The 72,089-nt window shown below is 33.6% G+C and overlaps 1 pseudogene; it reads right to left on the bottom strand.

The window, feature by feature from the left end:
• Positions 1-53,889: 53,889 nt before the first annotated feature.
• LOC112302562 (recQ-like DNA helicase BLM pseudogene) lies at positions 53,890-61,496 on the bottom strand (annotated as a pseudogene).
• Positions 61,497-72,089: the final 10,593 nt, after the last annotated feature.

The raw sequence follows: 72,089 nt of genomic DNA, 5'->3' as shown, positions 1-72,089 counted from the left end.
CCCTAGATTGTTAGGACTTGTTCTGTCCCAGATTATCAACATTGCTATTAAATTTTAGACTTGTTAGAAGTAGATTCATTATTTCTGATTACATGTTAAATGTTCCATAGGAATCCAAATTTCCAGATATGCCATCATCTGTGGCAGCGTTATAACAACAATTATTTGTGATGGAAAAGCACTTTACTAACTTCCCAATTTTAGCAGCTCCCCCTTCCCTTTTCACAAGAGGCATTCACAATAGTTCCAAATAGTTTATAAAATGGTTGGCAATGTCAGGAATCACCCTCCCCAATTTGCTACCTAACTTTTTCCCTTAAATTCCACTTAAGTAAAAATTTCCAAATATCCCAAATAAAGTTTGTGCAGAGTTATACATTTGAATTAAGGCCAATTCCAGAGACATTTACACATGCAAAAGGTATTCTGAGGACAATGACAGGAAGATGTTTAAAAGGGCAATTTTTAGTTATACATATATTTTCTTTTCACTGTCCATTGACATGAAATAGAGTCATGGTTATCTCAATATAAACAATGTAATTAATATGATATTTTTATTTCCAGAAGACCTGAAGCAGAGAAGTTGTAAACTGACAGACTATTAAAATAATTTCAGATAGCATATGAATCTAGCCAATAAAAAACTAACAAATAGGCAAAAACACTATTCATGAGATTTTCTGTGTTTTCATAATTTTCAGAAGTTACACCTTATAAGGAATACCATCAACTTAATAACAGTTTTTGTTAGTTCTATTAAATGAGGTGTGAAGATGATAATACTAACACAGTAAACCATTAAATAAATATATTGATTATATAGTAGCTTTCAATTCTTGAGAAGGTAATAAATGATTTTTAAAAAACATATGTAAGAGGTAAAATATTATTCCAAATACAATGTAAGGACTCAGCATAACACTAATTAAAAAATCCATCCATAATTAAAAAGAATTGAAGTAGATAGTTATATAAATATAACACTGAAAATAAAGTGTTAATAAAGATTAATAATAATAAACATATTTTTCATTATTCATAGTTATCCTTACTAATAACCAACTGTAAATTTTACCTGAAGTGTGGTCTAGTCTTTCTTTATTTAATAATTGTAAAGTTGGCTTACTTCTTGATCTTCAAATGAGTAACTTTTCAAATTTTATTCCAAATATTTTTAAGTTCCAGGTGGCTAGAGGACATATTTTTTAAATGCTACATTCTAAATTGCAATTAATTTTTCTACCCCTCTGAGAACATTTAAGTCTGAATTTGTTACTTTAATTAAACTGAATAATTTAAATATTAAATAATACTGCATTACCTCAACTAATTGAGAAACTAGTGGGCTGATTACTGAATGGAAAGACAGACTTGAAAGTGTAGAGTTACATATTAAGGTCATATTTATTCTTAACTATCTTCAAAGTTTATATTCTTCATGAATCTGAACTAAATGAGAAATTCTTACTTTTGCGGTATGGGTGTGTGTAAGTGTGTGTTAAAGAAAATTAGAATATTATATCAGATTTTCTGCTTGATATGCTTATTCCCAATAAAATGTTCTCTGATGTATTCTACCCTTCTTAATGAAAATGTATAAGTTTCAGTCTTGATAAGCATCATTGATTAAAATATGATTTTAATAGTAAAATTGAATTTAATTTAGTTAAGACTTAAGCATTTGAGAACTCTTAACTGAATTAATGAATATATAAGGAAAGAAAAATGTCAGGAAAACATCCCTGTTGTTTTTATTCTTAATTTCAATTGCAATAGAAGTTTGCTTAAATATGAGTGAGTCTGATTAAGAAATTGTTGTCTAAAGTGTTCATATGTGTGTATACATACATACATATAGATGTGTGTATACACATGTGTGTATATATGTGTATACACACACATAGGCAACAGATATATTGTATTATATATATGTCCAGAAAATGTCCAACCATTGTTAATATAAAGAGAACAGTTCACACGACATCAATGTAACCTGGAAACCAAGGAGAGTGGACTGGAATGCCCATGCTTGAACAATGACAACTTCACTGTACTAGTCAGTGTGGGCAGTAGAAGCTGTTGAGTGAGCATGTGTACTGTGTGACTGTCATTCAAAATGACCGAGCAAGTAAAGCAATGATTTTGCATCAAATTTTGTATTAAGCTTGAACATCCCTCCACAGAAACTTTCCAATTGATTCAGAAGGCTGTAGCCATGGGCAACTACTGATTGGCATCTTCATCCCGACAATCCACCTGTTCATGCATCACGTCTTGTGCAGAGATTTTGGTGAAACATCAAATCAGCCAGGTGACTCATCCCAGCTACAGCCCAGATTTAGCACCCTGTATCTTCTGGCTTTTACAAAACTAAAACCACCTTTGAAAGGGAAGAGATTTCAGATAGTCAATGAGATTCAGGAAAATATGACAGGTCAGCTGGTGGCGATTAGCAGAACTGTGTGAGGTCCCAAGGTGTCTACTTTGAAGGGGAATGAGGTGTTATTGTCCTATGTACAATGTTTCTTGTATCTTGTATCTTCTTCAGTAAATATCTCTATTTTTCATATTATATGGCTGGATACCTTCCAGGGGGAGAGAGAGAGAGAGGAAGAAACTATTATATTTTAAGTAAGAACATTAAATAATACAAAAGCATTTGCCTTATAATTTTTAATAAGCAAAGCATTGCATGTTAATTATTTACAACTTCAATATCAGCAATAATATAATTTAAGTTATGATTCTCACAGTGAAATGAAAGTGTCACTAGATTTTTCCCTTCGATTAAGCATATGGCCTAGTGTATCTTGTAGACTTATCTTTAGATTTTTTGACTTACCTAATAACTAGAAATGTACCACCTCATCTATTTTTACGTCCTTGTTCCTTTGTTAGAATAAAATTATTCTGTTTTATTATCAGCTCTCCTCTAAACAATCAAGTACATTCAAAGAATAGCTGAGAATTTTCAAATTATTTTTGTTCCATTACATTTCTAATTTATTGTCTTGATATTAACTAGATCAAAGAAAGAAATATCAATGTACTATGCTTGCATGTATAGCTACTATAGGTCTTATAAAGCTAACTTATTTACCACATTTACATTTAGATGATCGTTGAAATCTAATTATGAAGGTAAGCCATCTGTTCCTGAGTATCAATTTGTGAGTACTGGATTTATCTCTCTGCATACCAGAATTGCCTCTTAATCAGCAACAATCATTCAGCTAAGGGTTACGAGTTTTTCTTCTTCATTGGGACAATATTAATAGATAGTCAAATATCATCTCTTTCTTCTGGTCTGGTCACCAGTGAAAGACAATCAGTCCTAGTAATAATCTAGCAACTGTTTTTCATGATGTACTCAAAAGAAAAAAAAAACAATACAACAGTTAAATAACCTGAAAAATTGTATAATCTATTAACCTAAGGAGTCTGCAATGATGCCGTTGAATAGATTATTAAAGACTATTTTAAATAATGGGGAGATAAATTTTTATCCAGATGATGAAATCCATTAAGTAGTATCTTATGCATTGACTTAATTTTATATAGGACTTTCCGATTTTTTTAAACATTTATTTCCTTAACTGGTATATCTTGATACTATCTTTATGTAGCTAAAATCAGTTATCAGAAATGTAAGGAGATGTACTTAAGATTACTAAGAGAACTAAAAGAGAAAAGCTCAGTTATAGACCTAAAAGACCATGTTTTCTGAACTATGCACATAATGATTTAAGTTCTCTCCAATGCACTAATGAATACAAGGTCTTCCACTGTTACACTGGATAATACACATTATCCATGTTACCTAGAGATACTATTTATGTGGAGGCAGGCAAGAGCTGATCTTAAGGCATTATCTTTGTATGGACCCCTATGCAGTGTCTGGTCTTTAGTTTTTCATACTAAATAACTTAACATTGTGAGTAAAATTAGACATATATGCTTCTCCATTCTTTCTAGTGTTATATCCATGCTAAATTGATATGTATAATAACGTCCAGTGAAAAACACATCTTTAAAGCAAAGAGCACAGTTTTCACTTTTCCACATCTGCTTCTCCACAGATAAGTGAAAGCAATGTAAATTTTATATTAAGGAGTTTTTTGATAAGTTAGTTGGATGATACTAATGTCTAGTGGTATACAATTATTATGGCTTCATGTAACCATCTCCAATTAAAGAAGCTGCTAAAGATATCAAAATCTTTCTTTAAGGAGGTATCTTTCTGGCCAGAGTTGATAAAACACTAGTACATTTTCTCTATGTTATCTCTTAACAATATTCATTTTCTTATTAATGTTGTCTTTAAGAATTACAAGGTAAAATTACTCAATTTACAATTCTAATCCCACACTGTCATCCTAAAATTTCACCTCAGCTACTTTCAGGGACTTTTGCAATACATGTAGTCAAGTTCATATATATTGTGTTGGTCAGTTATTACCATAGACTGATAATTTTAGCCACTTCTTGTTAGATTTTTCTAGGTTACTGCAACAATATTATTTCAGCCATGAAGGGTAAATCAGTTACTTTACTAATCTTTACTTTTACATTTCATGAAGTGGGTTGTAATAGTGCAGAAATATAGTAAAAATTTGGAGTCCAAAGGAAATAACAGACCATTGAGACTGTACATATTTAAAAATAGCAATGATGAAGACATTACAACATTTTGCCTTTTATTAATGCAACTTGTTTTGTATACTATTTTATTATTTTTGAGAGACAACCAGTATATGCTTCTTGAAATTCTACTACTGGTGCTTTACATAAAAATTATCTATCATATAGAGGTCAATTACAATACCTGAGAACCTGAGAACTCTCTAGAGATGAAAGTGTAAGGTCACTGGGTTTTCATATGTTAAATTATCTATAAGTTCAATTCTATGATAAAATTAAATGAGTATATATTTTAATGAACAGAAATGATCGAGAGTTCACTATGTGCAAGTACTGCCCTAACACTAAAATAACAAAAAAACCACAGATTAGAGAGCAAAGTGCTTTTAAGCAGTTTAAAATATGAGACAGTTCATACATGATGGTTAAATTTAATGGCATTCACAACAATTTGAATTTGAATTGAGTATGAGCTAGTGATATGTAGTTTACTTCACCAAGTCTTTCCTTTGAGGAGTCATAGGACAATATTAGGTATGCAAAGTTCCAATATCCATAAAAGTAAGAAATTTTATTTAAATACTTGCTTCTTAAGATGGGGAATGTTTAGATGTAACCACAGAATTATATATGGGGTCACTAGGGAAAATTCATATATAATTTCTTTCAATTCATGCACTTCTTCTTGTGAAAGGATGAAACTGAAGAAAGAAAACTCACTTTACCATTCCAAGTCAGTTAGGACTGTTTCACTTTTATTTGGCTTATTGATATTTTTTCATAAACCAGTTGTGAAGTTACTACTCAACCTATCCAATGAATATTATAGCAAAAGTTATTTAAGAAAAGTGTTTCATTTCCGAAGAAATTGAGTCTAAAAGAGAATATGTTTGGCCTAGAAGAACAATGGACAGGAATCACTGGCTAAAATTTTTAATCAGAGTTTATTGCAAACTATTGTTCGACATGTTTGAAATATATCCTCATAAATATAATAACAGATAATGTGAATTAACATAAGTTAACATTACCTGTTAATAATCTGTCCCTCAGGAGAGACCAGCAACGTTCCTCTTAAGTGAGTAGAATGTTACAATTGAGGACTATAAAATATCAAATGGATAAGTAGAAGATATACATCACACTTCTAATTTACAAAACATGGATTATTTAGTCATATTCTCATTGAAAGAGAAACAGGGACAATATTGCCATACAGTAGCTATGAAGGCATCCTACAACACAAAAAATAAAAAACATAATACTAAGAATGCAAATAAAAAATATAGTTTAAATAAAGAAAATCTATAAGCTATAGAAGTTAATTTTAGAAAACAGTACTTTATGATCAATGTATTAAAAATTAACAACTCACTTTTTAAAAAAGATGAGATTAAAAAACATAGGAAGCAGACTAAATAATGGAAACTACAATTCTCCTGAATAAAAAAATTAGCTAAATTGACTTGTAAATAGGGTCCATCAAGTGCAAGGTAAAACTTACAGAGAGATTCATATTCATGTTTATTATGACAAAAGTTTTGAATTTTATGTTTAAAGAATAAATTTCCCACACATTTGGGAAATACAGAATTTGAGATTCTATGCACAAAACATATAGCTAGTCACACACTTCTTTACAATGTAACAGCTACTAATCTAAGCAAGCAATGTATAGAGTTTTGAAAATAAAACAATTGTTATATATTCTATACCAATTAAACTTGTTAGTTTTTTGTTTCTTTTTTTTTTGAAGGAGAGATAACCAATTAAAAAAATTCAAAGATTCAAGACATATACATCACACATGTCCATTCTTTTATTCTTTTTGTTTTAAATGGATAAGCAAGTATATAACATACAAACTTTTGAAATAATATTGTAGACATAATTGTTTACTTGAAACAAATGTTATATATTGCCATGTATGTGGGCAAAAACTATAAAATCAATTTGAAATTTTATCATCAGCTCTACCTTTTCTAGTTAACCTCACTGGCATCTTTACTTTGTGTTAGTCCCATGAGTTTATTTATAACAAAAAAATATGCATTTGTGTTTTGCATGTTTTACAACTTTATGTAACTATTATTAATTTATGTATCACTTTGGAATTTCAATTTCTTAACTTTATATGTTTTATCCATAATGATTTATGTAAAAGTATTCATTAATTTTAATTCTGCATAGTATAGTTTTTCTATGGAGGAACAATTCATTTTTTAAATATTTTTTCAAAATAAAACAGTCACTACAATTAATAATCCTTTATATTAACTTCCCAGTAGGCATATGCAACTAGGTATCTCAGATATAAAGCTAGAAATTAAATTTTTGGTGTGATCCCATATGAACATTTGTCATACAGTGTTGTCACTAGACTGGTTCCGTGCCAGGGGCGGGCCCTGCTGCAGCACAGTCCAAGTCCTCCAGACTTTTGACTATGCAGGGAAGAATTCAAGAACAAGTTGAAGTGAAATGAAAACAAATATTACTCAGGTAAGGGAAAAAGAGGATAGGATGTGCCACTCTGAAAGGTGCGAAGTACATGTCTGAGTGGACTCAGGCAAAATCGTGAGTTAGTTGTGCACTGGGTCAATCAGTTCTTCTGATTTTATGTGTTTCTAAGGGTAGGTTGTTTCTGAACTTTGTGGTCCCTAATTCTGACTCTGCTTTCTAGTTAGAAGGGCCTTATTCATTGATCTATTCTGGAAGTGTCATGGTATCCGCCCCATGCTCATCCCCCCCTTCTACTTGTGGTGCCATTTTTAATTAAAACGATAGTATAAAACGAGCTTTGGGGTTGGTCTCTGGTGAATATTTTTTCCATCTTTGATTGACGTGATTATAGCCAGTCCTTGTTGTTGACTTCTGTGACCACCTGTGGGACTCACCTGACATAAGCTCTTTTCTCTTTGATCACGAGTGGAGGTGAGGCTCTAATGAGAAAACGTAGTGTTTTATCACCTGATATGTCCACTTATACTTCCTCATTCCCTTGTCAGGAGTTTTCTTAGCTTCTTTCAATCCTGACTCAATATGACAGATTTTTTTCATTGCAAATTCTTTTTAGATACTTGCTCATGTATATCACAATTTCTTTTAAAATATGTTTGAGTATTTTTAAAGTTCAAAAAATATGTTTTCATTACCTGCCATTGATTAGTCTGATTGCATTGCAGAGGATTTATATGCTCTTTTAGGTTAGTAATGTAGAGACATATATTGTATTCAGCTTCTTAATGATGTTTATATTTTCTCTATCCATATTAATGTTTCTGCTTGATATACACTCTACACACAATTCTTTACTGCAATATTTTAAAATTTATCAGTATGATTGTGAATTTTTCTTGTAATCCTGACGACTATTATCCTACATAGCTAAGCCTATTTTGCTAGGTTTATCCAAGTTCATTTCCTCTATGTTTGTTGTTATAATGTTATCTCCTTTATCATGGCTAATGCCTTTTGCTCTTATAATTAACATTTTGATGTTTATATAGCCATATATTGTCTTCATTACTAATATATAATACATTTAGAATGTAAATATAATATTTAATTAATATATTATTAATATACATAGCCATATATTTTGTCTTCATTATTAATTTCCTGAAACTTATTTCTATCACTTCACATTCAAGCTGTCTCTTCTATATTTTACACAAAAAATATCTTCTTAAATAACCCTAAGTGAAATTTAATTCCATTATAACATTCTAATAAGCACTGGAAATAGAAATGGATGATAGAAGTAAATAAGGAATAAACACGGTCTATTAAAATATTTTAGTATTCCACTGATTTCAAAATGCAATTAAAGATAAATTGGAAATCTTTCCAATTTTCCATTCACATGAAGAACTTAACAAAATAAAAAATTAGTTCACTGTTGTAAAAACAAAACAAAACAAACAAAAACAAAAACCTACACAAATTAGATCACTTCAACAGATGTATTATATTATAATACTGGTCCTGAGAAGTTCAAATTCAATGTATCAACAGGGTCATATTTTTTAAAAGTTTTTTGAGGAGAATCTATTTCATTTTTTTTCATAGCTTCTGGTGTCATCTGTCAATCTTTGGTACTTCTTTGTTGGTAGCTACACAAATCTAATATCTACTTCTTGCTCCCTATCACCTTCTCCTTTGTGGATATGTTTTTCTCTTCAATTTGTTTAATAAAACTCTGCTTCACTCTTATCGGGACAAGTGTCATTGCATTTAAGGGCTCACCCAGATAATTGATTATCACACTGTCTCAAAATCCTTAACTAATTAAATATACGAATTATTTTTTCCACATAACATTCACTGATCACAAATATTAAGATATTATTAGGACTTCGACATATATTTGAGCATACCATTCAACATACTACAAAGTTTATATCATAAACTCATAAAAACAGTTTTTAAAATTACTCTTAAAGTTTATAATGTTATAATAATAACTATAATTCTACTATAATACAATTCTTTTATTAGAAATTTAAAAACAATGTTTCAGTAAGTCACACAGAAATATAAAGTAGAATAAATGCTACTGAGAAATATTACAAAAATATTTTATGGGAAAATTATCTAGCAACTTGTCTATGGAATATCTTTAAATAAACAAGCCCAAACAAATTGGGTGTTTCCCCACAAAATCATTTGTATTGCTTATTTAAATAATTTATTGAATTATATTTCACCTATCTGTCATATTGATTCAAGACATATTTGAGAGAATTATTAATTTTCATTTGTGCATGATTTGATAGCTGAGCATTTCATATTTCATTATATTCACAATATTCTTTAAGCAACATAAAAAACAGTAAGATCAACTGCACTCTTTTGCTGAAAATCCATGTTTACCTCCCAGTGCCGAACTTATGCAGATAAACGTTTCTGGAATTTAACCAATTTCCTGATAGAATGAGCATTATAATCTAATGGCCTTTTTCCTGCCTACTGTTTTCCATATATGTCATTCCCATTAGTATTTATTTCTTCCATTATGTGCTACACTCAGTTTAAGTGTTGTAATTTATGTTCTGTACATTGTGCTACTGGCTTTGGGCTATGTGTACATTTTAAATAAGCTAAATGAATAAATTTGTTTTGCTGTTCTAACTGCTTCTTACCTCCACTGTTTCTCTGTAAACATATGGCCTAAAGCATTATCTGAAGCCCTATTTAAGTCACGTTTCTTAATAAAAAATCAGAGGCAATTGCAAAATATTTACGTAATGTAAATATTTACATTATGTAAATATTTTGATAGAAAATATTTATGATAATATATTTTATATTTACTGACATTTCCAACATATATAGTTAAGAGAGTATATATGAAAAAAAACCACAACTCTGAAAACCTGTATTTTGAGGCCAAGTGTTAAGACAAAAATGGAATAATATTGTTGAGAAAACCTCATCTATTTATATTTTATATCACTAAACTTATTTGAAGAACAGCTATGGAAAGGAAAAGAGTTAAAATGAGATATTTGTAATAATGGCAGTGAAAATCCTTATTTTATAATATTTTGTTGTTTTTTACTATAATAATAATTAGGGAATTATTTTATAAATGTTAATTTAGATATTAATAGCATACCAGTAACATGTTATTTCCAAAACATTATTTTCTGATATATTACATGTTAGTAGTTTCCTTATTATTTGATTCTAGTTAACAGTTTTAAGGCAGTTGTCAACTTATTAACCAAATATTTATTGATGATCTTTAAAATGAAAGGCACTTGGTGTTAGTCTTCTGAAACACCACTTCAAAAGAACCTGTGCACCCCAATGTTCATAGCAGCACAATTTACAATAGCGAAGTGCTGGAAGCAACCTAAGTGCCCACCAGTAAATAAATGGATAAGAAAACTATGGCACATTTACATGATGGAATTCTACGCAGCAGAAAGAAAGAAGGTGCCCCTATCTTTCATGACAGCATGGGTGGGACTGGAGAGCATCATGCTAAGTGAAATAAGCTAGGCGGTAAAATACAAATACCATATGATCTCAACTATAGATGGAACCTACTGTAACCAACAAAACGAGCGAGCAAAATATAACCAGACACATTGAAATAAATAACAAACTGTCAGTAAACAGGGAGGAGCGGGGAGAGGGATAAGAGGGGAAGATAGAGGAGGGTCATCAAGGAACATGCATAAAGGACACATGGACAAAGCCAAAGAGGGGTAGGGTGGAGGGTGGGAGGCAGGGAAGGGTGGGGCAAGGGGGAGTGGTGAAATTAAAATGGAGACAACTGTACTTAAACAATAAAAAAATAAAATAAAATAATAAAATGAAAGGCACTGAATGCCAAGTTGTATAGGAGAGAGTCCCTGATGTCTCATTAGTTACATAATATATTTAAGGATGCTGAGAAGTTCATAACTTTTTTGGAGAGGTAATGTAAGGCAATATTTTGCTTTGTTTTTAAACATAGATGTGACCATGATTAATTTTGAATGAACGTTATAGGACCTTTCAAAGGTAATGTTTCATCTGACAAGAGTCATTGATAACTTGTTTCCTGGGTCTGTTTTCTGAGATTTGCAGGTGTTTTTGCCTCTTATCTAAGTATGAACCCCACCTTCACCTCATTCCTTTCCCTCATATGCAGTAGGTAAATGTCAGGATCCTTATGCTACAGTGTTGAAGCTCTTCCTTTTGAAAATTATCTTGTCACGTATATGACATTGGTTAGATTGCAATTTTCAACTTTTTCATCCCATGGCACATATAAGCTAATTATTAAAATTCTGTGGCACAACAAATATATATATATATATAATTTTATATATTTTTATGTATATATAACACATATAACAGCAAAATATATACATGCATACATACATACAGGGTCTGGCAGAAGTAACGCCTGCTTGAGTGTAGTTAGTAGGGTAATAATATGGGTATAATAATTTATAGTTTTAATTTGAACATTTTACCTAAAATGTCATATGATGTGTTTCAGTGTAATATTGTTATGTTATAGAATTACATGCTTATGATTTTGTAATAAAAGTTTGTAATAAAAAAAGAGGTGTTACTTGTGCCTGACCATGAGTGTGTACATGTGTGTGTATATATATTGCTGTTCTGACAAAAAAATAAGTATAATTTTGATTAATTCGCACAAGATGGCTATTGTGTTGGCTATTGCCATTTTTTCATTTGACAATCTAAGAGAAAGGTCAGTGCCTCTGACTAAATAGTCAAGTATTGCATGTTTGAAAATATCTTGTGGCACACAGTTGAAAATAGCTGGGTTAAATGAATCAGTAGTGCCCTTTCGTCTCCCAGCTGTGATGGCATTGCAGCCTTGCACTGAGGCACAGTTCTTGATATCCTTTATCCTACAAATAACTCTCTTATTTTGTAAGGGATAGTGGAAAGGGATTTGGCGGGAATTAACTTTGCCGCTAGCCTGAACTTAGTTCACTCCACTGGCCTGAATAAGTGGGTCGGATACTTTCTTCATTTTCTCCCTAACCCTCCCTTGCAACAGCCTGGTGAGCTCTGGATAAAAAGGCTCCAAGTGGGTGGAGATTGTCCAGGACTTCTACTTTCAGGAGCTTTATGTGTTCATGCTATCCCAGCAATTTGTCAACATTACTGATCTAGTATCCTATTAGAAAATATTGTGTCCAGGGGCAGTTGCCTGATTAAGCAAATGCTTAAGTTCTACGTCTCTAGATTCCAATTACAACAATCTCCTGGAACCTGAGCTTTCTAAGTTCATGAATAGTCATTCATTTGTACTTTTCTGCTTTTCTCTCTCTGTAGGGGTGGGAACTACTTCTAGATCTCTTCATCTCTGAGCAGAAACTAGAAGTCAATATTTTTTTATAATATTGAGTCAATATTTTGTACATTTATGCATTCCTGGAGCCTAGAAAAAAGGTTCACAAAATTGGATGGAAATCAGAACAGGTGGTGTATAGTATGTATTTAGTAGGGTGAAATAAAATAGTGCCTGATTCTAATAGATTTATCCATTTTGTTTTAATATGTAGAAAGACCCAAAGTGAGTGGATCACGGTTAGAGTAAGTGATAATAAGGAAGCATATATGTTAAGTACAATGCAATGATTAAACATTTAGTAGTTTTTAAAGCTGATGTGTACTATGCAAAATGGTGTATGGCAAGAGCTATAGCATCAACAATACTTCTGATATTTTATTGTAAATTCAGGGAAAATGTTACCATTCTGAGGTATTTATTTTTTTCTGAAATTTGTGGAATTATAAATAGCAAGAGATCATAGAACTAGATTAGGGTTTTTAGATGCTAATCCCTGAGATCCACTTTCTGGAAGTTAAGAATAGATTTTAAATACCTGGATGAAGAAACAGTACAACTACTTGTCCAATATGGATTAAAGTGTGATAACAGAAATTCCCTTTTATCTTTTATTTAGTAATTTTAATGTATTGAGTATATATTTTTTACATATTTATTTATTTGTAGAGAGAGGGGTAATGAGAGAGAAAGTGAGGGAGAGAAACATCAATGTGTAGTTGCCTCTCGCACAGGCCCAACTGCAGACCTGGCCCACAACCCAAGCATGTGCCCTGACTAAGAATCGAACCAGTGACCCTTTCTTTGGTTCACAGGCTGACTCTTAATCCACTAAACCACATCAGCCAGGGCTGAGTATAATTTTTAAGCTTATACATTTTAGAGTAAATAAAACTCTTATTGGTTTGATTAATTTTAAAATAATAAAGTATCTGAGTAAAAATAACAACTAAACATTTCCTACTATTTTAAAGCACAGAGTTACTTTTGAAAACAATCATCTAGAAATTTGTCATTTTTAGGATGATATGATAATATAAGTTATGGCTCTAATATTCTGGTTTATCTAAATGTCTCCCAGTGTTCTTTCTGACATGATCTACAATTCTAACAATCTTTTGAGCTGGAAAGGAGATAGAAGAAAACATAAGACAATTTCTTTTTCATTTATTTTATTTTATTTTTTATTGTTGTTAGACTATAGTTGTCCCCATTTCCCCCCTAACACTTTCCTCCACTTCTCACACTCCACTTCTCACACTTAATCCTACCCACCCATTGACTTTGTCCATGGGTCCTTTCTACATGTTCCTTGACAACCCTTCCCCTTCTTATTTGACATATCTACTAACTCATAAAAACAATTCCAGCCTTGGCTGGGTGACTCAGTTATTTGGAGCATTGTCCATTCACCAAAATGTAGTAGGTTTGATCCATGGTGAGGGCACATAACCAGGTTGAGGGGTGGGCCCCGGGTTAGGGCATGTATGAGTGGCACCAATCAATGTTTCTCTCTCACATCAATGTCTCTGTTGCTCCCTCCCTTCCTCTCTCTCTAAAACCAAGAAACATTTCTCTGGGTGAGGATTAAAAAAATCCACATTGTTTCTTTATCGAATCACATTATCAGGAACTGTAACCTATATGTATGTGTGTTTGTATATCTATTTGTTAAAGTGGGAACCACTATGAGCAGGTTCTAACAATCATCAAAAGTTTTGTTATTTTTTCTCAATATTGTGTATAATGCAAACACATTGCAAAGATCTGTTTGAAAATAAATAGCCACTGATGATCAAGAGGAAATGCTGAATACTTGGCTTAATTTATTCTTGCTGTTGTTAATACTAGATAACATTTTAAACAAAAACATCATGTTTGTTTTTATGTATTTTGTTGGGACTTTGCTTTACTTTCAAAGAGACTTATCCCTTAGTTCTTTATACATTTTATTTGTTCATCTTTTGATTATTAAAAAGTATAAAAACAAGAAATGCAAAATTGCAATCTCAGAACATAAAAATAACTGTTTTTCAAAGTCAACATTTTGCTAGGCAGATTTGAAAGCAAACTTTCATCCCTGTGGAGCCACTAAACATGCCTTGTTTTATCATGCTTAAAGAGCCAAGAAAATCACTTCCTTGTTAAGCACTATTCAGAGTCATGACCGTCTGGCAGCCTATTTCATTAAAAGTATCTTTAATTTATTTTATTTTTTATTTTTACAGATGTCCAAGAAGCTGCAATGCATGAAAGCACTTATATGCTGATGTGAGAAATTAAGGTTTATTTTCAATGTCGAATATGCATTTTTAAAATTTTAAGTTTAGGAAATACTGATTTCCTTTTCTTTTCCTTTTATGCCATTTCATTTCATAATCAAACTTCTGCTACAGTCGCTATTTTTTGTGAAACCTTGTAGGGGTGTGTGTGTGTGTGTGTGTGTATGTATGTATACATACACATATACATATATATATACACATATACATATATTCTTTAAACTATTATTTTTAATTTGATACAGTCCCATTCATTTTTTCCTTATTTCCCTTGCCCTAGGACATATATTGGCAAAAATATTGCTATGTGGAATATCTGAAATTTTATTGCCTGTGTTTTTCTCTAGGACTTTTATGGTGTCACAACTGATATTTTAAGTCTTTTATCCATTTTGAGTTTATTCTGGTATATGGTATAATTTGGTCATCTAGTTTCATTTTTTTGCATGTACCTGTCCAGATCTCCCAACGCCATTTACTGAAGGCTGCTTTTACACCATTGTATGCCCATGCCCCCTTTGTCAAATATTAATTGTCCATAGAGATGTGGGTTTATCACTGGGATCTCTATTCTGTTCCATTGGCCCACGTGCCTGTTATTATGCCAGCACCAGACTGTTTTGATTACTGTGGCCTTGTTGTATAGTTTCATATCAGGTATAGTGATTTGTCCTATTTTGTTCTTTTTTTCTTAAGGTTGCTGATGCTATTTGGATCAAAATAAAAAGGGATCTGACCATATCAGAGAACATGTTTGCCAAATGTACCCTGAACAATGGTTTGATCTGAAAAATATATAAAGAACACATGTAATTCAACAGCAGGAAGAAAAATAATCCAGTTAAAAATGGGCAAAGGACCTAAATAAACACTTCTCCAAGGAGGACATACAGATGATCTATAGACATATACAAGGATGCTCAATATCAGTTGCCACCAAACAGATGCAAATTAAAACCACAATGAGATATCACCCCCCACTGGTCAGAATGGCCATATTAATAAATCAACAAACAAGTGCTGGTGAAGATGTGGAATAGGGGGAACTCTAGTGCCTTCTTGTTAGAAATGTAAGCTGGTGCAGCCACTATGGAAAACAGTGGAATTTCCTCAAAAAACTAAAACTGGAACAGCATTTTGACCCAGCCATTCCACTGCTGGGAATATACCCTAAGAATTCTGAAATACCAACTCAAAAGAACTTATGCATCCCTATGTTCATAGCAGCACTATTTATAATAGTCAAGTGCTGGAAACAGCTTAAGTGCCCATCAGTAAATGAGTAGGATCAAAAAAGTGTGGTACATTTACACAATGGAATACTATGCAGCAGAAAGAAAGAAGGAACTCCTACCATTCACGACAGCATGGATGATCTCACCTATAAGGGGAACCTAATGAACAAAACTAAACTAACAAGCAAAATAGAGCCAGAGACATGGAAACAGAACACACTGACAGTGACCACAGGGGAGGGGGGAGGTAGATAATGGTGGAAAGAAGGGAAAGGCCTGGTAAAAAAAAACATGTATAAATGACCCATGGACCTAGATAACAGTGTGGGAATTCACTATAGTGGAGTGGGGTGGGCAGAGGAGGGCAAAGGGGGAAAAATGGGACAACTGTAACAGAAAAACAATAAAAATTATTAAAAAAAGTTATCGTTACGTTCACTTTATTGAATGGATTCACTGCTTTTACCTTATTTATAAAATCAGAGACAAGTAAAGACACGTGTCTTTCTTACGTCTCCTAAACCCTCTTTATCAACTTTCAAATTTATTGTACTTTGTAAATATATTTTTTTTTTACAAATTGAATGTTTCTGATAACTCTGCATCTAGCAATTTTATCAGTATTATTTCTTCTCAGCATTTGCTCACTTCATGTCTCTGTGTCTATTCCTAGTAAAAATGTTGTATGTGGTATCAAACTATAATACAAAAACATGGTAATCAAAACAGCATGGTACTGGACTAAAAACAGACATATAGATCAATGGAAGATTTCCCAGAAATAAACCCTTATGCTCAATTAATATTTGACAAGGAGGTAAGAACATACAATGGGGTTAAAGACAGTTTATTCAAAAAATGGGAAAATGGACAGGTACCTGCAAAATTGAAAGTAGACCACCTCCTAACACCTTATATAAGACTAGATTCATAATGGATTAAAGACTTAAATGTAAGACTAAAACCCATAAAAATCCTGGAGGGACACAAGCAGATATATGATACTATATACTTTACATACAGTTATTTTAAAAAGGTATTAAAATTAAGGAATCAATGTTTATTTTATGTGACAAAAAATTCCACATATACAAACATATGCAGAAGATAGTTTGGTAGCATTGACTTTGGAATTTTCTCTGATTTGTTTTATACATATTTGTATATACTATTACTTACTCTTAAGCTTTTGGATAATTCTCTTTTGATTCTTATAAATTCCCATTGTTTGGAACTGCCCTGCCTGGTTTCAGAAGCTGTAAATCCCCATAGCTAAGACTGAGTGAGAGACCTTGGGATCCTAAGCCACTAAGGAGACAAAGCTTATCTGCCTGGCAGGGGAGCCACTTCTGCTCACTTTACTTCACCCTGCGTGGCCCCCAGTGCATGACCAGTTAGCCAATGATGGTAAGATTCCTCAAGGGAGGGATGACCTAAGACAGGCATGGTTGTGAGGGGAACCTCAGGGAAGGACTTGGGGGGCTATAGAAAAAGGGGGTGATGGACCCTTGCCCCTCGGCTTTAACATAGTCTGAGTCCTCATTCTGTCTGCAAGAAGTCTCCTAATCTCTTGGCTGCCTTACTTCCCCTCCCTGACTGAAGCCTGAAACAATGCCAGAGGTGGGTGTGGCCCTGTGCTGGAAAGGGCGGGTTCCCTAGGGCAATCGGCCTAAGAAAGACCACATAAAATCCTATGAAACCTACTTTGCTAATACCCTCAATTTTCTGATATGGGCCCATGCATAGAATGAGTTTGTTCCCCAAAGTGTTATGGCCCTTTAACTATCTGACCCTGACTCAGAATAAGCCCTGAGTTCTTTGAATGTTATCTATTATTTGATCATTTCTGCCTGACAATGCTTGATGAGCTTTATGTATACTCCCTGTATTCTTATGCAAATTAAACCCAATAAAAGCCCATTGAGGAACAGGTTCCTGGCACTTCTCCTTTGAGAGATCAGCCACCTTTCCTCCCCAAGCAGATCCTGTCTTCTAGACTTATTCTCATCCGTGGCAGACAGGGGTGCCCCGAGGGTGGAGCACTCCCCCTACATTCCGTGCTGGTTTTGGTAGAATTCAATTGAATTCTTTATATTTCAATTATGTAGCCATTAGGATTACATTATTTCCTCCCAAAATAAGAATAAAAAAGTTTTGTATGCTTGAACCTGAAAACAAACAAACAAACATTATGACAGATACAGAGTATGAATATAGACAGAAAGGATTTCCAAGAACATAGGTGCTGTTTCCAATTTAGGCTTTTTTTCATTCTTTCTATACTGTCAGTAGTGTAAATCTGAATTATTCAGGTCAAGCATAATGTTGAACAAATGATATTTGAATAGTACAATGACATTACACTTAGTAATATTCATAGAGTTGCATGTTCTGTTGAAATGCACTTTCAAAAGGTCTTTCTATACTTTTAGATTAGAATTTGTTTGAGATCCAGAAACTCAAACTATCAAGTAAATAAATATTGGATAACATACATGAAGGACTCATGGACATAGACAAAAGTGTGGGGATTGACTATGGAAGTAGGGGGTGGGCTGTGCTGAGGGGAAATAAGGGAGAAAAATTGGGACAACTGTAACAGCATAAACAATAATAAAAATAAATTTTGGATACTTGTAAGATCTTTAAAAATTCTGGATATAAAATAATTGCAAATGACAAATTAGGCATCCAGAAATCACCATCAGCTTTTTAAAATTTACTTCCTATGCTTCCTGTAAATGTTTTATATTAATCAATAGATTTTTGCTTATTGTTTGTTATGTTGAATTAATGTTTTGTTCAGTATCTTTAAGAATGTCAAGTTACATAGTAGTTTGATAAAAGGTAAGGTAGTTTAAACTTGTCATTTTCGATATACTACCATAATAATGTAGAATTAAATTCTTCCTAAAACTCTGTTGATTGTTTTACTTTATGAATGACCAGTGCAATACAGGTTGGCTTCCCTGAGGTGTTTCCTCAACCAGCTATATAATTCACATGAGAACATTTTTAAAAATTAGTGTTTTAAGCCACTCTAATTTGAGGACTGTTTCTACATTATAACTTAGAATACTCTGAATAATATACTACTCAAAGGTAATGTGAAGGGTTCTATGCAGAAGAGTCACTTGTAAGAGAAAATAATGTTCAGATGACAAGTATGAAAAAAAGCACATGGTATTTTGTTGTAAAAATGAGAAGTTCAATATAACTTAATTTTATTAAAAAATAAACAAGTGGAATTGAAAATTAGGGTGAATTATTTTCACTTTTAAAGGACATGTTTAGAAACAGTATGTTGAGATTTAATATCTGGGCAAATGGCAACTAGCAAAGAATGAGAAGAAATGTCATATAAATGCATTTAAATATTAGAAAGTATCTTGTCTGTAATATATAAAATATTGGATTAATCAGTTAAGCATACAAGAGATTAATAAATAATTTGCTTGAGTTGATGGAAAAAAATGTTTATGTTTTTCCTTCTCAACATTTTAAAAATGTTGAACCGTTATCTCTACTTGGCATTGTCTCTGATGAATAATCAGTCACTTTTTGTATATTTGGTTTCCTCCCTATATTATATCTTGTCTGTGACCACTTTCAATATGTTCTCTTAATATTTGGTTTTTACTAGTTAACTAGTAAAGGTTTTTAACTAGTTAAAAACTAGTGATTTAACTAGTTAAGGTTTTCTTTGTATCTACACTCCTAGGAGACAGCTAAACTTTCTTTTAAAAAAAAAAAAACATTTTATTTATTTATTTTTAGAGAGAGAGGAAGGGAAGGGAGAGGGAAACATCAATGTGTGGTTGTCTCTTGCGCGCCCCCCCACTAGGGACCCAGCCCACAGCCCAGGCATGTGCCCTGACTGGGAATCGAACTTGCAACCTTTTGGTTCTCAGGCTAGCACTCAATCCACTGAGCCACACCAGCCACGGCACAACTAAATTCTCTTAAATCTGTACATTAATAATTTTTCCGTTCTTATTTTTGAAAAATTCAGCTATTTCATCTTCACTTTCTTTCCTACTCTCATTTTAGTCTTCTTTTAAGATTCCAGTTAAGAATCCTGAAACACCAATTCAAAAGAACCTATGCCCCTCAGACTTCATAGCAGCATTATTTACAAAAGCCAAGTGCTGGAATCAGCCTGAGTGCCCATCAGTAAATGAGTAGATCAAAAAACTGTAGTACATTTACTCAATAGAATACTATGCAGCAGAAAGAATGAAGGAGCTCCTACCCTTCTCGACAGCATGGATGGATCTGGAGAGCATTATGCTAAATGAAATAAGCCAGGCGGTGAAAGACTAATACCATATGATCTCACCTATAAGAGGAATCTAGTGAACAAAAACAAACAAGCAAGCAAGATAGAACTAGAGGTATGGAAATAGGGAAGAAACTGACAGTGCCAAAGGGGAGGGAGAAGAGGGATAATGAAGGAAAGAAGGGAAAGGGTCCAGTTAAGGGATATATATAAAGGGCCCATGGATATGGACAAAAGGGTGGGGACTGACTGTGGGAGTGGAGGTGGGGATGTGGATGGGACAGGGGAGAGCAATGAGGGAAAAACTGGGACAACTGTAATTGAACAAAAATAAAAAAACAGACATATTAGATATTTGAAATTGTATCACAGGTTCCCTGAGTCTCTGCTAATTTACTTTCTTTTTCTATCTATTCCTCAGATATGATTGTTTATATTGAAAGCTCCTTAAATTAACTAACTCTGTATTTTGTCAGTACTTGTCTAGTGAATTCTCTTCATTACTATATACTTGAACTATAGGATTTCCATTTAGCTCTGTATTTATAGTGTCTGTTTCTATGCTGAATTTACCTATGTATTCATTAAGGTCATATTTTTTAAAGTTTTTGAACATGTTTATAAATACCTGCTTATACATCATCATCTGATAGGTTCAATATTTATGTTATCTCAAAGTTTTTTTGTTGACTGCTTAAATTTTTGGTTATGGGTCATTTTTTCAGGCTTCTTTGCATGTCTAACAATTTTTAATTACATGGTTTACAATACAGATTAGCTGTTGTAGAGACTCCAGTTTGTGCTATCTTCCTGTGACCTATGTTGTGTTTATTTTGTTTCTAGGAAATAGTTGAATTACTGGCTAACATGTTGATCTTTTCTTACATTAAAATTACAATTTTTAGGGGCAGTAGTGTACAGAAGGCCAAGGTCTTTTTAAAGACCTAACTCGACATGACTGAAAATCCAATCTCTTCATTCTGTGAAAATCTTGTAAAGCCTTGTGTTTTGGCTTTACTACAGCATATGTAGAAGATGAATTTTTCTCATGTATGGTCATTGTGATTCTCTCAGGTACTGCTGGTATTCAGATGCCTTTTGTGATAAACTTATCTCTCTTCTCTGGAGGAACCAAAAATCTAAACTCTCCCAACACTGCTTGGATTCTAGTGTTATCTGCTTGTCTCTCAAACGTGTACAGTAGACTTGATGAAAAGATACTTTCTGTACAAACCTTGGGTGTTTGTTGTGTGTAGATGCAGCCTCCCCATCATCCAAGGATTCATGGAAGAACTCTGAAAATGGTTTTGGAGAACTCCTCACTTTCATAGATACTTCTTCCCTAAGAAACTGTCCTGAGATTTCAGATGCTTCTGTTGATCTGCTCATTCTGTTCAGGAAATCACTTTGATTTTTGGACTCTACTTCAATGTAGTTTGAGCAAGCCTGATCATATGGTTAGCCTCATGAGTTTTCTTCCTATCATAAAGTATATAATTAAACTTGCTATTTTCCAATACCTAAAAAAAAAACCCTGCTCATATTTTGTCTATTTTAAAATGTATTGTGTTAAGGCTGATCAAGTGACACAATCTATTATTACAGCTTAAAGTGGAGTTCTACATAACTTTGAAAAACAATCAAATTAAGTGAGAAAACAGTAGTCTAATAAAAATAGCTTACTGTTTCCCCCTAATTAACCCATCAGTATTATATTTCAGCAATACCTCTCTGTTTGTGTGGACAGTTTATAGATGGGATTGAATAGCTAAGGTCCATTTGCAGGTAGAGAAATTCTAATGGATTTTGTTAACAGCCTATAAATTTTCCTGAGAGTTCCTACTCTTCTTGGGAGCACAGCACTGTTCTTTGTCAGCTTAGCTGGGCTTCTAACAAGGCTGAGCTTTGTTCACTGCGTCTGAGCTTCATTTTGTTCTGCTCCAGTGCATACCCAGGTCAGTTTATTTCCTTTACAGTTCTCCAAGCTAAGCCTTTATTCCCTGACCTTTCCAAATCTGTGCATTTATACTAATGGCATGATTTAATGTTACTTATTCAGTAGATTTTGTTAAGATACTTAAGCTGACTGGGATAATGGTTTAGTCCACTGGATTTTAAAGAGACAAATGTATTCATTAAAATAATGACTTGTGGCAAATGTACAAAATTAATTTTTACAATTACCTTAATAATCTGTATGACTGATAATTTAGATTTAGAAATGTAATGCTGTGGAATAGAATACTAAGTGATTCCAATAGTATTGGAAATAGTTATGTTTTAGGTGAAAACTATGTGAATGTAAAGTTCTATGTAATTCGTGTGAGCAACTTTGAATGAGAATTAACAAAATAAATTTTTACACATTTAATTTTTTTGAATATTACTATACAATGAAATCCTTTCATCGGGTCAGTTTTATAGATCCAGAAGTGGTTATAAAAATGAGGTATTTGAAGTTTATTAGGATCATCTACTAGTTCTTGATATCCTGGCAACAGATGATAATCCCCACAACAGGAATTTCATTCTAGCAAAAAACATACGGAGAACAGCAGGTCCGAATGAAAACATTCTATGCAGTCTGCCTATTCACACTGTTCAGCCTCAAAAAAGGTTCTTGGATGTGAATTCTTGCCTTGAATTTATTGGGATTTAAACTGGTAATTCTGATTTGAGCACAAAACTATGGAGAATCAACTATGTATACAATTAAATTTATAGGTTGTCGGTAACCTCTTTGAAAACATTTTGATTATTTATTTGAAGTAAATGAATACTTAATGCACATAATAATGAAATTATTAATATTAGTAGTTTGACTTTTCAAAAATATTTATGAGCAACATTAAAGTATTTATAAACGTTTTTGAAGCAAACCTTTATAGTATGCCAAATAATTCCTTCCCTTTAAACAATAAAGTCTTATACCTTATAAATTTCTCAATCTTGCATTTACAAAAAAAATGCTTTTTCCTTTCATTTGAGGTGATAAATCAAGATCAAGGTAAGCAAGGCTCAATTTATTTACCATTTCCTTTTATAAATTTTCTCTTTATATTTTAAATTGTCATTTATCCAGGATATTCAGTGCTATCTAGGCCCATAGCAAAATAGTAATGAGATAAAGCCAGAATTTTTATCTTACTGGTGGCACACTGAAGAAGAAAAACACTGGAAATAAAAATATGAATTCTGTCCTGGGTCTGTTACTAACTAGATAATATTTGATCATTCTCTTATTTGCAAAACAAAAATGTATGACTATAAAATAAAAGTATTACTTGTAGTTATAGAGTACCACCAAATATTAGCACAGTATGACTCCAAAATTATGCCTCAATTGAAGAATTAATGCTTCCAGATAAAAATGATGGATTCCTTAGTACTGAACTAATCCAATCAGGCAAATAGAAGAAGAATAAAGGTATAAACTTGCTCTCCAAAGCTGTGTGAATAGTAGCACCCAGCATTTTTGCCTTACAGACAGATTTTTACCTTTACTGTTGAAAGACTGATATTTTCAAACAGAAACATATTCGATATAAATGTAGAACTCCCATGAAGTTCTTCTTCAACTTTATAAACTACAAATCTAAGCAAAATATATGTGTCTTGAAAAAGTATTAACCTTAATTTCTGCTTAAGTGTGGCAGAAATATAACTATACAGATTTCTTTTTTTAATTTTTATTGTTATTCAATTACAGTTGTATGCCTTTTCTCCCCATCCCTCCACCCCACCCCAGCTGAATCCCCCTCCCTCCCCCATTTTTTCTTTAATTTTTATAGTTATTCAACTATACAGATTTCTAAACCTCATTTAAAGACTCATTTTGTGTTGCTGTTCCACTGAATTTGTGCGAAACCTTAACCTGAACCTCACTTGTCATTCACACCCCCCCCCAGGGTGGCGTTAAACTTTGGAGAAGCGAGTATAATTGTTTCTGCTTCTTGAGTAATCTTTAAAGCTTTAAAATGTCTTATGTCATCATAAACCTTTAGGTTGTTACTCACTGCCCATAGTCCCATCCACTCATAGAAATCTTGGATCCATCTCTTTCTGGCGTCTCCTGGGGTATTGCTCACACCAGATGCCCTGTCTGAGAAGTAGGGTAGTCATTCTACCTGTACAGGGAACCACAAAACTCTCTATTCTTATCAGCTCTCCCTAACTAATGGACTCATTTATACAAATAAATAATAGTTTTAATCTTAAAATATTTCATTTGTAAGAGTTAACTAATTCATAGAAAGGATGTTTTGTGAGACAAATGACTTCAAATAATTCAGGTACATTCCCATTCAAATATACAGCCAACGGGTGAGAACAATTTATAAAAGTTTCTTAAATGCACTTCTTCCATATACTCTTCCTTCTATTACTAGAGCTGTAAGTCTAGGAACTCTGTTACCCAGACTCCCTTGCCTACAGAGCCATCTCATTTGTGAACTAATGAGGTGAAATCATGTGAGATTTACATGTTCAAAGAGAGATCAAGGTAATATTCTTATCCCACCATTATCAGATATAGATGGGCTTGGGAGATAGAATTTCTGCTATGGTTTAAAAGTCTCTCTTTCTGACTCACCTGCCTGATTATGGTAAGAAGCTGTACACACCCACAGTAAAATCTTGCAATTCCTTACCTAAGAGGAGCACTTTTTTGATTCTCCGAAAGCTATAGGTAAAGCTGTGGTATCCTTGTTTGACTTAGATCCAATAGCCTATTTAATTTTAAAGAACCATATTTGTATGCTAAATATCACACAAGCTACACAGAGAGAAATTCTAGAATGGTTTCTGTGTTCTAATGAAACCCTACTAAAATAAATGAATTTATGTATGGTATTGTTAGACTCCCTGCTCAAAAATAATTTATTATCCAACTGGGGAGACTAATTGTTTACATTCAGAATTGTAGAAAAAAACAACATAATATGTAAAAGCACTGAAGTATGATCATATAACTTTGCTAAATTATGCTGATATTATTAGAGAACATGACAGTAAGTTACATTCACATTCCAGGTAGCCATTTAATAGGAATGCCCCTTATAGGAAATCATCATCATTCAAGAAACATATCTGGGGAAGTCAGACATAGAGAAATGCTGAATGAGGCCAGACAAGAAGGACATTGTACAGAGCAGAGATAGATTCTGGATGTGAACAATGTAAAATGCATTAACAAATACTAGCTTATTTGTAATACAATAGAAGTTTCATTTTGGAATTCAGTGGGAGGTATAACTAGACATAAAAAAGACCAGACTTTGAAAAATCTTACATTTTTATAGCATAATTTAGATTTAAACATCCCTTTAAGCTTCTGAAGTGCCATTTTTGCGCTGTGATGCAGCAGCATCGCCACAAGAAGACTCTCTAATAATGACACTAAATTACTGGAATGGGAACATTATATTAAGTTATATAACATATTATCTTCCTCTGATATTTGTAATTTGTATCATTTGGTTGACTATCTTTCCCCCAATCAGTCCTTGTAAGATTATCTATTACTAAAGATAGTGAAACACCTTTTTTGAAAAGTGTATTTCAAGTACTAAAGAAAAGTATGGTAGAATAAAGCAGGACTCTGAATTCTATTGCAGTACCTGTGTTAATACCTGCCATGATTAATTCCAACTGAACTATTAAACAAACCAAGATAGGTGCACATGCACCAAAAGCGTTTCCCTTCTTCTGACACAGCTTTCAGCAACAATTCCTCCTTTTCAAACAGTATTGATTTGTGTGTTGGAGGACAGCTTGGTTTCACCCAAGTGTTATTTTTACAGTGTTTGTTTATTTCTTAAAGTACAGCAGACTAAAGGATGTAGCAGTGGGGCCTCCAACCTGGATTATCAACTCTAAATTCTCATTGACTTCAATTTCTCTCCTAGCTATCTGTGCTTCATGGGGAATGACCACTCAAGTCCTTTGTTTATATTTCTTGTCATGGTTGGAAACCTTTTTCTTTTTTGGTGGACTTTCCCCACTGATATCTCACCACTGATTTTTTCACTATTCGCTGCTCTAATACTTGTGTACCAGATGGCGTAAAATGTCTAAGCATGTATTTGCTGAGTGAACATAAGGAAAGCTGTCACTTAGCTTCTCTTTCATTGCTAACATTTTGCTATTAATGATTAGATAAGAAAAATGCTTGATGGAAATAACAAGGCCTAAAGTTTTTGTACTTTCTGAAATAAAGTAGAAAACTTTTTATTCCCATTGTTGTGGAAGACTTTTTCATGAAATGAGTAATTTGGTGAGAGTGACATCTTAGCATTATATTTTAAAAATTTCTATTAGGTTAATAATACTCAGGTTTCTTTGGTTCCTCAGATTTGCCTTCCTCCCTTACTCCTTTCTGTCTTTCCTTCCTTCCTCTCTTCATTCCTTCTTTCCTCCCTTCCTTCCTTTTCCCTTTTCTGATTTTTACACAGTTTTAGTAATTATTGCAATGATATGTTTGGTAATTTCTTAGTTGTTTTTGGCATAATTGGTGAAGGGAACTTTCCCTTTGTTTTGTCAATTAATAACACATCAGGCCCAGGCTGGTGCAGCTCAGCTGGTTGGACATTGTCTTGCAAACCAAAAGGTTGTAGATTCTACTCCCTATCATGGCACATGATGCTTGGGTTGTGGGTTCAGTCCCCAGTCTGGACCCATATGATAGGCAGCTGATCAATGTTTCTCTATTACATTGATGTCTCTCTCTCTCTCCCTCCCATCCCCTCTCTAAGTCGGTGGGCATGTCCTCAAGTGAGGAGCAAAATAATAATAACAATATGCCAGGATGTTATATCAGAATTTAAAAAAGGCAAGGGGCTAATATAATTTTTAAAAGTATCCCCTGAGTAAATCGAATTTTGCTTTCTAGTACCAAATCTCCTATGTTTACATTTTAACCACAATGCCTACTGAGGCTTCATTTACTTCTCTCTAGGAAGCCAGAGATAATATATACAATGCTTCACCAGCAAATTGTAAACTCACATGCTCTCTAATTGATGGAACTAAATTTCTGTTTCTGAGAACTGTTGTTATTGGGAAAAATTATGTTTAATGATTTTATTATTTATCTTATTCTCTTTTTAGATCACTTAGTTTAGAGAATTAGTATGTTTTAATGTTTTAATTCAACCTTTTTAGCGGTCAACCAGAAAATATATTGTACATTTAACATGTAAGAAAATTAGCAAAAAAAGAGAGAAAATTAAATATTATATTACAGAAACATATTGAAAGTATACTGAGGTAGTTGAAATCTACCAATATTGTAATAGAAGTATTTAAGTGAAATATGAGCACAATATGAGCAGGTAATCATTTTTCATAAAAGGACAAATTTTGGGGGGGATATTATGTGATGAATGAAAATAGTTGTTTTTCACAAACAGTTGGAAAGGAATAGAAAATATAAATTCAATATCTTAAAACTTTAAGCTAAATTATAATCATTTTTTAAAAATAATACCTATTTAAATTAATCGAACTGAAAAATCTGTTTAATTTCTTTTTTTTTTTTTCCCTTTAGGTGAACTGACTCTTAGAAGAGTAATGTCCAAGGATAGTAGTGTGCTTTTTCCAATGCTTTTTCTAACTCTGCCTTGTAACATTAGAGCTAACAAACTTCCTGAATGTTCTTTCCCAGCTTTTAGGTTTGTGCCCTGACTTCTCTTGGCCTTTGCTGCCTTGGCCTTACCTTTGTCAGCTCCATCTCAAAGGGAGAAGCTCTTTCAAATTTCTGTCCATTTTTACCCTGGGCAAATTCTCCTCTAATTGTAAGCCATCAAGCTGACTCTGCTGGTGTTTTTACACAATTCATACCCGTTACTTCAGATAAATCTTCTCTGTTTTTTGTGTTGATGATAACACAAAAAATTTGTTTGTTGATGATAACATTTTGAAGTTATTATCCTTTTACATATAAACCAATTGTTTTTTAAACTATTTTATACTCTGTGACCATAAGTACCATTTTTACCTTATTTATCTCCATCATATTTTATCAAACAAGTACAAAAAATTAGTGTGCATGCATTTTAGTAGGTTTTTTAATTATAATTGGTATATTTTATTTAAGTTGTGTACTCCTGGCAAAAATGATAAAGGAGAATTAAAGAAAATAAAAATTGTTATGGCATAGTTTTAAAACTAGAATTAAATTCCTTCAACAAAATATTCAAAATAGGTTCAATATTAAGGAATATATTTATAAAAGAAAGAAAGTTCTTCCAAGATAAACACACAATATAAGAAATCATATACTTAAAAAATGTATGAAGCAAGAAACACATCTATCTTACATATATTTAAAACATTAGAGAGGAGTTAATCATATCAGTAATTGTTGAAAATATTCAAGTTCAGTATTTTGATATTGGGCATACTGCAATCCTGTTTGTAACCATTTAAAAATGCTTATGATCCATTACTTTCATAATGTTACCTTATAGTTAAATAACATTAGCTTTGATGGCTAATACTTATTAAGCACTTAATTTGAGTCTGGTGTTAAGTGTTTTATAAATATTTTCCAATTTGTCCTTATAAAAACCTTTTTAGATGGAAAATATGTATTTATTTTTCAGGTGAGTAAAGTGATGTTTAGAGAGTTTACCTAGGAAAGACCTATACGCTTAACTACTACAATACACTGATCTTTTAATCAAATATAAAATACTGTGCTCCAAAAACAAGTAAGATGGAAAGCTAGACAAAGTGCTATGGATATCATCTTGTTACAGAGCAAGGGCGGGGGGGGTGGTTCACGATAAATTATTACAGAAAGGATTCCCCCTTTCTGTCTCTGGAGGTTCCTTCCCCCCACACACACCTGCTAGGTTCGCAATGCCCGCCGCCAGAGGAAAGACGTCTCTCAATGCCAGAGACTGGTGAAAAGGAAAGGAATTGTTTATTTAAAAGTTACACAGACTTAGAGTAATGACTTAATGTCTTCAATAAGATACTAAAGTCCTCTAGAACACCCACAGATGCACACAGTCCTTCCCTGTGCCCAGTCGGGGTACCGTGTCTCAGGAAAAGAAGTAGAAGTCTGTGATTCAGGCTCCCGGCACCATCAGCTGTGTGGCTGCTGCGATCTCCAGTTAATCCAAAGCCATGAGGCACCTTCTCAAGGCCCACCAGCAAGAGTCCTTCCTCCCCTTTTCTTCTCGGCAAAGTCTCTCCGGCTGCCTAAGCCCTGTGGCAAAAAGAAGCACCCCAAAACCACGTGGTCCTCTCTACTCTCCTTCAGAACCGTGTGGTCCTTTTCCCCATTTCAGAACCGCGTGGTCCTCTCTTTACTTCACCAAAGCTGCCTGATCCTGGCCCTTTTCCTTTCCCCTCAGAACCTCGTGGTTCCCTCTATTTACTTCAGAACTGCGTGGTCTTCCCTACTTACTTCAGAGCCGCGTGGCTTACTCCTTTCTCCCCCAAAACCTTGTGGTCCTCCTCCTTCTATGGCTGCCATGCCTAGGTTTAAATCCCAGCACCCATCTTCCTTTGCAGCCCCATTTCTGACTCCTCCTACAGTCAGCTACACCTGCCAGCATCCCCGTAGTCTTCCAGCTTTACTGGGCTGCCATAGTAAGTCTGGGCAGGTGTGGCCCCATGGCATGGAGCCAATCATCTCCACGCTCTCACGCAGGCCCTGTAACCAGGGAGAGTTGCTTCCCAGTCCCATCTTGGGTGGAATTCACTCCCATCTCCCTGGCTCAAAGCAGGGCCACAGCTATTTAACATATCCATGAAACCAGTTAAAGGTTATAGATATGTTAAATGACTCCCAGGGGTTAGCTGGAAAGCTGTTGCTACCCAAAACAGCTCTGAATGGCCCTGTTCCATGTGTCCCATCCCCCCTGGCTCAGGCCTGTGGGGGTGAGGACATCCTATATATATTTTTCTAATATTTCCTGGACACCTCGAGTCCTGGACCCCATTACAAATCCCTTCTTGGGGCCCTCCTCTTGGCTGCACCCTGCTTCAATCTGATAATTAAAGATCATATTTAACAGTCATTGCACTCCAATTTACTAACTATTGATAATGTTATACACATTTTCCTAAAATGGTTAAAGAAAAAATCCACAGCCCTTTCTACAGTCAAAAGAAGTATTGGTACAATAAAACACTATAAATGGTATCATATTTATAAGAGAAAACTAATTTCTTTTGATTTATTTCTGATTTTTACAATTGAAGCAGTGGGATACACTCAATTAGTGTAACAGTTTATCTTATTTAAAATAACAACACCCCATGAAGAAAGTAAATGCTAAATCTTGTCAGTGTGAACTTTGAAAGTTATAGATGCTTCATGGAGATTGGAGAGCCTAAATTCTTCTGGGGCTTAGAAAAAGTGAGAGCAACTGGAGGTATGGTAAGGCATTGGAACAGAAGCTGTGGCCTGTGAAATTACCTAGTATACTATTTTGCTTAGGTCTGGCCCAGTTTAATACCACATGATGGAAGTGAGATTAATAACTCTATTAGTATTATCATAATTGTAGATATTTATAAAGCTTTTTAAAACATATTCAATATAAAAGTGTATATATAAAACACATAATATAATAGTAAAAGAAGCAAAAGTTAAATTAACCTAAGCATCAAAAATATATTTGTATAAACGATAGAATAGTAATAGCTATATTGTCTAATGGCATTTCCATTTGATAAAAATAAATATGCTAATATAAATATTAGAATAATTGAATATAATTAAAATATATATGATATAAAACTAGAAAAAATATAATATTTTTATAAAAAGGTAAGGTGAAACAAATTCCGAGATAAAAATTGTTATATAAAAAGTTTTTAATCAATTTTCTTCAATTTGTTGAGGCTTGTTTTGTGTCCTGTCATGTGGTCTATCTTTGAAAATGTTCCATGTGCTTTTGAAAAGAATGCATATTTTGCTTCTTTGGGAAGAAAGGTTCTATATATATATATATATCAGTTAGGTCCATTTGATCTACTGTGTCACTCAGTTCCACATTATCCTTTTTGATATTTTGTTTGGAAGCTCTATCCATTTTTGACAATGGGATATAAAAATCCCCTAGTATTAGTGTGTTGCTGTCTATATCTTTCTTGAAATCCTCCAAGATTTTGCTTATATATTTGGGTGCTCCTATGCTGGGTACTTATATGTTTATAATGTTTATGTCTTCTTGGTGGATTCTTCCCTTGAGTATTATGAAGTGTCCTTCAGTGTCTCTTTTTATTACCTTTGTTTTGAAGTCTATTTTGTCTGATATGAGTATTGCTACCCCTGCTTTTCTTTCCTGTATTTGCTTGGAATACTTTTTTCCAACCCTTCACATTCAGTCTGGGTAGGTTTTTTGTTGTTGCTGTTCTGAAGTGGGTCTCTTGTAGGCAGCATATGTGTGGGTCATGTTTTCTTACTTATTCAGCTGCTCTATGTCTTTTGATTGGAGCAGTTAATCCACTATCATTTAAGGTCATTATTGATAGGTACTTATCCATTTTTCCCCTTTTGTACCTGTGTTCCTCTCTCTCTCACTCTTTTTCTTCCTTTTCTTAAAGCAGTTCCTTTAGCATATTTTGCAGTGCTGGTTTGGTAGAAGTATATTCTTTCAGCTTTCTTTTATCTGGGAAGCTTAATTCACCTTTCATTTTGAGAGCTTCACTGAGTAGAGTAGTCTCAGCTGCAGGCCTTTGGTTTACATTACTTGGAATATTTTTTGCCATTCTCTTGTAGATTGGAGTGTTTCTCTTGAGACATCAGCTGCCAGCCTTATCAGAGCTCCTTTGTATGTTCCTTCTTGTTTCTGCCTTGCTGCTTTTAAGATTCTCTTTTTGTCTTTAAAACCTGGCATTTTAATTATAAGGTGTCTTGCAGTAGGCCTCTTTGGGTTCATCTTGATTGGGACCCTTTGTGCTTCCTGAACTTGCGTGGCTTTTCTCTCCAGGGTGGGAAAGTTTTCTGTCATTATTTTTTCAAACAGGTTTCTATGCCATGCTCCTTTTCTTCTCCATCTGGTATCCCTATGATTTGAATGTTGTTGCATTTCATGTTGTCCTGCAGTTCCCTTAAGCCCTCTTCATATTTGTTTAGTCTTTTTTTGTGCAGCTGCTCTACCTGGGTATTACTTTGTATGTTGTCTTCCAGCTCACTAATTTGGTCCTCTGCTTCATCCAGCCCACTTGTAATTCCTTCTAATGTTTTTTTTTTTTTTTTTATTTCAGAAATTGTATTCTTCATATCTTCCTGGTTCTTGTTTATAGCCTCTATTTCTTTTTCTTACTGTTGTAGTTCTCACTTAGTTCCTTGTAGTTGTCTGTGAGTTCCTTGAGCATCTTTATAACCATTCTTTTGAATTGTAGATCTGATAGTTTGCTTGCCTCCATTTCATTTAGCTCTTTTAGTGGGGAGTCTTCGATTCCTTTTGATTGTGGGTTCTTTCTTTGTCTCCCAATTTTAGGTGACTCTTTTTGTTTGTTTCTGCAATCCCAGATGATCCTAGTTGATGACAGCTAGTGGGGGAGGGTGGTAAGGGGGTGGAAGGATTGAGCACAAAGGAAAAAGGACTCATGGACATGGACAATAGTGTGGTGATTGCTAGGGGGAGGATAAGAGGACTAATTGGTAATGGAAAAATACAATAAAGATTAAATTTTTTTAAAAAACCTACTTGAGAAAGATACAGCAAAGTGGGTAGTTCCCCTGCTATGAAAACATAAAATAGACAAAACTTTATTTAGTACTTTTTTTTAAAAAAAGCACTATTTTAAAGCACCGACCTAATCAATTAGGTTTCAGTTGAACCAACTTTGAAGCCTAGAAAACAATATTCTTTGATCATAGGTATGTTTATTAAATGTGCTCTCAATGTAGTTTTGGTAATTTATTTTTTAGCATTTTTGCATGTGTGTTTATTAAGGATTTTGGCCTGTAGTTTTCTTTTCTTGTGGTGTTCTTGTCCGGTTTTGTTATTAGGGTAAAGTTGGTTTCATAAAATGAGATTGGAAGGGTTACTTCCTCCTCTATAGTTTTAGAAGAGTTCCAGAATAATTGGTATTAACTTTTCTTTAAATGTTTGGTAGAATTCAACAGTGAAACTATCTGGTCTTGGACATTTGTTTGTTGGCTAGATTACTGATTTTATCTCCTTACTTGTTATTAGTTTGTTCAGATTTTCTGGTTTTTTTTTTTTCCCAAGATTGAGTCTTGGTAGACTGTATATTTCTTGAAATTTATTGATTTCTCATAGGTTATCAAATTTGTTGGTATGTAATTATTCATAATTATCCTATAATGTTTTGTATTTAAAACCGATTCTTTTATTTCTGATTTTGAGTCTTCTCTTATTTGCTTAGTCTGGGTAAAGATTTGTCAATATTGTTTACCTTTTCAAAAAGCTAACTCTTTTTTTGTGAATGTTTTCTATTATTTGTCAAGTATCTATTTTATTTATTCTGTTCTGATTTGTTTTTTTCTTCCTTCTTCTACGTTTGTGCTTAGTTTGCTTATCTTTCCCTGGTTCCTTGAGATGTAAAGGTAGGTTTTTTATTTGACATTTTTATTTTTTATTATTATTCTATAAACTTTCCGCTTAGAGCTATTTCTATTTTATCCTTTAAATTTTGATATGTTGTGTTTCCATTTTTGTTTGTTTCAAGATATTTTTTTTTCAGATGTAATTTCCTTTTTTTGTCCCTTACCTTCTCTTTTTTCCTTCTTTCCTTCCTTCCTTTCACATGCAGGAAATGTCTTAACAAGATATAATTGTTCTTTTTTTAATCTGTTCTATGGATACCCCAAATAGTTAAATGGTTTAGAAAGCAATTGAAACATCTTTAGTAAGCAAGTTCCACTTTCATAATTTTCTCTGCCTCCACCTTCAATAATTAGCTATAGATTATGCATTTTTAAGTTTGTTAATTCATCTTAGGGTAATTTTTCAAATTTTGTTGAAAACAATACATTTCTTAACAAATACACAATGGAAAAATATGATTAGACATTTTCAGGTTTGAAGTGTTTAAAAATAATATGAAAGAATATGTTTCCAAGAAGAGTGATGATATCTTTTGATTCATTTTGGCATTTTGGTCTTTTTTTCAGACATTTTCTCTGAAGTCTGTGTAAGTCTCATTCTATAAATGCATCATGATGAGACAGGATACTGATAAAAGAAAATGTTCTGGTATGTGTTGTATCTTAAGCATTTGAAAGCTTCAAGGGAAGGAGAAATTATAATGACTGTTAAATAGAATAAATATTACCAAAGGTTTTCAAATCATTGGAGAAAAAGATGTAAGGTGAAAGGAGGCAATACCTATTTTGGGTAAAGTATAAAAAACACCAGATTTCCTTGGTCACATGTAAAGAATGACTCATCTCCTGCATGTAGAAGGCTCCTCATGCTGAGGATTAGGACCATGATTTAATTTTATTGAACATAAGCTCCAGAGAAGGGTAAATTATCAACCTCAGAGCATATTGTATACTATAGGGAAGAAGTAGGACACCGAAATTTAGTATGGTCATTCTAGTCAAATGTTTCAAAAATCTTAAATCCTTAGATCCCCTGAAGAGTATGTGGTTGCTAAAATGACAGTGATCCATTCATTCTATTCCCTCAGTGCTTAAAGATAATTAACATGTTTTCGCCTCGTACAACAAATCATGCCTCCCACTGCCTGGATTTATAACCTACCTTAACTTCTTTCTTGGTGACTAGAACAGTAATTACAGTAAATTTAAAAAACAGGATCCAGCACCAATAATGCCCCTTCTTATTATAAAATCATAAGCATGTAATTTTGTAACATAACAATATCACACTCAAGCACATCACATGACATTTTAGGTGAAATGTTCAAATTAAAACTATACAATATTACCCTACTAACCACACTCAGTCACACACAGAGACCCTGTATAATCTGATCAGACATGGGCTGGACCTACCACTGGAAGAAAAGAACTACCATATTTTGCCATGTATAATGCACACTTTTTTGCCCGAATTTTTGAGACAAAAATAAGGATGCACATTATACATGGATAGTATTGATTCCATATCTATAGAACTGTTTTTAATTCTTTTATTTGTGCTTATGTGTTAAAAGTGTGACTCTAGAAAGCAACAACAATATCCATTTTCAAAATAATACCCTGGAATGCATTAATTGGTTTTGTTTCTAACTATAAATAAATAAAAAAATTGCCCCGGCTGGTGTGGCTCAGTGGATTGAGTACCAATCTGTATACCAGAGGGTTGTTGGTTCGATTCCCAGTCAGGGCACATGCCTGGGTTGCAGGCCAAGTCCCCAGTAGGGGGCATGTGAGAGGCAACCACACACTGTTTCTCTCCCTCTCATTCTCCCTCCTTTTTCCTTTCTAAAAAGAAATAAATAAAATCTTTAATAAATAAATAATTGAATTAAAATTAAAATGAAAGATTTTTTTTTCCTGAAACTTTGGGCAAAAATTTGGGTGTGCAGCATATATGGGGGCACATTATACACAGCAAAATATGATACCTACCAAAGGAATTAAAAGATCTAACCACCACAAACCAGCAGGAACTGGGAGAAAATATGGTCCTGCATCTTGAGGGTATTATACAAAGGGAGCCAGAATGCAAAATTTGTTAATATAAGGTTGATTAATATGTGAAACAGGACTTAATCCTGAGAAGGAAGCCAGAAGACAGTCCTCACATGTTGCTAGGATGGCCCATGGGAAGTTGGATTAAGTAGTGGCCCATAGTGAGTAAAGTAGAAAGGTTAGAAATTTCATTACAGACAATTGAGGAGAGATCAAAAGGCTTAGATAAATGAGCATGTCAGATGGGAAATATTATACTAAAAATCTATTGTATTAGTTTTCTATGGCTGCCATTACAAAGAACCATAAACTGGGTTAAACAAATGACATTTTTCTTTCAGTTCTGGAGGTGAGAAAGTCAAGATCAAAGTGTTACTGAGGCTGGTTTCTTCTAAAGGCTGGGGAAGAGTATCTGCTCCATGTCTCTCACCTAATCTCTAGTAGTCAGCTGGAAAGATTTGGCATCTCTTAGTTTGTAGAAGCATGACCTCACTTTCTGCCTTCATCTTCACATGACATTCTTCCTGTGTCTGTGCCTGTCTGCGAATTTCTTCTTTTCGTAAGTCACCCATTATATTGGATTAGAGGTGGCACTTCTCTAGTGAGACCACATCTTAATGCAACTAATTGCATGAGTGCTGACACTATTTTTTTGGAGGTACATGGGATGACTATTTCAACATGTGCATTTTGAGGTGACAAAATTCAACCCATTACTCTATTATCTGATGAATCGGACTATAGGAGGACAAGAAGAGCACTCCATTTTCCTATGTGATTAGTGAGATGATTATAAAATGGGTATTGATATTACTAAAGAAAAATTAGTAGTGGCCAGAGCTGACAGAGAAGATTTTTTTTTACAAGACTGGGCTCCTTTTTTTTTAATGGAGATAATAAGATCTCACTAAATAAAGATCAAGCAAGGTCACTTAACCATTAGAAACATGGTAAGCACAATTATTGTACTGAATTTTCAAGGTCAGAGTGCAGCTAAGGGGCCCTGACTTAGAGAGCTTTTTAGATAATTAACATAATTTTTAGGGCCAATATTGATGGACAGTCAACAAATCCATTGCTTTATTTATTTAACTAATCAAGAATAGAGTATCAGAAGGCTGAGGGAACTTGACTCATGCAGTAGTTCACACAATTCCTTGCCTAGTTTTAGGACCTTAGAGAATTTTCACTTGGAATTCTTTGTTTAAAAGAGAGGCCCATTCTGTAAGGAAAAGGACCTTGGCAAAAATGTTAAGTTTATATATTTCCTCAAAGGACACTGTAGACATTTATTTCAATAGCCATACACCAGGTAAAAGGGAATACACACACATTTTAGAATATTTGGACACATGGTAAAAATTGATATTGATTCCCAGAGACTTAAAGTTCACCTTGTCCATTCTGGGAGCACATGGCTTCTTAGTCAAGGTTCAGTTTACAAAACACAAATCCACCAAATGTGGCCATTTCTCTTTCTCAGAATATACAGTTAAAATGGATATAATTAGTCGTTGGCAGAGCAGCCTTATTTGTTCTTAATCTTATAAGATAAGAAAAAAATCCACAACAAAGCCCATGTACAAATCTTTTTTTTTTAATTAGAAAAAGAAAAACTAAATTATTTTTCTAACCCATCCCCACCCAAGATGATACATTAAAAACAATGTCATGTGTTAGGGAGAATAGCAGAGATAAATTAAAGGCAAAAATTGTTTAAAAACCTAAAGAATGCTGGAGTGGTAGTCCCCATCATATCCCATATAATTTCCTAGACTGGTACTTACAAAAACAACGGATAGTAGATTACTGTAAACGCAACCTATTATTGTAATAGCTCCCTTTGAAACCACACATGTGACAAATGTGATGTCTTGCTAGAGGAGATTGACATGAATCCAAGCACAAATCTGCATTATTTTTAAATCATTTATGAAAAATATTTTTATATATTTTATATTTTTTATTTATGTGAAATGGACAGCTATACACATCTATAGTTTTGCACCTGGGCTATGTTAACTTTCATGCCTTCTATCACGAAATAACTCTGAGGAACATGGACCATCTGGACAAGTCAGATACATTAGGTTGGCTAACTATACTAATGGTATCATATTAATAATACTGAATAAGCAAGGATTTGCAAATTTTGAAGAACTTAGTAAGACAAATAATCTCTAAAGAGTTTCAGAGGAACATGACATTAAGGACGTTTTCAGGGAACCAGTGATCTAGAGCATATTTGACAGTCCAAAGAGCAAATTATTGCCTCTTAAAATCTCCAGTACTAAAAAGATAGCACAATGCCTGGCATCTTTGGGTTCTAGAAGCAGCATTTGTACACCTTTTAATTGTCAAAAGTATAGCTAAGCTGTTTCGTGGTATTGCTGCCTGGCCAAGTAGCCTACAGTAACCTTAAATTGAAATTAGCCCTCTCTTGCAAGTGAAGTGTCCTGAACAGCAGGCTGGAGAGCCACAAGCCAATGTGCATTTCTAATAATTTCTCCAATAGCCCTTCTGATGAAGAGTCTCCCCTGCTTCCCAGTCTTCCATTGATGCTCCTCCTAGGTAAAGCCCCTGTGTGGCTTACCATGTCTCTGCTCATTTTGTTTGAATTGACCAGTCTGGTGTTACTCTCAAACTCCAAAGCACTACACCATTGAATTGTGGTAATTTTGCCTGTCTGACCTACCTGTGCACCTTCTTAAGGAAGGTGGGTTACTTCCTTTAAACTGTGAATGATGAACTTCTCGATTTCAATTCATCTTAATGTCTGTTTTTGAAGCTTGACTCAACACCTAGCATCCTGTGCTCCAGTTAATAAATGATAGTTTGAAAACTTCATAGCAGTAATATTACTCAGTCCCACTTACTGAGTGACATAAAAGGATATCAGGGTAAAGTGCAGGCAAAAGCTCAAACAAGCTCTGCATCAAGTGTAGCCCTGCCAGTGCAACTATGTGACCTCTCAGACCATATATTACTAGAGATATATACGATGAAAAATATGCTGCATAGTGTTTTTGAAAAGTCCAACAGAAGAACCACAAGGTACACCCCTAGAGGTCTAGTAAAGGTCATGCTGTGTGTGACAGAGAAATATTCGTCTTTCCAAATACAGCTCTTAGCATCCTATTGGGCCCTGGTAGACATGATTCAAAATATAAGAAATTAAAAACACATATGGCCAGAACTGCCTTCATGAGCTATGTTCTCTCAGTCCTGCTATGCTATAGAGTTGAGTTCTTTCAATACCAATCTATATGAAGGTAGTATATTCAGGTCCAGGCATGAGCAGAATAAGAGATCATAAACAAATTATTTATGTCTCTCCCACCACCAAGGAACGACGTCAATGAATAGCCAGAATTGAGAGTTGATACAGGTTCATGATAACATAAATTTATCAGTAAAACTGAATGGGATAAATTCCTGATAACTTTAAGCTTTGTGAATAGCTATATTTAATATATTACCTAATTTAATTTAATTTCTTCATATGTGAAATTAAGGTTTAAATCTTAAAATCACTCTACTGGCCATACAATGCTTTAACATATTATTGTCATCGTTATCATTAATTTAAAAAAATGTTAAATATTAGAAAAACAATTTGCATTGTTCTGTTAGGATTATATTACCACAATTTGCATAGATTAATGCTTATATCCATGGTACATTTATTAACATTGCTTTAGAGTATACTCATGGGATTGTTTATAGATAAATGTATATATGCATGTGTGTCTAGACGCCTTATATGTATATTGTATTCTCTCTAGTACTGTATGAGGGTTGCCATTCCTCCAAATTCTAGCTTTAAATTTTTAGATATTCTTGTAATACAGTTTGATATCAGGTATCGTGATCCCTCCTGCTTTGTTCTTCTTTCTCAAAATTGCTGCAGCTATTCGGGGTCATTTATGGTTCCATATAAATTTCTGAAATGTTTGTTCTTATCTGTGAAATATGTCATGGGTACTCTAATAGGGATTGCATTGAATCTATAAATTGCTTTGGGTAGTATGGCCATTTTGATGATGTTAATTCTTCCAATCCATGAGCATGGTACATGCTTCCATTTGTTTGTGTCTTCCTTAATTTCTTTCTTCAGTGTTGTGTAGTTTCCTGAGTACAGGCCTTTTACCTCCTTGGTTAGGTTTATTCCTAGGTACTTTATTTTTCTTGTTGCTATATCAAATGGGATTTTTTTCCTGATTTCTGTTTCTGCAGTTTCATTGTTGGTATACAGGAATGCCTTTGATTTCTGAGTATTGACTTTGTATCCAGCTGTTTTGCCAAATTCATTTATTAGGTCGAGTAGTTTTTTGGTGGAGTCTATAGGATTTTCCATGTACACTATCATGTCATCTGCAAAGAGTGACAGTTTCATTTCCTCCTTTCCAATTTGGATGCCTTTTATTTCTTTTTCTTGTCTGATTGCTGTGGGTAGGACTTCCAACACTATGTTGAATAGGAGTGGTGAGAGAGGGCATCCTTGTCTTGTTCCTGATCTTAGTGGGAAAGCTCTAAGTTTTTGTCCATTGAGTATGATGTTGGCTGTAGGTCTCTCATATATGGTCTTTATTATGTTGAGGAATGACTGTAATCAAAACAGCCTGGTACTGGCATAAAAATAGGCACATAGACAAATGGAACAGAAGAGAGAACCCAGAAATAAACTCAAGTCTTTACGGTCAATTAATATTTGACAAAGGAGGCAGGAGCATAAAATGGAGGAAAAACAGCCTCTTCAACAGATGGTGTTGGGAGATCTGGACAGCTACGTGCAAAAAAATGAAACTCGATCACCAACTTACGCCATACACGAAAATAAACTCAAGATGGATAAAAGACTTAAATATAAATTGTAACACCATAAAAGTCCTAGAGGAAAATATTGGCAGGAAAATATCAGACTTCCCATGCAGCAACATCCTCACAGACATGTCCCCTAAAGCAAGGGACATAAAGGAAAGAATAAACAAATGGGACTTCATCAAAATAAAAAGGTTCTGCATGGCTAAAGAAAACGGCACTAAATTACAAACAGAACCAACAGTATGGGAAAACATATTTGCCAATGATACCTCAGACAAGGGCCTGATCTCCAAAATATGTAAAGAACTCACACGACTCCACTCCAGGAAGACAAACAACCTAATTAAAAAATGGGCAAAGGACTTGATCAGACACTTCTCCAAGGAAGACATACAGAGGGCCCAGAGACATATGAAAAGATGCTCAGCATCACTAGACATCAGAGAGATGTAAATTAAAACCACAATGAGGTACCAGCTCACACCAGTCAAAGTGGCCAACATAAACAAATCCACAAACAAATGTTGGAGAGGATGAGGAGAAAAGGGAGCCATAGTGCACTGTTGGTGGGAATGCAGACTGGTGAGGCCACTGTGGAAAACAGTATGGAATTTCCTCAGAAAACTAAAAATGGAACTGCCCTTTGACCCAGCAATTCTGCTGCTGGGATTATACCCTAAGAACCCTGAAGCACCAATCCAAAAGAACCTATGCACCCCAATGTTCATAGCAGCACAATTTACAATAGCCAAGTACTGGAAGCAACCTTCGGAAGTGCCCATCAGCAAATGAATGGATCCAAAAACTATGGTACATTTACACAATGCAATTCTATGCAGCAGAGAGAAAGAAGGAGCTTATACCCTTTGCAACAGCATGGATGGAACTGGAGAGCATTATGTTAAGTGAAATAAGCCAGGTGTTGAGGGACAAATACCATATGATCTCACCTTTAACTGGAACCTAATCAACAAAAGAAAAAAGCAAACAAAATATAACCAGAGACATTGAAGTTAAGAACAATCTAACAATGGTCAGGGGGGAGTGAGGAGGGGACAGTGAGGAGAGGGCATCACAGGAACTACTATAAAGGACACATGGACAAAATCAAGGGGGATGGTGGAGGTGGGGGAGGGAGAGGGGTTTAGCTGGGGTGGGGTGGAGGGATGGGGAGAAAAGGCACACAAATGTAATTGAATAACAATGAAAAGTTAAAATAAAAAAAATAAAAATTGGTGGTTACAGAGTAGTCAAGGGGATGTAATGTACAGCACATGGAATACAGTCAATAATATTGTAATAACTGTACAGTGTTAGATGGAAATTAGATTTTTGGGGATGATCACTTAGTAAGTTACATAATGTCTAATCACTGGGTTGTACACCTGAAACTAATACAATATTATATATCTACTAATTAAAAATTAAAGAAAAAGAGACAAAAAATATTTTAGATATTCTAATAGGTCATAAGTGTTATCTCGTTGTGGATAAATCTGCACCTTTCTGATGACTAATAATATTGAGTATATGATGATGCAGATCCCGGCCAGCAGGATCCTGTGCTGTGGCAGCAATAGACAAATACACACGGACTACAGAAACCCTGTGGAGAAAAAGGGACTGCACAGCTGCTCTCTCAGTCAGAGAGATGGCCCCAGAGACCCTCTCTGGGCTTTTACTGTTTTTCTAGGCACATTATTACATCAAGGATGGTCCTCACTATGCACAGGTTTGTTTTGGGTGGTTACATTTTACAGAAAACAAAGGAGAGGATGTTGCTAATTACATCAAAGAAGAAGGATATTTGCAAATGTAAAGGGAAAAGTGGTGGAACTGGTTACACTCCATACTTGGGAGGTTTAGCTCAGATTTTAGGAAGTTAAAGATAGTCAGTAAACATTTGCTGCCTCAATCCAGGGTGAGGGAATTTTAGCAAAGGCAAGTCTCAGAGCAGCCTAGGTGCAATGTAGGACTGATTTCCCACGGGAGAACCTGTCCATGGGTGTGGGTCCGGCCTGCCAAACCTCGCACCCACTGCCAAAGCTCCCACCCAAGTGGGAGCTGGGCTACATTTCCCACGCATGGAACAGTTCCCTGTAATATTTTCTTGTGAATATTTTCATACATATATCTTCTAGAATAAAATGTATATTCAAATCTTTATTTTTTAATTGGGTTTTTGCTTCTTTTTACTAAGTAGTACTAGATCTTTATGTATTTTAAGCACATATCCATTTTCAGATATATAATTTACTCTATTCTACTAGCTTGTGGCTTGCTTTTTATTGTCTTAACAATGTCTTTGGAAGAACAAGTTTTTATAATTTTTTATTTGTTTATTTAATTTTTTTAAACTTTAAATTTTTTTCTTAAGATTTTATTTATTTCTTTTTAGAGAGGGGAAGGGAGGGAGAAAGAAAGAGAGAGAAACATCCATGTGTGGTTGTCCCCTTCTGGGGACCTGGCCCACGACCCAGGCATGTGCCGTTTGGGAAATGAACTGCTGACCCTTTGGTTTGCAGGCTGGTGTTAAATCCACTAAGCCACGCCAGCCAGGGTAATTATTTTTATGAAGTACAATTTATCAATTGATCTCGTATAAATCTGGTGTCAAACTTAAGTAAGGTTTTCCTAGCCCCAATCACATAGGTTTTCTTTTATGTTTTGTTCCAGAAGTTTTAAGATCTACATTTATGTCTATGACCAAATTTGAGTCATTATCTGTCTATGATACAACATGTGGATTGCAGCTTCTTTTATTGTGCATATAGATATCCAATTATCTAAACACCATTTGTTCAAAAAATTATCTAATCTCTACTTAATTGCTTTTGTAGCTTTTTTTAACATCAGTTTTCCATTATGTGATTTTCTATTACCTGACTCTCTGTTCTATTCCATTAGACTATTTGTCTTACTTGACACCAATACCACAGTATTTTGATTACTTCAGTTTTATAATAAGCCTTAAAATTAGATAGTGTTGGTACTTCAACTTTGTTAATCAGTGTGTAATTGGAAATATGTACCCAGAATAGTCAAAACAACATTTTTGTAGTGCTGCTTTTCAAACTGATGTTTTTACCTTTGACTTTCAAAAGCTTGAATCTAATTTTGAATTGGCATAGCCTTTTAAAATATATTTAGCTTTCTTGGTGTTTATGAAACACCTAAGTATATAAATTTATGCTTTTTATCAAATTTATTAATCTTCACTATTTAATAAATTACTATTTTTCTTATCCTCTTTCTTTGCTTCTCCTAAAACTTCAATAACATTTGTTAGACTCTGATAGCATCTAACATTTCTGTGATTTTGTTTATATTCTTCAATATTATTCTCTATTTCTCAGATTAAATAGTATTTATTGAACTATATTTAAGTTTACTGGCTGTCTTTATCACAATTTTACTGTGAAGTTTATGTAATAAATTTTTTAAGCTTTTTTTAAATTTCAAGATTTTTTATTTGGTCATTTTTATAATGTTATTTGTCTTTGGAGAAATCCCATCTTTTCATTCCTTGAGAATACATTTTAAAAGTGTTTTAATTTTACATTATACTCCTTACATGGGTCATCAGGTTTGTTCATATTAACTGTCTTCTCTTGAGAAATGGATCCATTTATCTTGTTCTTCAAGTTACAAATTATTTTAGAGTGTATCTTAGATATATCAAATATATGTTGTGATATCTCCAATTTTCATTATTTCATTCTAATTATTAATGTTATTTGTTTTAGCAGGCAATTCCCTCTGTTGGGCATGAATTGCAAACTCTGTTTCTTGGGAAGCACCATCAACTTCACATTTTTTTTCTATTGTTAGCTGAACATATGTTTACTATATCTAAGACATATATTTAAAATGCCTTTTCCATGCATGTATGCTTCCAAGATCATCAGAGGTGTTGTCAGACAGAATCTGAGATCCTCTCTGGCTTTTTCTATTTTGGTCTGTTACTCCACCCCGAGCAACCATTGTTCCTCCAAATCAGTATTCCGATTCACACCGAAAGTTTGCAATTTTTCCATCCCATACTCTGCAGTGACTGTATTTTCTCCCATCTAAAAGCAGTGAAAAGGGGTATTATCTTCTATATATCCCCTGTTGTGCCAGTGAAATTCCTATCAGAGTATAACTGCTCTTTCTTAGTCTCCACTGCCTTCAGATAATTTTTACTATGATGCTCAGAAGCTGTACAGGATCTTCCGATTCTAACCATTGGGTTTTTTTTTTGTTTGTTTTGTTTTTGTTTTTTTTTTTTTACCTTCACCAGTTAGATATCACTACTACAATGTAAAAACTAAAATGAAAAACAAAATACCCAGCGAAACAAAAATTTTTTAAATGATATCTTCTTGAATCCTACACCATTTTGGGTATATTCTTTTTTTCTAGATATATGTCCTTTAGCAATTTAATTATAGCAGAATTGGTAGTGGTAAATTGTATGTTTTATAAATGTTTTTATACTGCATTTATTTTTTATTAGAGTAAGAACACTTAAAATGAGCATTATACTCAACAAATTTTTCACTGTAAAAGAGTATTGTTAACTACAGGCTCAATGTTGTACAGGAGATTTCTCAATTTTACTCATCTTAGAGAATCACAACCTTATACCTATAATTAATTTAATTTATTTTTGAAATAAGATGTTCCCAGATATATAATTATAAGTTAAACACTGTTTCTATGTCCTCACTTTGTAAACACAATTCCACTTCTTTTCTGGCTTTCATTTTATTTAGTTGTTCTTATTGTCATCCCACATTCTGTCACTGCAGTGATAATTTTTAAAATTAGTGTACCTACCTTTCTGAGTGATTCAAAAATGTATGTCTTAAATGATTTTTAGTTGCAGAACTAAGAAAACAGGAATTAATGATTGTTAAGAAATTAATCTACCTATGATATGATTTATTTTTAGGATCAGTAGTCATGTTTTTCTTCAGTTCTGGAAAATCCATACTCATAATTCTTTTTTTTAATTTTCCTTTCCATTTTCTGGTTCTTTCCACCTATGGGCCTTAAATCAGATGTAGAAAGACACTTCTGATTCTTTCTCCTTTATTTTAGGAGAGCCTCCTGCTTTTTTTTAACAGATTGTTAAGTCTGCCCAGAAGGTTTTACATATCTTCCCAGTTGCTGTAGGCAGAGGTGTCTGGGCTCCAGTTGTTTCCTTTCCTGCTGTTTTGTTCTTCAAGGATAGGGGCTCAGCCTGGGCTACAGTAATCACAGGTGCTCAGTTTCTAGTCCACGCCCTAAGAGCACTGTGTGCCCGCATTGTCCACTCTGCACAGTTGGGCCTGGCTGGCCCTGATAAGCCACTTCATTTTGTACCCCTTTGATCAGTTCTGAGGTTCACTGTGTGGGAGCAACTTGTGACCACACTCCTCTCTCTTGGTTGTTTTGCGTGAGATCCCTGCAGGATGCACCTCAGTTCCTCTTTTGAAAAAGCCTCTTTGGGTGCCACTGCCGCTCCAAGCCACTGCCTGGCTTTCCACACAGTCCAACCCTCTGGCATGTCCAGAGCCTATCTGGGTCATGGCCAGTTGCGGCCCACCTCCTCTCCGAGCTCCAGGTGTCACCAGGATCCCCAAAATTCACTGGCCCTATCCCAGCCAGCCAGTGACTGTTACACCAGCCTGGGTACGCCACTGGCTGTGTTTTCCTTGCTGCCTCTCCCTATGCCCCCAGTGACTTTATGCCTCAGGGTTTCTCCTGGTGTGGAGCTGGGACTTCCCCACCATGGGAGAGGAGGGAGCTGCTAGGCTGCTCTTACTGACCTGGCTCCCTTCCAATGTACCCGTGCCAGCCTGGGGTCTCTATTGCCATGCCTTCCCTCTTGGCCTATAAAACCTCCTTACCACCCATTTTGAAGCATCCTCTTCACACTTTGGCTTCCAAACTTCCTATTAGCTGAGATTCTGTTGGCTGTTCATTTTGTTTTTTGGAAGATCAGTTAAGACCATTTGGGTGCATAAGCAAGTGGGCTCAGCTCCTACCTACCTCTCCACTATCTTCTGACCCCTCAGATTGCATTTTTAAAAATATTTTCCTGTATTTAGGTTAATTTTCATGTCACCGAGGTCCCTCTTATGAGAACAGAACACACACACACATTATATATACATACACACACACACACAGCTATTTGATATATAGCTTGGCCATTGGTCTTGTTTGGTTCAGTTGTTTCTGGGTGAAGTGACAGTGTCAGTTCTATGCACAAGCCTTTAAAAAGCATCACTTTTCAATTTGCTTTCTTGCACTTTACCATTTCTGTGATAAGAACATTCCTCATATGTTCTACTGATTCCAGAGAGTGAGGGTCACAGAGAACAAAAATGCCCCAAATTATTCTCAAAACCGGTGCTCAGAGCAAATCCATGCTGGTCAACCTGTAGATCCAAACTCTGCAGCCAGGATTTCCCAGCTGATCCTTCCAATGAACATAATAAACATCCATTGTTATGCTGTTTTGCATTGCTTTTGTTTGTATCATTTGTGATACTCATGATACCCAAAATAGTGTCCTCTCTATAGTAACCTCGATTGTTTTTTCCTACAACAGTGGCCACAGAATCTACAATAAAGGCTACTAAGTTCATTTAATTTGGTGTCTGGTATGTGATGTACTTTTCATAGGCACCAAAGTATTAAAAATATTCTCCCTAACTCCAACACTTATCTGCATCTAACCTCTTCTTTAAAAGTTAGAAAATTTTACTTTTTTTCCTAAAATACTTTATATAAATTTACAGGTCTTTTTCCCCCCTAGAAAAGTGAATTTGAGGATTATTTGTGTTCCTAGACTGTAGTTGTCATTTTTCTCCAAGTTTTCTGGAAGGGTGGTGTTCCATCACTCACTCCTCATCAATTTTAATGCTCTTTACTTCATGTTAAGTGGAAAGGGGGGGAGCTAGGAAAAATAAACATAAATCTCTCCATTGAAGTGGCCCTTCTGAGTGTGGCTCAGTAATACTATTTTATAAGAACTTTGTAGTAACTTGAATAAAGATAGAATACAACTTGAAAATATCTGACAAAGGAATTTTTAATGAATATATATATAAAAACAGATATATATAATTTCATTTTTGTATATATTTATAATTATTTATTAGAGTTTACATGAATAGAAATTATTTACTTTATTTAACATAAATATCAGTGTGAAGTCTCTGTACACATAGAATCTCCAAAATTTTATGTGTGATAACATCTTTTTATAGGTGCACACAACTTTAGTTCCAAGATATTGCTTTTATATGATTACGATAATATCACAGTGTGCATGTTGGGTGAAGTCTACCCATATCACAGCAGAAATCACCTTCATTTTATTTTTTATTTATATTTAATTTGGCATGATTTATCAGGAATCTAAATTTTATTTTAACATTTTCAAGTACACCAACATTAAGTATCACAGCTTAATGAGCAATAAAGAAATTTCCATTTATTTATTAAAATAAAAGGAAATTTATCTTTCTTATATGTGATTTGAAGGCAATTTATCAATATAGAATTGTTATTGAAAAAAAGGAAATGGTAAAATATAAAATTTGTAGAGAGTATCATGTTTTTACCAAAATTAAATTTTAATATTTGATTTTAAATGCCCTGATAGTTGATATAACTGTAATCAAGGAAAATAGATAGTAAAGAGAAAGCTGTGCTACATTTTACTGAACTACAACAATGGGGCAGTCAAATCACAACAATTTATGCCCTTGGCTAGTGTGACTCAGTGGATTAAGTGCTGACCTGGGAACCAAAACATCACTGGTTCCATTCCCAGTTAGGAGACATGCCTGGGTTTTAGGCCAGGTCCCCAGTGGGGGGGTGGGCGAGAGGCAACCACACATTGATGTTCCTCTCCCTTTCTTTCTCCTTCCATTCCCTTCTCTCTAAAAATAAATAAAAAATATATTTTTAAGTAGTAAAAATGAAAAATAAATAATTATATGTGGTTAATGGTAAATATCTAAATGCCCCATTTAAAAATTGGACATGTATAATATTATAATGTGCTTGAAATAACATTAAACATACCTAGTTGTATGTATATCTTCCTAATTACCTAGGAGGAGATTGTCTTCATCATGAACATAAACATCTAGACTCCACAAATTATAATACTGATGTTAATTAAATATACACATCTCTATAACATGCCTATGGGTTAATTTTTGTTGATGAGTTTATTACTCTGATTTCATTGCATTGCAATGAATTCCTATAGGCAAGCACCTGGAAGTAATTACCTGAAGAATTTAACTATATGCACAGGTATGGCTTAGGAAAGCAAAAATATGCTTTAGCTCATGCAAAATTCAACAGCCTGCCTACTGGGTTACATTTCTGACTTAAGTGAAAATCAAGACACTAAACTTTTAAGGTCTAACTAAAGCAAATCTTTAAAATTTAAACTGGTTTATTTGCTCATCAACACTTTTAATCTTCATACTCTCTATATAACTAAGACTAGTTTCCAAGATAAAGCATAATTTTAGAGATGGGAAAAAAGTACCTCTACTCTGTGTTGTGGAATTAAGTCCTTGCAAGACTTTCTGATACTCTAGCCTGTAGTTAAGTTCTCTAGAAAAGTGAATTCCCATATTGAATCACTAAGAAGAGGGAAGACTCCCAAACTCTTTTTACAAGGCCAGTATTATTCTAATTCCAAAACCAGGTAAAGACACAACAAAGAAGGAAAATTACAGGCCCATATCTCTGATGAACATAAATGCTAAAATCCTCAACAAAATATTAGCAAACTGGACCCAGCAATACATTAAAAAGATCATACACACACCATGATCAAATGGGATTTATTTCAGGGATGCAAGGGTGTGTCTTTCAGAAGAAAGCCAATAAGCTTTCGGTATTCAGAAATCAATAAGCATGATACATCACATAAAAACATGGAAGACAAAAATCAATGATCATATCAATAAATGCTGAAAGAGCATTTGATAAAATCAAGCACCCATTTATGATAAAAATACTCAGCAAAGTAGGAATAGAGGGAGCATACCTTAACATAATAAAGGACATATATGGAAAACCTATAGCTAATATCATATTCTGTTGGGAACTGCCCTGCCTGGTTTCAGAGGCTGTAACCCCCCATGGTTAAGGCTGAGTCAGAGTTGGGACCATAAGCCACTAAGGAGACAAAGCTTATCTCCCTGGCAGGTGTGCCACCTCTGCCCACTTCACCCTGCTTGGTCCTGAGCTTGACCAGTTAGCCAATGACAGGTAAGAATCCTCAAGGGAGGATCAACCTAAGACAGGCTCTGGTCACCAGGAATAAGCTTGCAGGGAAGGACTCGGGGGGCTGTGGAAAAAGGGGGTGATGGACCCTTGCCCCTCGGCTTTAAAATAGCCTGAGTCCTCATTCTATCTTCAAGAAGTCTCCTAATCTCTTGGCTGCCTTACTTCCCTTGCCGGACTTAAGCCTGATGCAATAACAGATGGCAGTGCAGTCCTGTGCTGGGAGGGGCGGATTCCCTGGGGAATCAGGTCTAAGAAAGATACATACATTCCCGCGAAACCTACTTAATTTGCACCCTCAGCTTAAAAGATAAGGGTTCAGACCTGAGATGAGTCTGGCGCCTAAAGTTTTATAGCCCTCTAATTGGCTGTAACTCAGAATAAGCCCTCAAAGTTCTCTGTAAATCATGTATTGTTTAATCCTTACTGCCTGACAATGATTGATGAGCTTTATCTGTATTCCTGTGTGAATGAACCTAATAAATGCCTATAGAAGAAAGGGCTCTGGGCCCTTCTCCTTTGAGAGATTGGCCACCTCTCCTCCCCAAGCAGATCATGACTTGGTAGACTTATTCTTCATCCATGGCAGACAGGCGGGCTGCGTTAAAGCCCCCCAACAATATTCAATGGGTAAAAACTAAAATCACTTCCCTTAAGATCAGGAGCAAGATAAAGGTGTTCACTTTCACCACTGTTATTCAACATGGTACTGGAAGTTCTAGCCATGGCAATCAGGCAAAATGAAGAAATAAAAGACATCCAAATTGTAAAGGAGAAAGTAAAAATGTCATTATTCACAGATGACATGATCATATACATAGAAAGCCCTATAGTCTCCCCCCAAAAACTACTCATCCTAATAAGTGAATTCAGCAAAGTAGTGGGATACAAAGTCAATATTCAGAAATTGATGGCATTTTTGTACACCAGCAATGAAGTATCAGAAAGAAAAGCTAAGAAAAAAATTGCTTGTTCTATAGCACAAAAAAGCATTATAATTAAATATTAAACATAAATGACTTAGTAAACTCCAGGCACATTGTAAGATGTTTAGTAATTTCAACAACAATCACCACGACCATCATCTTCATTATTGCCCCCATCATAAAACATGAATAATCACCAAAGTTCTATGGAATGCATTCAATCTTATTCTTTTAAATTTTCTATTAAAATAACTAAATTGTAAATTATCCACAATATTGCTATTAAGCATTATATTTATTTAAGAAAATAAATATAATGACTTTATATTTATTTAAGAAAAATTTGATTTAATTTGATATCAATATCAATATTTCAACTTTCTTATGGTGTATTGATAAATAGTTGTAGTAGTTTATTCATCATTAATCAAAATTTTAAGATCTCATTTAGCTTACTTTTCAATGAGATATGAAAATGATGTATATACATACAAATCACATATAATAAAAAGTCCCTGCAATCTTAGTTAATATCTTAACTGTGGAAATTATCTATTATTCTTGAGCCTTCTTTGCAATTGTAGTTCATTCACTCTTATTTTTTGATTAATAAATATATAATTTTAAATCTGTTTAATTTTGACTTTTGTAAAAGCAGTATTTAATTTTTTTCTTTATTATTTTCTTCCTTATGTTTATGTTCTTTGGATTCTTCAGGGGGAAACAAAAAAATGTTTGCTTACTAAATTAAACATGAATTAGTGGCTTAGCACAAGTGCACTGAATAGCAAAGAGACGTGAAGGAACATCAGGTGTACCTGGTCTCAGGATGAACAGGACTTAACCCAGGGCCATTGATTTCAGCCAAAACCATGCGTTAAACAACTCTTATTGCTGTGCCATCAGACAACCCATTATTTGCTTTCTTTTTTCTTTGAAGTCTCAATAAATGGTTCAAGTTTTCAGGAAAGAGAATGTGGTTGTACTATCTTTGATCACATGCTACTTCTTATAGTCAGTGTGTCGATATTTATATGAAAATTTGGACTTAGGAGTTGATGCTGTCATTATTATTTCTTTAAGGATGAGGAAATTCAATGATTTAATACATGTACCAACTAAGAACATCACTTGGTACACAGTAAGCTCTTAATAAAAATTTTAGCCATTCACTAAAATAGAAATTAGCAAATTAATTTTCCTATCTTATGAAGACATCGAGGGGTTTATATAAAACAACCCATAAAAAGACAATACTTATCAAAGCTTTTAGTTTATATTACATACTCAATCAGAGTGATATATCACTTTGGTAATTATTATTATTATTATTTGGTAATTATTAATATGATTATTGGTATTTTAATTTATTGAAGATTTCTGTGTTATAATACAGACTTTTTACATTTCTAATAACAATGATATGTTATTAGTAATTAAATGCTATCATAACTTGGTAAAACAGTATGTTCACATATGCCTGAGAAAAGATGTGAACTGAAAAGGGTTACAATTATATAATTAATTAAACACAAAATTAAAAAGGGGTTGATGCTAGAATTATTAAGAATTCTGTTGTTGTTGGCATGGGGCAAACATACCTTGAACATGGTAAGGCCATGGATTCAGAAGGGCAGAAGGCAGACTCTTGTGGGTTGAATTGTGTCCTTTCGAAATTATATTTTGAAGTCCTAAACCTCAGTATCTTAGACTGTGACCATCAAAAAAATATCTCTATATGTTTAATTAGTTAAAATGAAGTCAAACTGGTAGAGGGTGAGCCCCTAATTCAATACGATTGTGTTCTTATGAAAAGCAGAAATTTGAACATAGAGATGCATGCAGAATGGCATGTGAAAATGAAGGCAGAGATAGGGGTGATAGTTTTTCACACCAAAAAACATGAAAGATTGCCAGAAAACTACCATAGCTACATGAGAAGCATGGCAAATATTGCCTTGTATAACCCTCAGAAGGAACCAAACTTACCAAAACCTTGATGTTGGATCTCTACTCTCCTTTACTGCTTAAGCCACCCAGTTTATGGTACTTTTGTAATGGCAGTCATAGCACATCCCACAATTATACCGACTTTCCCTGTTGGAAATGAATTCTAATGACAATCTAGAAAGTCTTATCTTTGAGTATGATGTTACTTGTAGAGTTTTCATATCCTTTTGTAGGTTGAACAAGTTTCCATCCATTCCTTCTTTTCTGAGCATTTTTATCATAAAAATGGATTTTGTCAATGTTCTTTCTGCATCACCTGGAATTATGTGGGTTCTTTCTCGTTGCTCTATTACAATGGTCTATTACATTGATTTTCTTATTATGAATACTGTTGTATTCCTATAACAAATTTTACTTAGTAATAATGTAAATTGTGTTAGTATAGTGCTGGATTCAGTTTGTTGAATTTTGTTGAGGTCCTTTGTATATATATATTCATAAGGGAAATTGATTTTACAGTTTACTGTGTTGTCTTTCTTCACAGAATGCATTAGAAAATGTTCCCTCTTATTCAATTTTTTGGGGAGAGTTTGAGAGATGTTGGAGTTAATTAATTTTTAATACTTGAAAAAATTCACCAGTGAAGCCATTGTTTCTGAGCTTTTGTTTGTTGAAGGATCTTTTGTTTACTAATTCAATCTCTTTATTGTTATAATTCTGTTGGGATATATTTCTTCTTCAGTCAGATTAAGTAATGTGTATTTCAAAGAATGTTTACATTTCTTCTGGTGGGTTATCTAATTTGTTGGTATATAACTGTTCATAGTGTTCTCTAATAAACCTTTTTACACTGTAATGTTAATAGTAATGTCCCCATTTTGTTTTTTGAACTGTCACCCAAATCATGTATTTCAATATTAAAAGATATAGGTAAAAATTACAAAAAAAGCATAATGAAACTAAGAGATTTAAATTTGCAGGCTGTCAGATGCTGACAAACAAGAAATAAGATTTCTGTACATTGAGATTTGGTTCTTATGAAAATGCATGTGAAGGCCTGAGGAAAGGTCTATTTACAGGCTTTGCTGGGGCCATAACCCTCAATTTTCTACTGGATCCTGGTGCCACCTGAGAACTATGCACAGCTGATCTTGGTCCAACTTATGCTGGAGAATTTAATTATAGAGATATGTTTCTACATATTGTGGACCCCAATTTTGTCTTGAAATTACTGAAAACAGGTTTTTTTTTCCTTTTACACTTGTGGCAGACTAGTGTCCTTTTACTCTTTCTTTCGTTTTTGGTTTTATCCACAAAGTAGGAAGAAGATGTGGGTGTTTCCTCATTGAACTCCTTAGTGCCATTTCTCCCAGTGCCTTCTGCTATCGGGTGGGCTCATCCGTGGGAAAATTGTCCTCAGCAGACCATGTCCACTCAGAGTATTTCTGTAATAGCTGAATCACTTCTGCACCATATTTTTCTGGTTTGTCTTCAGAAACACCAACAATTTGAAGCAAAACCTTAGGATCAGAAAACAAAGATTCTTCAAACTTCTCAAGAGTGACAGTGGTAAAGATAGTAAAGAAGTGGACACCAAAAACTTTTCCCAGAGATTTGCAGACTTCTGTAAATTCTCTAAGACATTTCTTAACCACTTTTCTCTCTGGGATCCCTGTGTCATTAAGGCATCTTTTAAAATATGGCTGGAATTTTCTGTTTCCATACAGTCTACCTTTAAATACGCATTTAGTAAACTTTGGGCTTTACTTTCAGGCATCACATAGGCAATTGGGTGGTCAATAGTATCGATATAGAAATCTTTATCCAAGATCATGTCAAGTGTTAGCTTTTAAAAAGTCTTTTGCAAACTCCCAGCACACAAAAGCCCTGAACTGGATGGTTTCACAGGACAATTTTACAAAACATTTAAGGAAGAGCTAACCCCTATCCTTCACAGACTTTTCCAAAAAATCCAAGAAGAGGGAATACTCCCAAACTCTTTTTATGAAGCCAGCACCATCCTAATCCCAAAACCAGATAAAGACACAACAAAGAAAGAAAACTACAGGCCAATATCGCTGATGAACATAGATGCTAAAATCTTCAACAAAATATTGGCAAATTGCATCCAGCAACATATTATAAGATCATACACCATGATCAAGTGAGATTCATCCCAGGGATATAAGGATGGTATAATATTTGCAAATCAATAAATGTAATACATCACATAAACAAAAGCAACAAAAAGACCACATGATCATATCAATAGATGAGGAAAATGCATTTAAGTTACAGCATCCATTTCTGATAAAAACACTCAGCAAAGTGGGACTAGAGGGAGCATTCCTCAACATAATAAAGGCTACATATGAGAGACCTATAGCCAACATCATACTCAATGGGCAAAAACTAAAAGCTTTCCCACTAAGATTAGGAACAAGACAAGGATGTCAGCTTTCACCATTTCTATTTAACGTAGTATTTGAAGTCCTAGCCACAGCAATCAGACCAGAAGAACAAATAAAAGGCATCCAAAATGGAAAGGAAGAAGTAAAACTGACATTGATGAAAATAACATGATAGTATACATAGAAAACCCTACAGATTCCACCAAAAAACTACTCGATCTCATAAGTGAATTTGGCAAAACAGTGGGATACAAAGTCAATATTCAGAAATCAAAGGTATTTTTTGTACACCAACAATGAAATATTAGAAACAGAAATCAGTATAAAATTCTCATTTGATATAACAACAAGAAAAATAAAGTATCTCAGAATAAACCTAACCAAGGAGGTAAAAGACCTGTACTCAGAAAACAACAAAGCACTGAAGAAAGAAATTAAGAAGGACACACAAAAATGGAAGCATATACCATCAACATGGATTAGAAGAATTAACATCATCAAAATGGCCATACTACCCAAAGCAATTTATAGATTCAATGCAATCCTTATTAAAAACCAATGACATATTTCACAGATATAGAACAAACACTTCAAAAATTTATATGGAACCATAAACAACCCCAAATAACTGCAGCAATTTTGAGAAAGAAGGACAAAGTAGGTGGGATCACCATACCTGACATCAAACTATATTACAAGGCCATGGTAATCAGAACAGTCTGGTATGGCATAAGAACAGACACATAGATCAATGGAACAGAATAGAGAGCCCAGAAATAAACTCAAATCTCTATGGTAAATTAATATTCAATAAAGGGGGCAGGAACATAAAATGGAATAAAAATAGCCTCTTCAACAAATGATGTTGAGAGATCTGGACAGCTACATGCAAAAAAAATGAAACTTGACCACCAACTTACACCATACACAAAAATAAACTCAAGATGGATAAAAGACTTAAATATAAGTCATGATACCATAAAAGTCCTAGAGGAGAACATAGGCAGGAAAATCTCATATTCCATGCAGCAACATTTTCAGTGATATGTCCCCTAGATCAAGGGACATAAAGGAAAGAATAAACAAGTGGGACTTCATCAAAATAAAAAGCTTCTGAACGGCTAAAGAAAACATTAGCAAAATGAAAAGGGAATCAACTGCATGGGAAAATATATTTGCCAATGATACCTCAGACAAGGGTTTGATCTTCAAAATATATAAAGAACTCACATGACTCCATTCCAGGAGTCAAACAATCCAATTAAAAAATGGGCCAAGGTCCTGAACAGACACTTCTCCAAGGAGGACATACAGAGGGTCCAGAGACATATGAAAAGATGTTCAGCATCACTAGACATCAGAGAGATGCAAATTAAAACCGCAATGAGATACCATCTCACACCAGTCAGAGTGGCCAACATAAACAAATCAACAACAGTAAGTGCTGATAGGGTTGTGGAGAAAAGGGAACCCTAGTGCACTGGTGGTGGAAATGCAGACTGACTGGTGCAGCTACTGTGGAAAACAGTACGGAATTTCCTCAAAAATCTAAAAATGGAATTGCCTTTTGACCCAGCAATTCCGCTGCCCTAAGAATCCTGAAACACTAATTCAAAAGAACCTATGCACCCCAATGTTCATAGCAGCACAATTTACAATAGCCAAGTGCTGGAAGCAGCTTTGGTGCCCATTAGTAAATGAGTGGATCAAAAAACTATGGTACATTTTACACAATGGAGCACTATGCAGCAGAAAGAATGAGGGAACTTCTACCCTTTGTGACAACATGGGTGAAAATGGAAAGTATTATGCTAAGTGAAGGAAGCCAGGCAGTGAAAGACAAACACCATATGATCTCACCTATAAGTGGAACCTAATTAACAAAACAAACTGGCAAGCAAAATATAGTCAGAGCCATTGAGGTCGACTGACAGTAACCAGAGGGGAGGGGAGAGGGAAATAATGTGAGAAAGAAGGGGAAGGGATGTAAATGAGCATGTATGAGTAACCCATGGGCAGAGCCAAGGAGGGGGTGGGATTGAGGCTGGGAGGTGGGTGTGGGTAGGGCAGGGGAAAGTGGTGGTGGGAAAATGGAGACAACTGTATTTGAAGATCAATAAAAAAATAAAAAATAATAAAAATTAAAAAGGTATTTTGCATTGTGTCATGCACACATAGACCCTTTTTGAAATATATAATAGTGAATTTTTGCATACTTATTCCCCAAGAAAATGTCGACTGGCACATTCATAGCAAATCTCCCACAAGGACCTACAGGTTTTGTATTCCTCATGTCTTGCGATGAACTATGTCCTTGAACAAACCTTATAGTATTTTTTTATATTGCCAATCACATCTCATATCTTATGATCATTTTTTACAGCAATTATCATAAGAAAAATCTGGGTATTTCTTACAAAAATCAGGATTAAATCTAATTTCACCAATGTAGGCCAAAAGCTGTATTCTGCATTCTGTGATATTTAAATAGTAATGTATCATACTATAAACATATTGAAGTGAGTCTCTCTTGTATGATGGTTTCCATCTTTCTCCATCAGTACTTAAGTCTCTTCTGTCTGGTCAACAGCATAAGTATACAAAAGCAGGCAGTGAAATATTTCAACATCTCTTCCAACTCTGCTAGATTTTTGGTGGTAATGCTCCATGGATTTAGGGAGAGACATATGTATCACAAATCACACGTTGGGTTTGCCAATCCCCATTCCAAAAACAACTATCACACAGATAACTCGGCAGCCATCCTGACTGGTGCCCTTGTGCTGTGTGTTGTCTCTGGCAGAATCACTGAGGCTAGTGTGATAAGCAAGAGCAATGAGAACATGCTTTTTAAGGAGTGAACCGTTGTGTCAGATTCCTGCCTGGAGAGACAGTAAATTATCCCTGAATCATGTCTGATCCACTCTAAGCAATCAAATGCTAGTTGTTTTTTAATAACACATATTACAGATTATAAACATTAATGCTCCTGTTAAACACCCGAGGTCTGAGAATCTTCAGTTGAGTACGACATCCTCCTGTAGCCTGGGATTATATGTAGCAGTAAACCACATCACCAGAACAGAGGGAATCTTCTGGTGAAGCATATTCATTCTTTTGTAATCTTGACAAAAATCATGTCTCCCCTGACTGACACAGTATGTTTCACCCATAACCAGCGAATGTCCTCTCACGCAGTCTCCAGTAGAAGTCACTCTGTTACTTGCACAGACCTTCTCTGGAGTAACCTACAGGAATTTTATAATTGGATTTTTTTTAATTGAAGGTAAATATTTGTAGCTTCTGAGTCCATTTTACCACTTCTTAGATAGAGTGCTAGAATATCCAATGAAGATCATTTTTGGACTTGATCTACTGTAAGGGATCTCCAGGGAGAAATGACAATAGTGACTCAAAAAGACACACAGGCAGGGAACTAGTAACAAACTTTTTCCATTACCAGTGGGCATTAAGATAAAATATGCACCAATCAGTGCGTCATTGATCGCTTCTAGCTGATCAGTTCTAAAATTATGCAGAATTAGCTTTAAAATTATTTCTGGTTTTAGTTATGCCTTCTTTCTTTTTATTGTTGTCAGTGTAGCTAAACTTATGTTAATGTTCTTTAACTCAAAGACCCAAATTTGGTATTCCTGTATTCTACATTTTATTTATCTCTGCTTAAGTCTTCATTATTTTTTCCCTCCTGCTAGCTTTGGGTTTGGTTCGTTCTTAGTATTCTAGTTAGGTTATTGATTTGAGATCTTTCTTTTTTAAATATGTTTCTCATTATAAATATTTCTTTGAGCAATAGTACTACCTTTTATATATTTTGATATGCTGTGTTTTGTTTTTGCCTCTAATTTTTTTCTAATTTTCCTTGTAATTTTTCTTTGATGTTGATTTTTAAGAGTTTGTGGCTTACTTTTCACATATTTTTGAATTTTCAGTTTTCTTCCCATTATCTATTTTCAGTTTCATTCTAATATAGTAGGTGGAGAATCTTTATGTGATTTTAGTCTTTTTAAATTTGTTGAGATTTGTTTTTTGCCTTAACAAATCTATCATGGAGATTTGGTCTATCATGGAGAATGTTCCATTTGCACTTGATAATAATGGGTAGATTATCATTGCTTGATGGAGTTTTTTAGATATGTTTATTAGGTCTGGTTGCTTTATAGTGTCATTCACATCCTCTATGTCCTTATTGATCTTCTATTGAATATTCTATCCATTATTGAAAGTGACTCTTATTGTAGAACTGGTTGTTTCTCCTTTTACCTTTGTAAATGTTTCCTTCATGTATTTGTAACGTTTTATGGTTAGTTAATAAATGTTTACAATTGCTTTAACTTCTTGGTGAATTGGCCTTTTATTAGTATCCAATGCCTTTTTTGGACTGTTTTTGACTTACAGTGTATTTGAATGATATTATGGTAGTCACCCAGCTCTCTTTTGGTTATTATTTTCATGGAATTTCTTTTTTCCATCTTTCATATTTATTTGTCTTTGCATCCCATGTGTATCATTTGTGAATAGCCTATAGTTGAATTTTTTATGCCCTCTTTTAATTTCAACATTTTGATTGGAGATTTTAATCCATTTATGTGAACATTAATAATTTACAAGGGGAAACTTCCACCATTTTCTAATTTTTCAATGTTTATCATAAATCTTTGTCACTCATTTTCTCCATTACTGCCTTTTTCGTGTTTAGTTCTTTTTTTTAAGTTAACCATTTCATTTTCTTGTTTCTTTTTATCTATATACTTGTACATTATTTTACTTTCATCCACCTAGATTTAAATTATTTCCAAGTCAATATACCCTATTTTTAAAAACTAACATTTTATGTTTTTAGAGTAGTTTTCTGTTGACAGCAAAATTGAGGGGAAGTCACAGAGATTTGCATGCACCCCCAGCCCTCACAAATGCATAGCCTTCCTCATTATTAACATTCCCAATCAGAGTGGTATATTTATTACAAGTGATCAGCTTATATCGATACAATACAATTATCCAAAGAGTTTATTACTTAATGTTTTATTTTTGATATTGAATCATTAGATTATATTTAATGTCATATTTATAACAATCTATTTTGATTTGATATCAACTTACTTTCAGTAGATTACAAAACCTCTGCTGCTCCACAGATATCTGCCTTTTTATGACATTATTGTCATGAATAATATTTTTACATCATGTTTCACAAAATAGAATTATGAAAATATTTAAGTGTTGTATTTACATCAGGTAGAAAATAAAAAGTAGAGTTTTAAAACATGATGTCACTAGATTTTGTGTTTGTCCATGTAGTTATCTTCACCAGACACTTTTTATTTCTTGTAGGGCATATCTGGTGGTAACAGACTGCTTTAGTTTTTTTCTTTTTTCTTAATATGGAAATGTCTTAATATCCCCCTCTTTTGAAGAACAGTTTTCCCACATATAGAATTCATGGTTGGGATTTTCTTTTTTTCCTTTTAGCCCTCCAAACATCATTCTACTCGGCCTCTGGTTTCTATGATTTCTGTTATGAAATTGGGTATTAATAATACATAGAATTCCTTGTGTACAATGAGACAATTTTCTCTTCATGCTTTTAAGATTCTCTGTTTGTCTTTGCTTATTCTACCTTCATTTTGTTGATTTCTTGGAATATAAATTCATATTTCAGCAAATTTTGGAAGTATTCTGCTTTTATTTCTTTAAGTACTCTTTTTTTTTACATCTTTTCTCTCTCTCTTATATTTCTAGGACTCACATGCTTTATAAATTGGTGTGTTTGATGATTTCTTCTCATACTGGTACATTTCAAGTGTCCTCTCTTAAAATTAACTCTAAAAAATTCCTGATTCTGGCCCCTGCTTGATGAAATCTGATGTGGAACCCTTCTAATGAATTATTCATTTCAAATATATTCTTCAACTTCAGAATTTGTGTTTGTGCCCTTTTTATAATCCCATTCTCTTTTTTGATATTCTTTGTTTATAAATTCTTTCCTTGCTTCCCTTAGATCTTTTTTTCACAAAACTTTCTTACAATATTTAAACTGACTTTTTCTTGATTCAGCATTCACTTGGTTAATATAAAATTGTGACTATTTCCTGGGTTCTCTCAAACTTGGTCCCAATAGTTTAAACTAATTTTTCAGTGTTTTTGTTGAGAATAGAAATTCGTTGGTGCCTACTCCATTACCTTGCTGCTATCTTTCCCAGATACAGTCATTTTGAAGATCTATGTCTATTTGACAGTTAAGATTGGGAGTTTTATTTACACATTTTATTATCAAAGTTTCCAAACATACATAGAAATAAATAGAATATTAGTGACTTCCAATGCATTCACCAACCACCTTATATATGAACAATTTATAACCACTTTAGTTGAATTTATAATTCTACTCAGTCTTCTATTCCCTTTCTATTTGAAAGCCAACCCCAGATTCACTATATCATTTCATCGACCCATCTGAGTATCTCCAAAGACATAAAACCTTAAAAAATCAATTATATTACCTTTATCACAAACACAGTTAACAGTAGTTGGTTAATGTTAATAACATCCAATTATTTTCTCAAAGGGTAGTAATTTTTTAAGAGTTAATTTTTTATGCTAAGTTTAATTTCTTTGCTGGTTTTTAAACTTAAAAAGTGTGTGTGGCTCCTAAATATTTTGCATCATTATCGTTTATAACTGTATTAAGCAATCTGCATTTTAATGAAGAGTATCAGTCAAATAATATCAAAAACATATTTTTAAAAATGATAGTGAGTTTTCTAGGTATGCCTTTTCTCTAAATCATGAGTAAAGAAATTTAATATTGCATTGACCATAAAACCATAAGTAGGCTTAAATTGTTATGGATTTGAAGTTCTGTTTATAAGATAATATATTTTGTGATTTTTTATTTCTTAGGTTTTGTGACATATAGTAATTTTTATTAAATACATTCTCACAACAATAGCATAATAAGTACTATTATTATAATTTTAGAAATTAAGAAATTATAAGAAACTAAATATTTGGACCAGGGCCACACAGCAACAATGTAACAGTGCTAGAACTTAATACAAGACTGTATTGGAAAGTTAAATCTGATTAAACAAGGGGCTACTCTGAGTCTCTTTTTTTTTTCTATTTCTTTACTTTTTGAAATAAATGTTGATTTATTAAATCATAACATTCATAAATAATACTATATATATTTTATGTCCTTTTTACTTACTGTGTTTGTTATTATATTCCATGAAATGTCAAGGTCATAGTACATGTTTATTTAAGAAATTTAAATCAGAGGAGATAATTCAGTTTTTTTTTAATTATACAGTTTTAGGTCACACAAGTATGTTATATGGTAGATAGTAAAAATATCTATAGCTCAGTATTAAACAGAAAATATGAATACTTAATTCAAACTTTAAGCAACAGCAAAAAACTTTTGCATAAATAATAGGCAAAATTCACATTTGATTATTTATCAAAGAAATGTTATTTTATGTATTAAAATATCTATATTTCTTAGTGTTTTGATGTCTGAGTATTAAGTATTATCTTTAAAATATTACAGGTAAAAGCAAAATGATATCTAAACTAGGTGTTTTCTTTTTATCTATTATGTAACAAACTGTATTAAATCTTTCATTTTGAAGGTAAAATGAATCTGCATCTTGTAGATTGCACAGTTACAGATATGATGCATTTCTATGATATTTTGTTAAATATTAAATAACATATTAGTTTTATATATTCTAAAATTCTAATCATATCAAACATAAATTGATGGTGATATTAATAGTCAATAGTTTATATTTTACTATTGAGCTATAAAAGATGAAAATCATGAATACAGACCTGTCTTATATAAACTAAAATTATTTCCAATTTTTCCAATAAGACAAAACCTATCATTAAGTTATATAAAATTTGCAATGATAAATATTTTCAAAAACAATCAATGACATAGTTTAAATGAATAAACACTTAGCAATTCTCTTTAAATAAATATTTTTACTCAAATTTTCTGTCTTAAGTGATCTGACAATATTTGGGCTTAGATGAGTTTTGCCTACAATCATATTTGTAGTGAAAAATTAGAAAAATAGAGCATAATTATGAGATGAAAGTAGGAAAAACAACTAGCTGTGTATGAACAATAATTCTTTTACTGCCTAAAAGAAAATGGATATCCTGTCTAAAAGCTCTGTTAGTCATTGCTTCATAGAGTTGGAAAAGAATAACATTATTTCTACATCATTTACACTCTTCTCTGAATCTAAAATTCAGGTTCTTGTGGTTTAATAAGAAAGAATGTGTATATATACACAAACAGGTGTTATTTGAAAGTATGCACATATGCCATCTGAAAAATTTACATTTAGAGATCTAGAAGGATTCACTTTTAGGACAGAACAAAGAGGAACTCTGTTTTCAGATGTATAATCATGAATGGGAGAAAACTAAAGTTTGTTCTTTTTTTTATGATCAGTACCTTTCAAAACAATAAATATTACCTGACCGGATTTCTTTTTTTTTTTTTTTTTTTTTTTTTTTTTATATTTTTTTTATACCTTACCTGTCCGGATTTCTTAATTGTCTATCACATCTTTGCATCACTTTATAATCACCTTCAGATATGTTATATTTTTTAAAAAACTAAAACAGAAAAAAAGACATGTCATTACACAATATGTCTTGCAATTTTTTTTAAGGCTGGTTAAGTATAAAATAAATAATGAGCTTTTATACCAGTTGGATATTGAACTATTTCAAAAACACTGAGCTACTGCATCATCATCATTTTCACAAAATAAAGCCAGGCGTATAGTAAGTAATTAATCACATACTTCTTTATTGTTTTGATTAAATGTATTTTATACACTTTTTGTTTAGAATTTAATTTCAAATCATTCTTATGTGAGTCAGTCATTAATTTACCATGTTTTGAAAAAGAAAGAGACAACAGAGAGGGAAAAATGGCTTCCTGTTAAAATAAGAATGACACTTTGGATGGCAATGATTTTTAATGAAATAAATGTGAAATTATTAATTATATATTTACTCTTTTATGCAACAGATAATACAGAACACCAAATAACTTTATTTCTTTTGCTATTTGAAAATTACTGGGAAGGCATGTTTTAAAGATGAATGTGGTAAAAGACCCTAGTTACATTTCAATTTTTGAAAATAGTTTACATGATTAAATCTGTGTGGAGATACAAGAAAAATTGTTTTTAATTATTTCAAGTAACTGTCAGCTAAATATTAGGACATTGTATTTCATTAATTGCTTACTTCCAATAAAACTTTAAAATAAGGATTATTCATGGTTTCTTATTCTTTATTAGTCTGGGCATTTTTAGACAATTTGTTTTTAGGTGTTCTAATAGATATGTTCTCACGTACCTAATTTAGTTATTAAACTGGAAAATATAAATAGTTTTAGACAATTTATTATTATAAAAATGTTATATGTATAAATTGGTTTCATGAATAGCTTATTTTAAAATGGCATAAGGCTAGTCTGTTAAGAGAAACTCACTATAAGTTGAATTCCATGACTAATGTTTTTCTCAAGTAGGTATTCTCAAAAAAGAATGATAATTATTTCCTCACACTTAAAAAAGCCAGTAAATTTAAAAAGTAGTACAGTTTTGATTCTACTTATCACAAGTGTTTTAGTAATAGTGAATTATTTTTTAAAAAATGTACAGTAGCAAGTGAGTTGCTACTTGCACTCAGAGGCACTTAGAGTTGTAATGGCACCCTCACTAGTTTTTACTTAATATTATTTTATTGGGTTTATGTGGAATATTCATTCAATTACTACTAAAATTTTCGTAGTGTAAACTGCACTTCATTTTCAATGCCAGAGGTTTTACTGTCCCAAAACTTTTGAAGCTGCTGCTCTATTTGTCCTATTTCTTCATAACTGTGGTGTTTGAGATTGAATAAAATGTATCTTTTCTGTAACTTTTCATTGGTTTGGCTGCTTTAGAGTTATAATCATTGTTTCAAAAGGGTCAGGGATGGGTGAGGAGGGATTTGAGGAGGGATTTACACATGTCTTAACTACTAGGGAAACACAAAAAGAAGACAGATGCGGAAGCCAATCTTGTATCAAGGCTCTGCTAAAACATATCACTACTACAGGGTGTTCTTTTTATTTTAATCATTTTTTATTATTATTCTATTACAGTTGTCCCGATTTCTTCACCTTTGCCCCCTCTACACATCCCACCTCCTGGTGTTCTTGACTTTTTAATATTTATTGTTCTTTTTATAGACACAATTCATTAATCTCTTTGAATTGTGATGCTTAATTAAATAACATTATTTATCAGTTATGCACCTTTTGTCACTATATTTTTTAAATATTGTATTCCCAAATGTTCAAATAAGGCAAATTTTGATGTATCTGACATTCACATCAGTCCAAAATCAGTAGTTCTTCATTATTTTAAGTTATAAAATTTCTGGAACTTAAACTATTGAGAAAGTAGAATATTACTTTGCGTTTTCAATTTGTTTTTAATATGGTCAATGTGCATAAGACTTTTAAAATGACATACCATGCCAATATTATGTTTCCTATGATTAATATGAACTTATATTTATTGAAATATGTGCCATAGACTACTTTGATAATAAAGTTTAATGACTGTAGCCATAGGAATTGTTCTTACTATTAGATATTTTTATCAATTTAAATCAATCAATTTGGGTGTCTATGGGTTAATTTTTGGGTTGGCATTTTATTTTAATAATTTCTCTATAATTTTTTGTGTGTTTTCCATTGCTTTAGACTTACATAAATTAAGTTATAAGAGTGAGTAAGACAATGACGGAGAAAAAAGAAAGAAAAAGAAAGTGGAAAGAATAAGAGATAAAACAACAAAATTCTAAAAGTCCCTTTTTAAATTATGAGTTTATGGATAATTTATTAAACTCCAGTGAAGCTTAAACATGTACTGAGCACTGAAATTGAAATCTTACTTTGAATGAAAACAATAGAGCCTTCAATAATACAGTTTTTTCACACATATCTGACATCTTTTCTGAAATTGTTTCAAAAAATAAAAATAACAAGTCATAGGTAATAATTATCAGATGACTCAATTAAATGTGATGAAAAATTCTAACTTTTACAATGCAATTAAAGTTTCTTTTTTTAGAATACAAAGGAATTTATTTTTCATTTTATAAATATATTAACACAAAATGATTCAAATTCATGTTATCACAGGTACTACTTAACTCAACATACTAAGGAAAAGAAATATTATAAAAAATAGCAGTGGTAAACTATCCACCTGACACACTAGAATTCATAAATATTGCCCCAGAGGCAGTTTGTTCTTTGAGAATGAACACTATGATAATTTAAACTATAACAAATAATATTTAATTGACTCAATATCATACCACTTGATTTTAAATGGGACTTTAAAAGGGAATAGTACATGAATACATGTGTGTATACCCATCATATAATATTTTTATTAAAATATAAGACAAGTCCTGCCTGATGTGGTTCAGTGGATTGAGTGCTGGCCTGCGAACTAAAGGTCGCTGGTTCAATTTCAGGTCAGGGCACATGCCTGGTTGTGGGCCAGGTCCCTAGTAGGGGGCACTCGAGAGGCAACCACACATTGATGTTCCTCTCCCTCTCTTTCTCCCTTCCTTCCTCTTTCTCTAAAAATAAATAAATAAAATCTTTTTAAAAATAAAAATATAGGATAGTAAATACAATTATATAGTCTTAGGAATCTATATTGAAGAAAATATTAAATTCCCATGATACAATCATTAAGGGTCAAACATTTCTTCTCTTTTTTCAATTCTTATAAAGATGGATAGGCTTAAACATTAATTTTTAAAAATTTGATCTTTGTTTTCCAAGATAATATAACTTTGTATTTCCCTAAAGTACTTTCTTAGAATGGTTATTAGTTTCCAAATATTTTCTTAATTACTGTTTTAACTTCATAAGTTTTAAACACAAATTATTCCTGCAAATCAGCAATGTTTTAGGAGTATGTCAACTTTTCTGAATCACTCTCTACCAACTGCCCTTCAATTTCTCTTAATTACTTTCCCCAAATTCTATTTCTTTTTTTTGTAAGATTTTTAGACAGAGGGAAAGGGAGGGAGAAAAAGAGGGAGAGAAACATCCATGTGTAGTTGCCTCTTGTGTGCCTCCAACTGGGGACCTGGCTTGCAACCCAAGCATGTGCCCTGACTGGGAATAGAACTGGTGACCCTTTGGTTCTCAGGCCAGTGCTCAGTCCACTGAGCCACACTAACCAGGCCCCAAATTCTATTTCTTCTTACATATTTGTTTTCAAAAATTTTGTGAGAGGAGACATGGAGTATAAAATTGTTTCAGTCCCTGATTTATTTATTATATTTTTAACAGAGTTCTTTGTTGGATTATTTTGTGATAGAAGCATAAAAGCTAGGTTCAAAAATATTATCAAATTTCCATTGTCTGAAAAGGTGAGAATTGTTGATGAAGTTTCTGGTTAAGCAAACAAGACTGAGAAAAAGTCTGAGATTTATGGAAAAGTGGACGACAATATCGATAACTGGGACTGTTTACATTTTAAGGAGAAACATTTAGTAAATATGGCTATGTAACATTAGACATTTATATATAAGTGATAAGCTTTTAAACAAGATTAAAAGACATCAACCGACACAAATCGTGTATACATCTTGAATAACAGGAAAAGTATTAGTGATTAGAATGTATAGAATATTCTACATATTGATAAGAACTGTGACAAACATAGTGAAATTATTTTAAAGATATGAATAGGCCTATGAGTTTTGAGTAGAAATGTCTTTTGTTATTTCAATCAGAGCATGTAGTTGCTTTCATGAAAATCCAGTTTTCTTCCCCTGCCCTGTAGACAAAAGAAGATGCATGTTCTAGCTCTAAGATTTAGCTGTGAAGTTATGTTGAATCACTCATAGCCACATTGTTCCTCTCACCAGAGAGACTCAAATTACGGTGCTTCTTCGCCTCGGTTCTTGTCTCACTTGTAACAGATTAATTCAGGCCAGACACAAAACCTGTAGTGAAAGTGAGGTACTGTAGGGTAAATGGAGGTAGTCTGGCTTCCTCACTCAGATGTCTGGGCGACAAGGGAAGCAGTTTCCCATAAGCTTGAGAATAGGCCTGATAAGTAGTGTTCTCACAGCCTTGAGACTGGGTCCCATAAACGGTTCCCCCAGCCTTGAGTGTGCTCGCAGACACAGAATCTTGCTGTGTTCTGGCACCCTGTCACCTCTGTCTATATTTTATTGTATTATATAAGAGAGCTGGGACTTCTCACTGAGAGAGAGGGACAGATGACATGAAGAGACATACACGGGGGACACGCATTGTGCAGCGTGCATGGAGCGCCCCACTCTTGAATAAAGGCTTGTCAAGCATCCTCATGGCTCCCTGAATACTCTTCTTTCTAACCGAATCCCATGAACCTGTTTGGCCTCAAACAGTCACAACACAGGTACCAAGTTTTGTTTAAAATACACTAGAGCACAAAAGCTTCAGCAGCCTAAAGTGAGTACCAGCTAATCTGAGTACCTGGTCCTTTGGGATTTTAGGGTTTTAATGCTTGCAGCCACCCCCTAGACTGCCCCACTTCCACCCCTCTCCCGACCTGGAGATTAACACCCAGTTTGAAAGGCGTCTTTTCCCAGATAATGGAGACAAAACACACAAAGTTTCAAATGCTTCCCTCCTCCTGTGCTTATCATGGTCTCTCTTGTGATCTTTGGAATCCTACCTGACCGGGCTGAAGCCTGCTGAATTAATGGGTGCGACATGTCTCCCTTCTGCTCCCTGCCTTGGTTTGCTATCTATCCTGCATAACAGTTCAGGTGTCTTCTGAATTTTCTGAAACTCTACTGGGCTTAACATAAACATGTTGTTTTCCATCAACAATATTAGAGGTTTTTTATTGTAGCACAATATGGACAATCCTAATATTACTTTTGAGAAATGTGTACATATGTAAAAAAAAAAAAACTTCTACGTTGTAAGAACCTCTAATTTCAACTAGGTATAAGTACATTATATCATATAATAAAAAACTATCCAGCAATTAAGTGAACAACCCATGTCTTTACATACAATAAAAGAAACTAATTGACTGAATAATATGGACTCTGGCATACAAAGTGAAAACACTATTTTTTTCTTTTTACAGACTTATACACGTTCCATTGACCATGCATAACCTCCCCACTTAATGGCGACCTGGGCAGATCCCATGCCTCGTCACTTATTCTCAGCTAAGAGGGTGTTTTAGCTCAGTCCAGACTAATGAATCGTACATTGTGTGAACACAAATGTACAATTCAAAGCTCATGCACCGCCCCAGCTTAGGCCTTTCCATTGAATTTAGGACAAATATTTTTCAGCTTGTGTTCCTTGGGACAGATCCTAAACAGCATTTGCTGGTGGAGTGTTGCAGCACTGGGAAGCAGCTCTTTAGGAATATCCTCAGGGCTGGTACCTGTAAATATTGGCACAGCCAGTTCCATTCTGATACAATATTTTTAAGCATATAGAAGAATGCTAGGCATGTATGGTACACTAAACAAATATTTGATGGATTAAAGACAGAAATAATTGCAAACATATTTGAAAACTTACATGACAAATAGTAAAATTTCTGGAAAAATACCATTACCAAAATTCACTTGAATAGGATATGGAAAACCAATTAGTTCTAAGAATATGACAGATGTTAAATAATATTTTTAAAAGTTTCCCCTAAAAGTTATTTGCCCTACTATTGCAGGTAAGTTTTTTTTTTAATGTCAGGGTACAAATAATTCCCAGTGCCTACTAACTATTTCCGGAAATGGAGAGAAAAACCTATTTAACTCAGTTGATAACGCTACTAAAATCTTGAAAGTAAAATCACAGAACACATTATAAGAAAGTGAAGATATAAGCTAATTTTCTTACAAATGTGAAAGAAAATTCCTGAAGTAAATGTTAAAAATAAATTTATCTATATATTAAAAATTTTAAGCCATCACAATAAGCAGAACTTATTCCAAGTATGCAAAGATAACTCAGTTTGTTGTATTAAAATACATTAATTTATATATTAACCTATTTAAGTAGAAGGAATATGATTATTTCAATAGATTTAGAAAACAATAAAATTCAAAATAGGGACATGGTAATTTAACTTTAAAACTTTAATAAAGTATGTGAAATTTCTTGATTTTGAACAAACTGCACAATAATATCCTCTTATACTCCCTATTTTCCAATCATTACATATGCTTAGATCTGACTGTGGACTTTATATTTATTGTCTCATTAACATATATATCAATTTTAGGACCTAATTATATGTTGATATTTGATAAATGGGGTAGGATAGAAAAATAGACCATTTCCTTAAAACTTACAATAAGGTAAAACAGTAAAATCGGATATTGAAAAGTAATTTGAAGGCTATATCATTCTTTTGTACAATAAGAAGTTTCAGAATTCATAAAACAAAACAGTAAATAATTATATTAAATCATAAAATATGAACTGAAAAAAAATAAATTACATTCAAAGAAAAGGCACAAAATGGGGGGGATATTTTAGCATATATAACAGGAGACTAAAATTTAGAATACATAAAATAAATTAATATAAGTTACATAACAAATCAAGAAGTAAAATGTAAGCAAAAGTAATGCATACGAAATGTATAGGAGAGAAAATTGAATATGTTACAAGGTGTCAGCTTCTGATTATCAAACAAATTTTAATTAAAATAGAACTTGAATATCACCATTCATACATCAGATTGGTTAAAATATAAAAATATATTCAATGTTTTGGCAATGTGGCATGAAAACAGAAATTTGTATATAACTTATTAATGCAATGTCAATATAAAGCCTTACCATTTTCCAGTAAAGCTGTTGGTGTATAACATACATTATCCATTTCTGTTATAGATGCATGAAAATCAGTATCAAACACTGACTGAACATTGAGTACTGATTAAGTATAGGAACCCCACAGTGAGACTCTCTGTGTTATATCTTGATGCCATCAATTACTACCTCAAAAAGTTTGTTAAACATTCCGTACCTAATTTTCCAAGTTTGTCCATTTTTAAAAACTGTATGTCTCTGTGGATACATGAATGTGTGTATATGTGTGGACACATAAAATACATATGTGCAAGGTGGGAACCAAACATGGTATTATTTTCTGGAGGGGTCCAGAACAGGCTTCCCCTGCTGGGTGAGTGTTCTAGGAACCCATCTGTGATAGTGTGCAAGTTGGTGTTGTGAGAGTTTGCATTCGGCTTCAGCGAATTTTTTTGAAGACTTTCAAAGCATTTGCTCATTTCATGATGGGTGATTTATGAGTGCACTTGTTCACAATGCACTGAGTTGTCACCGGTTCTTGATCAAACATGGCCTGACCTCCATATTCTGCCCAACCTATCCACCTGATTTTGCCCTGAGCACTTTTTTTTGTTGTTGTTTCCCCAGATGAAAAAACCCTCAAAGGAAAATGTTTTCCCACTGTGGAAAAGGAGAAACAAAACATTGCAGAAGCATTAAAAAGCATCAAAATTGATGAGTTCAAAAACTGGTTTGAGCAGTGGAAAAAATGTCTCAATAGGCGTATCGCGTCAAATGGAGAATTCTTTGAAGGTGACTGAAGTTGAAACATGTAAGAATAAATACATAATTTTTATCAATAAATTCCAGTTTTGGGGGGTCCTCCCTGGTATCTATAAGTTTTGATACATGGATAGGGATGTGTGGGTATGT

The sequence above is a fragment of the Desmodus rotundus genome, chromosome 2 (assembly GCF_022682495.2).
Source record: "Desmodus rotundus isolate HL8 chromosome 2, HLdesRot8A.1, whole genome shotgun sequence".
Classification (NCBI taxonomy): domain Eukaryota; kingdom Metazoa; phylum Chordata; class Mammalia; order Chiroptera; family Phyllostomidae; genus Desmodus; species Desmodus rotundus.
Note: the sequence above shows the minus strand (reverse complement) of the source record. Positions and strands in the feature narration are given on the sequence as shown.